The sequence below is a fragment of the Coturnix japonica genome, chromosome Z, assembly GCF_001577835.2.
Source record: "Coturnix japonica isolate 7356 chromosome Z, Coturnix japonica 2.1, whole genome shotgun sequence".
NCBI lineage: Eukaryota > Metazoa > Chordata > Aves > Galliformes > Phasianidae > Coturnix > Coturnix japonica.
In genome coordinates, this window is record NC_029547.1 from 41584083 (window position 1) to 41635545 (window position 51463).

General features: G+C 41.8%; 1 protein-coding gene across 1 annotated transcript; it reads right to left on the reverse strand.

Moving 5' to 3' along the window:
- Window positions 1-24369: 24369 nt before the first annotated feature.
- SLC25A46 (solute carrier family 25 member 46) lies at window positions 24370-37182 on the reverse strand. The gene is made up of 8 exons (XM_015849461.2): window positions 36452-37182; window positions 34667-34709; window positions 32112-32169; window positions 31558-31635; window positions 30786-30886; window positions 28791-28847; window positions 28302-28359; window positions 24370-26595 (listed from the first exon to the last, which is right to left on the reverse strand). Exons 1-8 carry the CDS (start codon window positions 36702-36704, stop codon window positions 26017-26019), a joined length of 1227 nt encoding a protein of 408 aa, XP_015704947.1. The 5' UTR covers window positions 36705-37182; the 3' UTR covers window positions 24370-26016.
- Window positions 37183-51463: the final 14281 nt, after the last annotated feature.

Genomic DNA, 51463 nt, shown 5'->3' on the forward strand with positions numbered 1-51463 from the left:
GCAGGAAGAAGGAAATGGAAGGAAGGAAGAAGGATAGGAAGGAGGAAGTAAGGAAGGAAGGAAGGAAGTAGGTAGGAAGAGGAAGGAGGACACAGAAAGAAGAAGGAAGGAAGGAAGGGGCAGGAAGGACAGAAGAAGAGAAGGCGCAAGGAAGGAAGGAGAAGACAGAAGGGAAGAAGGAAGGCAAGAAGGAGAAAGGAGAGGAAAGAAGGAAGGAAGGAAGGAAGGAAGGAGTGAAGGAAGGATAGAGAGGAAGGAAGAAGGAAGGAAGGAAGCGAAGGAAGGAAGGAAAGGAACTGAAGGAAGGAAGGAAGGAAGAAGAGAAGACGAAAGGAAGGGATAGAGAAGGATCAGGAAGGAAGGAAGCGAAGGAAGGAAAGTGAAGGAAGGAAGGTAAGGAAGAGGAAGGAAGGAAGTGAAGGAAGAAGGAAGGAAGGAAGGTAGAAGGGTAAGAGAAAAGGAAGGCAGGAAGGAAGAAGGAATTGATAGAAGCCCTTCCTTCCTTTCTCTTTTTCTCTTTTTCTCTTTTTCTTTTTTTCTTTTTTTTTTCTTCTCTCTCTCTCCCTTTTTTTACTTCCATTTTTAATTTACTGTCAGTCTGAATGCAATTCTCAGAGAGGAAAATGATTTTATTTCAGTAGGTGCTTATATTGCATTAGGTGTCTTTGAGGCCCTATAAGCATCTTCCCATTTGTGGATCAACAGCAGTTACATACCCCATCTGTCTGCTTCTCTAATATGGTTTCAGTAAAGAACAGTGGTAATAAAAATCTTTTCATGTTTGGATTTTGATAGTGTGTGTACAGCATATGTGGCAAGGTTTGATCTAACACAAAATAATTATTTCCCTGTCAGAAAAGTTTTATATTTACAGTGCAGTATTTTCATATCACCTTAAGACAACATTATTTCTTTTTTTCACACTTGGAACTATTGATTTTTTAACAAAAAGTTAAAAAGTTGAATACCCTATTTGTGAGTACTAGAATACAATTTTGATTCATTAATTTGGCTGAATGCAAACATAGGTCCCTTAACAGCTTTGATATCTAACAGGGCCAAATTGACTGTAATCATACAGGAGCAAGGTCATCATTCTAACAACCACTGATACAAAAGACTTATTCATTTATTTATTCTTCTTTTTCATACCAACCCCGTGAGAAGCTGACAGAGAATGCTTTGCCTTCATTTGTGAGGATGTACAATTTAATTTCATGCACCTCCTCCAGGGATACTGCCACTTACCAACTATTGTTCATTATTCATCATCACAAGAACTTGCTCAGATCACTTCAAAGAAGGAGACAGGGTATACCAATATATTGATGATGCATTGACTGGGGAGTCTCATGCTGAAGTAGTAGGCAGACTCAGGCAGAAATGGTCATACATCTGGAGAACTTATGGGTCCAAATTCCAGTAGAGAAGGTCCAACTTACAAATCTGGAACTAAAATTCTGGGGTATTTGGTCAAGAGGAGGAAGTGTGCATATTCCCACTGAAACTTGAACCACTCTGGAATGAGTAAAGATGCCTGAAAATAAGGAATTAAAACATGCCTTAGGTTTTTTGGTATTTTGGAGTAAACAGATTCCAGTTTTTTCCATTATAGTTTGTCCTTAGTATAGTCTGACACAAGAAAAGCAAAGCTGGATATGGATTCCCATTCATAAGGAAGCCTTACAGTTACTAGTCAGAGTATACCAGGCTTTAGAATCCCTGCACCTCACAGATACACTTCACATTGAACAAGGCTTTGCAATCAGTGGGTTGTCAACACATATATGGCAGCAGGGACCTGAGGGTTCAACATGCCTCACTGCTATTTATTCACATAATTTTGAAGATGCAGAGAAATAGTATTCAGTTTGGGAGACAGGTCTGTGAGTCACACAGTGATAACGGAAAGATGAAAATCCAGAAGGAACCATTCATCATTTTTAGAGGACATTTTAACATCCTAACGACAGTGCTAGCAGGGAGATCCTATTCTCCAATGGGAGTGATGCAATACAAGACAGTATGGAAGTGGTATGCACAACTAGATCACTATTGGAATACCTATAATAAAGAAGAAAGAATGCCTAACATCTTGCACATGCAGGAACCATGTCATTACTGGAATCTCTTCCTCTTTCCATTATTAAGCTAGCCCCTCCTTCTGAACCTCATATGAAGAATGTGTTGTTCACCCATGCATCTTCCAGGAGGGAAGGAAAGGTATGGAATTACACAGTGTCAGCCCTATATGTTGATATGGGAGACTGAATTGTAACGGAGAGGGAGAAGATCTGGTAGTTGCATGCAGTATAATCACTTGAGAATCTGAAACTGAAGAGCTGATGTTTATCTACCCAGATTAATAGGCAGTATTTGAATGATTCACTGAGCATCTCCCATTGGGGAACAGAATCAGTGGAAGGCGAAACAGGTACTGGTGTGGCAGTGAGGAAAACGGCAGGAAATATTAAACGTTACAAAACAGAAATCCTTTATGGTGAATGGGTTGCTGCACACCAACCAGGCCATCTTCTGAATGATCAAGTGAATTAATTTATCTGCCAAACAAGTTTAGCTGCAGAGGGTAAGGAAGAAAAGTGGAAACATTTGTTAGAGCGGCTGTGCCTAAAACAAGGTCATTCAGGAGGCAATGACCTCTTTAAGGAAGCAGTCATCAAAGGGCAGTCTGTAACAGAGAGAGGTGCAGCTTCATTGTTTTGGCCTGTGATGCAGCGTATTAATTTATGAGAACATAAACCTTACACATGAGTGGCCGCTAGCGCACATGGGAAAGACCATTGGATCAACCCACAACGGACAGTTTCAACATTTTAACATTTTAACCACACCAGTCCAGCTGTGACTAAGCTGCTCTACCTGTTTGTATCACAGGCATCCCAGACGATAGATGAGTGCACTTAGAGCCAAGGACATTCATATGCTGAATTAATGTTCTCGAGGAGTGTTTTGATGTTCGTAATAACCACATTACTGCTTTTAACTTTAATGATGTTGTGTAAAAACAACTTGTAACAACAGGAATTTTTACAGTTGAGGGTGTGGTTTTATCATCTTTAAATGTATAACACTGGCAAAAGAATGGGCAGAACATCCGCAAGCGCACGTGAACACCTGGGTATGGTTAGCTCAGCAGTCAGCTAATTTATCAGCTTTTTGTTTGTCCAATGGATATTTAGTGCACGGTTTATTAACCGTGTTTGCAGGGAGTGCCCGCACTATTCTCTCACTTAGAAAATAATACTACATTGAGAAATTTTAACTTTAAGACAACAGCCCTGAATCTTTGCAGCCTGGGAATTGTATCTAAATTGTATCTATTTGACTTCAGGGAGGCATGATTTCTGAGTTGCATGTATCTAATGGGCAGAAACGTGTTTAAGTTTTGTAACGGTACTCAACCAAAGGTGAATACAGAGAATAGACAATCGACATGTAATGACACAATGAATATAACCTACGTTGAGAAACATTTAATTTTACCTTTGGGTTTTTTTTTGTTTTGTGGAACCACTGTCACTTACATGCCAGCAAATTCCACAGGTGACCCTGTAAAATTGGTGCTTAGGCACCCACACAGTAAAGGGCTTCCCGGTGTTTAAAAGGAACCTCCTGCATTCCAGTTGTGCCCATTGCCTCTTGTCCTGGTACTGCACACCACTGAAGTGTCCTGAGAGGAACTTGTGGGGGACCAATAAGTCTGGGGGAGCTGCTGCCAGAGAGACACATACTGTAGCAGTGTGTTCCCAAAGGTATGGAGCAACTGCTCCACACCTTTGTTGGAGCAGTGCTTGGAGAGCTGCAGCCTGGGGAATCTGATGCAGGATGAATTCAGGAAATAGGACATCCTTGGGAAGGACCCACATGAAGCAGGGACAGAGTGACCATGAAAGAGTGGAAGAGACAAAGCATTAGGGACTGAGTGTTGCCTCTATTTCCATTTTCCCTCTGCTACTTGCAGAGAGAACACAGGAGAAGCAGATGGCAGGATGGTGCTTTTAGTTCGCTTTTTGATCTCACTGCTCTGATTTGTTACCAGCCGGTAATAAATTACAGCAATCAGTCTATGCTGAGTGTTTTGACGGTGACAGTAACTGGTGATTGACCTCCCTGTCCTTACCTCAACCCATAAGTCTTTTTTTTCAGTGCACTTTCTCCCCTTGCTCTTATAAGGATTGAGAGTGGCGTGGCAGTGCTTGGCTACCTACCATTACTACCGCAACTAGTTTTAGTAAGAATAAATTGTATGACCACATATACACATAGTTTTTTGGAGCAACCTCTGTCTACTTCAGCAGATCATTCATCTCATTCATCATTACTCTTGCAGTCTATTACTGTTTTTAACTCTGCACTCTACATACGGTCCTATAAAATGTCACAGATTGACATTTTCAGGTGAGTTGTGTGGATACTTACCCTTGAATTTCAGTAATTTAAATCTATTTCACAGACTTGGGTGATAATTCATGTTAAAACAGTTCATAAAAATTATCTGGATATACTTCATTTCTCTGTAAACTGCTTGCTGAGTAATGGTACCTCTCAGGCAATATAGCCAGCAAAAAATATACATCATATTTTATTCCTTTCTCTCTGCCTTCCTATTCCTGCATCTTTCTATTAATGTCTATATTCTACTAGCATGGCATAAAACCCTCTTGAGAGTTCATTCTTCTTGAATCACAGAATGGCCTGGGTTGAAAAGGAACACAATGATCATCTAGTTTCTACCCCTCTGCTATGTGCAGGATCATCAACCACCAGATCAGCCACATCCAGCCTGGCCTTGAATGCCTACAGGGATGGGGCATCCACAACGCCCCGGGGAAACCTGTTTCAGTGCATCACCACCCTCTGAGTGAAAAACTTCCTCCTAATATCTAACATAAATCTCCCCTGTCTCAATTTGAAACCATTCCCCCTTGTCCTATCACTATCCACCCTTGTAAACAGCCATTCCCCCTGCTGTTCATACATTCCCTTCAAGTACAGGAAGGCCACAATGAGGTCTTCCTGGAGCCTTCTCTTTTCCAAGCTAAACAAGCCCATTTCCCTCAACTTTTTCTCATAGGAGAGGTGCTCCAGCCCTCTGATCACCTTAGTGATCACCTCCTCTGCACCTGATCCATCTTTCTTGTGCTAGGGGCCCCAGGCCTGGATGCAGTACTCCAAATAGGATCTCACAAGAGCTGAGTAGGGGGGGATGATCACATCCACCTCTGTGCTGGCCACCCCTTTTTTGCTGGGTCATTCAGTTTTGGCCTGGCCTAGGCACCAACACTTCCCTTCTGTTATCTTCCTACCGTGACAAAACCAAAACCACAGGCTGGAAGGGGGCCCAGTCTATGTGACTACGAAAAGCCCGACAGTCTGAGCAGATCAAGGGATATATTTTGGCAACAGGCTGAGGAAAAAACACCCCCTCCTCTAGACAGAAGTAACGGGAAGCGAATCTCAATGGTTTGGGACACCATTGTCGGGCAGAGGGAGGTTTTGCCAGGGTGCAGCTCCCTGTGCACATCTGAGCTTCGTGCGCTCTGCTGTGGGGGTGTCAGTGCTGGCGAGACCCCAAGGTGGCCCCGTTAGGGCAGGGGCTGCTGGACAGGAGCAGACCATGAGGTGGTAATAGCCGGTGCGCGGCTCTGCGTGGCGCTCCTCCGAATGGCCACCCCGTATTTGTGCCGTGGGACAGTCGGCAGTGGCATGCAGAGTGACAGCAAAGTTTTGGATGAGAATAGTTAAAATGTAATTTCTGCACTCCTAGTTAAGGCTGAGATGCCTTGTTTGTTGAGATGAAGCTGGGATCACTCAGGTTACTTCTTTCCTGAAGAGACCTTAGTGGTTAATCACTAAATGATGAGATACTGGAGAAATTAAGCTGCTATTCATTACATCTGCATTTTTGCAGATGAAATCTGAATATCTAATGAAATTGCAAGGTTTTATGGCTTTTAGAGTGTGAATTAAACTAAACTAGGAGCAAAAGACAGTGTCTTCTAATTTGTTAGTCAACTTGTTGAGTAGCTCATCTTCATTATACAAATATCTTAAAGCTGTAGAAGTGTTCAGAGTGCCCTGCAACTCATTCCTTCATGATACCTTTGTCCTTTGCTCTCTGCTCCTCTATGAGACAAGTAGAAAGCTGCTCAAGAATTTGTGACACAGAGACACCTGGATACTTCTGTTAATCTCGTATAAATTTAAGTGTCATGGTGGGGCTGACGGGTGAAACTGTACCATCCTTAATAAAAAGGTAATAGTAGAGTAATGAAGACTGTGCCATTAGCTGCTGCTCTTCAGAAGTCACTGTGGGGATTCCACTGTTTAAGAATCCACCTGTTTAAGATTTACGGTAACTTTTACAATATGTAGTGGACTCCAGGCAGATGTCAAAGTTCACCTTTCTATAGTGGCACCTATTAATAGTTTTCAACAAGCACTGAGTTATCTTCATTCCATTGGTGTCTTCAGCCATCAGTCCTTCTGTGTTATTCCTGGAATGGCAGGAGAGAATCATGTTTGAATTGTTAGAAACTGGAGGGATAGCTGTAGGGCTTTTGACATCAGTTATCTGTGAGGTTCTAGAATTCTTAGTCTCATTTTCAGCTGTGACTTTAGGATCTAACCTTTTCCTGCAGTATACATTTTCTTACAGGCATGTTGTAGGCTGTTGTGATCTTAATTGGTGATGTTAAGAAGTACAGCTATTCATCTTGCTTGTAACAGAATACCTTTTGGGGTCTGTACAATTTATGGGAGCTTAACTACTTGTCCCACCATGTGGTCTCATGTTTGAGAGAAAAAATAAAAAGATTCAGTGGATGAATGTTTCTGTCAGTTAAAGTAATTAATTTCTTTTAGTTTTGTACCATGTTTTTTTGAAACTGCAATATGTTTGAAATTCGTACTTCAAACTGAATCTGGAACCTTGGGGTATAATATTTTGCTGTTATAATACATGAGTGTTAAGTCTTTAATACCAATGGGAGAGAGTAAAATTGAATGGATCCTGTGCAGCGTGGCTGGCTTAAGTTGGCAGAATATGAATCTACTCTTTACTTGGATTTAAAAGTTAATAAATGCCTTAAAAGTAGCTTTGTAAATGTATTCATTGTTATCCTTCCAGTGGATGAGTAAGTTTACCCTTTAAGCCCTATCAAATTAAGTGTTTCTTACTAATTAACTTTGTTGTTTTCTTTTAGATATTGTAGAAAATGGCCTGATGACTCTTAGTATCTCAATAATTAAGAAGTGCTATGAGTTGAACAGCTCTCTCACTGTCTCGGTATCTGCAAACAATGATATTACACAAAAAGCTGTGTCACTGTTTGCATCTTTCTTTGGAGAAAGTTTTGACAAACTGTGTTGGATGGCTTTCTCAGCATTTATTTTAGGGTTGGGCTTACTTGTATTTTCCTTACCGCACTTTAGTAGTGGAAAATATCATTATGGAGCTAAACTTGAAGGTAAGCTCATTCTTGTGTTCTGAAATTGAGTGGCTTTTTGTTTTTATTCTTTATAGGAACTTGGTGCAAGTCTTAATTTAATACAAGGTAGTTAATCTTTGTTGAACTTGTTAAACTGGAGTCATGTTTCTGACACTGAAGTAAAAATGGTTCTCTGAAATCCATGAGTCCAAGAGCTTTTTCTCTACATTGAGCTTCCTTTCTCAGAGCGGGTCTGACACTTGGTGTTATGTTGAGTGAAATGCTTTTTTGGTTTGAATTGATGAATGCAATCAAAGTGAACATGGAGCAAAGAAATAATCTATCTATCTGTGAGATAAGAATTTTCTCTGTGAGAAAGAATGCAGGTTAGGCCAGTGATGTAGAATAAATGTTACAGTAAAGCTGGCAAACTTCTGCTGGATTTTGAACTATTAACTACTGCAATGGCATGTTGACTAGTTCATTAAGTTTCACTAAGTTTATCTAAAATGATGAGAACTGTTTTTTGGTTTTTTTTTTTTTTTTTCCTTTTTTCAAATAAGCAGGAACCAAAAAGCATTGAAATTTCAGCAGTAGCCAGCTCTGAGGTCTTACAGAGCTTTCCTTGTGAAAAGAGTACTGTGCATTTAATGCCATCTAGTTGTACCTCTGTGTAGTGGCGCACCTGTAACCAACAGAAGATTATCCAGATAATTTTCAAGTAGGGGGGCTTAATCTTTCACAATTATCTTAATTGTTTTCACAATGCGTAAGCAGATTTCTTTAATGAATAAGCATATTAACATGCTAACTAAAAAAACCCTAGTAGTTATTAAGCAAACTGTTCTCAGTCTTGCAGCTGTTAGTTCTCAAACCAGTTTTTTTTTTTGTTTTTTTTTTTCAAGTGTGAGTCATATGCTGCCATGTGCTTCAATTAAATGTTCAGAAAATCACAGGTAATTAAATAACTTAGGTAAACTGTGGTTACCCAGACAGTAAATGAGGATCTGAGGCAGAAGTTAATGGAAATATTAAATGAGTAAAGCCGAATGGAAATACCCTTCAATATTTGGAGGCTATAAACTGTTGGTTACATTTTAACTTTAGTAGAACAACAAGAAGTTTACTTGCTTCTGTATACTACAGAATCATTTCTTCACTATGGCAGATTCAATGCAAGCCCACAGGTGCCATAAAACCACATTTTTCACAAGTGAAATTAACCACAGTAATTAGCACCACACAATACAAAACTTCTCTGGTCACTTATTTTTTTGGATAAGTACTTTATAGGCTTAATATCTTCAGGGAGTGAACTCTTTAGAAGTGCAATTTATGCATTTTGAAGACCATTTTCAATTAAGATCTTGATACTTTGTACTAAAATATACAACCCTGTCTGATATTGAATTCCTCCAAGTTTTTTACTTTGTTATTTCTGCTCATCTGTTGTTTGTAAATACACTGATGTATTTACATACATACAGCTGTGAATGGCTGTCCAGATCATGGCTGCTCATTCCTGTCAATACCATCACGGCTGAAATGCAGCACCCACTGCATCATTGTGCTCACATGCACTGTTTGGTCTCAGTAAATGTTCAGTAAGTGTGTGAATGTCAGCGGGTGTCCCTTTTCCTTTTTTCTGTTTGGTTTGTAGAGGAATTCGGTGAAACACCTATTTCAGACACCGCTTTGTCATACTCTACTGTCATCTGCTGTATGAGATGTTGGTGGGAAGGTTCAGCATCTAATACCACAAGCATCCACCTCTGGTGTTGTGGGCCAATATAATAAAATAGGAGGCATTCGTTTTGGACCAGCCCTCATGCCTTTAGATACTAGTGTAATTTAATTGTTATTGTAAACGTGCTATTCCATAAAACTGTTCAATTGAAAGTACTGTAAAATGACTCTATATTTCTTTTTACCCTTGAATAAATAGCTAACAACAAAAAAACCCAAACATTTCTATCTTGTATGATCTCCAGAAATTCTTCAGACTAAAAGCTGTAATGCACATGTCAAGTGTCTTATTATGATGAATTATTTAATGTCTTCATAAAGTTTCATGTTCTGACTTGGGTCTGATAATTGAAGTCAGACTAATCACAAAATCATATCCGTGGCTGACAGCCGTGACCCTGCCAAAAATCAGCCCGGGAAAGTCAACGGTCTGATCAGTGAACAGCAAGTTCTTAACTTCAGTGGGATTCTAAGTAGGTTCACAGCAACGGATAAAAACCTAGGGAAAGGTATTTCGACCGTAAGCCAGCCTCCCTCTTTCAAAACCCTCTTTCAAAAGGAGAAGAACGAGTCAACAGACACTCAGAATGGGGTGAAATTTTTGTTATTTTTGTTAATTTCTGCCTGATTGAAAGGGAGAATGGAAAGGGGTACTGATGGATCGTTGGCCAAATAGGAGCCAGCAGATGGCATCCTGGCTCGTCTCGGGCATGGTGTGGCGGGCAGGACTAGGGAAGTGATCCTGCGCCCGTGCTGTTGTTGTGTGAGTAGCAGTCCCGGCTCTGTCCTGGAAGGAGAGACGATGTTGCCGTCCTCTCAGGAGCTTGGCTGCTGTTCATTGGGCTCTTGACAGCGTGCCCAGGTCTCTGCTGTACTGGGAGAGCCCAGACCTGGGTGAAGGTCTCACCGGGGCTGAGCGGGGGGGAACGGAGCGATGACATGGAGCTGCTCCGAGCCCTTCTCCTGACACGGTGCAGGGAAGTGATGTCCGTCGAGCTGAGAAGAGCACAAGAGCCTCGCGGCGCCTCGGCCTTCTCCCCCGTCCCCGCGCTGTCCCCAGGTGAGCTCGGGCCGCTCGCTCAGCCGCAGGGCTCGTCGCGGCCGCGGGGCCCGTCGCGGCCCCGCTCGTGGTCCCCGGAGCCCCACCCCCGCTCTCGGACCAGCCTCAGCCAGTCCTCGGCGCCCGGGCGCGGCCGTTGGGCTCCGGCCGCCAGGAGAGGCCGCGGACGAGCCGGAGGGGGCGGCCGGAGGGGCTGCGCCGACGAGCTGGCGACACGCTGCGGGAGCGGGAGCGGGAGCGGGAGCGGGAGCGGGGAGCGGAGCGGGAGCGGAGCGGGAGCGGGAGCGGTGCGGGGATCTTTCCCGCTGCCGTCGGCTCCTCCGGAGCCTTCTCCGCGGCCGGGGCGGTGGCGGCCGGTGGCGGCCGCTGGAGGAGGTGGGGCCGGTGGCGGGATGCTCACGAGCGCGCCGACGAGCTGGCGGCACACTGGGCACTCGACCCCGTCGGCGGGCCAGTGGTCGGCGCAAGCGGCGCAGAAGCTGTGCCCGCAGGGGAAGGCGCGGGTCGGGGCTTGCGGTGGGCCGAGGCAGAGGGGGCACGTCTCCTCCTCGTGGGCTCTGCCGGCCGCGCCTGTGCCTCCCGGCTCCCGCTGGCATCCGCCTCCTGGCTCATGGCCGCGGCTGCCCTGGCACGGAGGTGCTCGCACAAACCAACGGAGTCTCACCCGCTGGAGGCTGCCTCCGGGCCTCGGCACCTCTCGCGTGCCGCGTCGCGTGTGTGTCCCACCAGTGACGGGCACCCCGTGTGCCTCTGGCAGGACTTGAGCTGGATCCTCCCTCGGTGACTCTGGAATCAGCTCGCAGGACTCTCACTGGCAAGGCTGGCAAGCTCTCGACGTCTCGTGTTCCGGCAGGAAGACGCTGACGCCCTCGAAAGTCCCCAGCAGGACTGACTGAAGGTGGGCTGGGTGCTTCAGGCACTTCTAGGCGCCTGCCCTACTGTGAGGTCACGGGGTGACTGTGACGCTCGGGTGACATCACAAGGCACGCAGCTAGATGGACATTTGCTTCCCGGTAGTTGTGGCCATAACAGTTCTGCTGTCTGCTTGCCAGAGTCCACCCAAGGACTTTCATGGGGTTCGCTTACTGCAAATAGAACAAACGCGGGTAAACTACATTTGAGTTCTGTCCATTTACTTTGACCCTGTACCATGGAAAGACACATTTGCTGTAGTCTGGTTGATCGATTTCAGTATATTTCAGACGATCACAGAATCACAGCGGTTGGAAGGGGCCTCCAAGGACCATTGAGTCCAGCCCACCTGCCAAAGCAGGCTCCCTAGACTAGGTTGCTCAGTTAGGCGTCCGGGCGGGTCTTGAACATCTCCAGACAAGGAGACTCCACAACCCCCCCTGGGCAGCCTGTCCCAGTGCTCCGTCACCCTCACCGTAAAGAAGTTCTTGCGCGCATCCATACGGAACTTCCTATTCTCCACTTTCTGGCTGTTCCCCCTTGTCCTGTCTCCACACACTGCTGAAAAGTGCCTGGCCTCGCCACTTTGCTTCCACACCTCATATATTTGTAGACCTCGACCAGGTCCCCTCTCAGTCTTCTTTTCTCAAAGCTAAGCAGAGCCACTTCACTTAGTCTTTCTTCTTAGGAGATATGCTCCAGGCCATTCACCATCTTTGTGGCCCTCCGCTGGACTCTTTCCAAGAGATCCCTGTCCCTGTTATTTTTTTTTACTGGGGAGCCCAGAGCTGGGCATGGTACTGCAGATGAGGCCTTACCAGGACAGGGCAGAGTAGAGGGGGACGATCACCTCCCTCGACCTGCTGGTCACGCTCTTTTTAATGGATCCCAGAATGCCACTGGCCTTTTTGGCCACGAGGGCACATTGCTGGCTCGTGGCCAACCTGTCGTCCACCAGGACGCCCAGCTCCCTCTCTGCAAAGCTCCTCTCCAGTAGGTCATCCCCCAGCCTGTACTGGTGCGTGCAGTTATTCCTCGCTAGGTGCAAGACTCTACGCTTGCTTTTGTTAAACCTCATCCGGTTTCTTACTGCCCAGCTCTCCAGCCTGTCCAGGTCTCGCTGATTGGCTGCACTGTTTTCAGGCATGTCAGTGTCATGGGTTAACCGAAAATCTACCTATGTCCATGAGAGGAGGGCGAGTTCATCCCCAAAGTAGGCCCTGCAGGGCCACTAGCCCAAAAGGAAAAGGAAAAAGTTAATTAGCAAAGAAAACAGCAGCAACGATCTAAGGAGGCACACTTATTTACTAAATACTATATCAAAATACAGGATAACACAGTGTAATACAATATAATTGAAATTATAGTTAACGAATCAAGCAAAATAGGATAGAGAATGAGTCCCAAAACCGAGATGCCTACTGTAACTCTAGGTGAAACGGTTGGAAGGCTCCCACACGCTCTCCTGCATGCCAGAATTCAAAAAGAGATCAGTCCAGCCTGGGAGTGAGATTATATAGTGTCCTGGTCCCGTGACTTATCCCTGACCGTGATGTTCTCTGGAATATTTTGAGAAAAATGGCATAACTGCCGGAAAAAGGAAACATGACAGCGGTGGAGGGGAAAAGCAGCACTAGCGGGGCGTCCCCTACATCAAGGTGCACTCATCCTCTCCCAGCCGCCACGGCAGATTCCCTTTGAATTATACTTCTTTCCATGTGTGCTCTACACATGCATGGCCAGTGCACGATATAGAGCCCAGATGGAAAACTTGCTTATAGAATGCCTAGTTTAGGTCTACAGAAAGTGTTTCCTTAACATTAATCCACCTATATTAAGTCCTGTACCTAATTGGACATTCGTCAAATATCTCTGAGGCTCTACTTATATATACAAGAAATTATTGGCTGCACTCCCCCAACATCAAATTCCCTTGTGGTACACATTGGACATTCCCATTTTTGTGCATCACCTACCAAGTGCACCCAGGTCCCTGGGCAAAAACAGTACCCCAGAGAGGTTTGCCCTTTCCAGATGCTGGAAGGACCCAAACTGCTTTTCCCAACACGCTCTTTATGTGTACTACAGGAACCTTATCTCCCTCTATGGTATGTAGGGAGCTGGATTGGTTAGGACCATTACGATTACGAGATCACAGAATGAATCAGAGAATGACCCGGGTTGGAAGGGACCTCGAGGGTTGACCAACCAGGTGGCTTCTGCTAAATCGTTCTTCCAGTTTTTATATGTTCCGCCACCTTTCAATGGGTTGTTGAAAACTATGCTTTCAACATAGTTTTCAACAACCCATTGAATCGTTCAATCTTACCAGAAGCTGGTGCATGATAGAGAATATGGTAAATCCACTTAGTGCCATGATTTTTGGCCCAATTATTTTCAAGGGAATTCTTGAAATGAGTCCCATTATCTGATTCAATTCTTTCCGGAGTGCCATGCCACCACAGGACTTGCTTCTCCAGCCCTAATATGGTGTTTCAGGCAGTAGCATGGGGTACTGCTTATGTTTCAAGCCACCCAGTGGTTACCTCCACCATGGTAAGCACATAACACCATTGTGAGATTGTGGCAAGGTGATATAATCAACCTGTCACTCCTCCCCATATTTATACTTTTGCCTTGGGCCTTCCCCCCAGAGAGGCTTCATATTCTTGGCTTGTTTAATTATGGCACATGATTCACAGTCATGAATAACCAGTGCAATAGCATCCATAGTTAAGTCCACCCCTCAGTCTCTAGCCCAATTATATGTTATGTCCATTCCTTGATGGCCTGAGGTCTCATGGAACCATCAAGCTTGAAATAGCTCTCCCATGTTCTGCCAGTCCAAGTCTATTTGAGCCACCTCAATTCTGGCATATCAATCTACCTGATTGTTATTCTGCTGTTCTTCAGTAGCCCGACTCTTGGGTACATGGGCATCTACATGATGCACATTTATAACCATATTCCTTATTCGGGCAGCAATGTCTTTCTACAGTTCAACAGCCCAAACAGGTTTTGGGCTTCGTTGCCAGTTGTTATCTTCCCACTGCTGCAACAACCCCATGAGGCATTTGCCACCATCCATGAATCAGTATAAAGATGAAGCATTGGCCACCTCTCCCATTCAGCCACATCTAAAGCCAGCTGAACAGCCTTTACCTCTGCGAATTGGCTTGATTCTCCTTTACCTTCAGTGGCCTCTGCAACTTGTCGTGTGGGGCTCCATACAGCAGATTTCCATCTGCAATGCTTCCCTACAATACGACACAATCCATTTGTGAATACGGCAAATTTCATTTTCTGGTAGCTCATAGTATTTATATGATGTTATGATGTGGAATACTGATAGCAAAATTACAAAACTGTAAAACCATGACAGTCAGCCATTCCTCCCAGCTTTGTATCATAGGCGTACTTACAGAGCATGGACACTATCCCCTCCTCAAGGTCATCAGTGAAGATACTGAACAAGATCAGACACAGCACCAAGCCCTGGGGAACACTGCAGGCCACAGGTCTCCAGCTGGAGAGTGCACCGCCAGCAACGACCCTCTGCGCTCTGCTGGGCGGCCAGTTCTAAACCCACCTTGCTGTCCGCTCATCTATCCCACGCTTCCTCAGCTTTGTTATAAGGATGTTGTGGGAGACAGTATCAAATGCCTTCCTGAAATCAAGGCAGACTACATCCACTGCTCTGCCCCCATCTTCTCAGCCAGTGACAAACGCCACAGAAGGCTACCAGCTCGGTCAAGCATGACCTCCCCCTGGTGAACCCACGCTGGCTACTCCTGTTAACATCCCTTTCTTCCAGTTGTCTGGAGAGGGCATCCAGCACAAGCGGTTCCATCACCTTTCCAGAGACAGAGCTGAGGCTGACTGGCCTGTAATTACCTGGATCTTCCTTCTTGCCCTTTCTGAAGACCACAGTGATATTGGCTAGGCCCCAGTCTTCAGGCACCTCCCCCATTCTCCAAGACCTCCCAAAGACGACAGAGAGCACTTCAGCAGTCACCTCTGCCAGCTCCCTCAGCACCCGTGGAAAATCAGTTTTTCTATGAGACAATTCTTTGGTTAAAGTGCAGAAGGTTGTGGAAACCACAGTTGGAATGATGTTATAAGCACTGTGCCTTTTAAAATTCTCCCTCACTTTTTAGTGAAATAATTAAATATGTTTTAGAAGACTTTAATAGCAGATGGGAAATGTTGGTCTTCACTTTATTGAGGGAAGATAACCTTGTTGTGAGGATGCTCAAACATTGGAACAGGTTGCTCAGAAATACTGCGCTGTCTCTGTCCTTGGGGCTTTTCAAGACTCAGCAGAGCTGAGTTCTGAGCAATGTGATTTTACATCAGCATTGATACTGTTTGGATTGGGAGGCTGGATTAAAAGATCTCCAGGTGCCTGTAGGAGGCTAAGTTATTCCATGAATCTTCTCAATATTATGAATCATTAGAAAATGAAGTGTTTTCATTAAAAACAAGTCTGCACTATTTGAATTGAAAAGCATGTGGTGTGATTTAAGATGAATAAGACTTCAACACATTTCTTGAATTTTCTGTTCTGCTGGAAACTCTGGTGGTGAATTTGTCAAGGAGGATCTGAGAATTAGTAATTATTAGAAGAGCAATCAGTCTTTTTTTCCTAGAACATGCTGAGGACAAGTTGGAGAAGGAAGACTATGGCATTGGGCTGCATGGAGGAAAAGGATCTGAGGGTTCCATTTGGCAGCGGGCTGAACATGAGCCAGTAATACGCTCAGGTGTCCAGGAGGGGGCCAGTGGCATCCTAGCTTGTATGCGAAATTGTGCAGCCAGACTGATTATAGAGATGATTGTTCTTCCCTACTCAGCTCTGGTGAGGCTGCACCTTAAATACTGTGTTTAGTTCTTGTTCCTCACTACAGAAAAGACATTGAAGCCCCGGAGTATGTCCAGAGAAGGGCATTTCTGCTCTTCAAAGGTTTAGAACATGAGTCTTATGGGGAGCAATTGAGGGAAATGGGATTGTTTAGTCTGGAGAAGGCTGTGGAATAAGTCGATGGCTGTACTAGTAGTCTTCAAGGTCTTTTCCCACCTTAATAACTCTGTGATAAATGCAGTTTCAGACTTGCCAAATGCACAAGTCAGAAAATTTCCCAACATCTTTAATAACAGGCTATTACTTCCATGTGTATGTGAGGTGTACGTGTCCAGTAAATGGATGGCAGCCTGTGACAAAAATACATATCTTCTAGCAGTTGTGAAAGTTAACAGTACATAAACTGATCTGCTAGCATCCACAGTATCTTCATGCTGAAATAAATAAATAAATAAATAAATAAATAAATAAATAAATAAAGAGTCACATCAGGTTTCAATATCCTTGGACATACATCTGTTGTAGAAAGCTATCCCACCCACAGCTGGACAAACACCAACTTGTGGTGCCTGTGATGGATAAGTTGAATAACCTTTTTAAGGTAGCCGAGGGATAATCCTTGTACGTAGTAAGTTTTGGGTTTTGGCAAAGAGAACACTGACACAATAAAGAGCAGTTGTGAAGCACCTTAGTCTAGAATGGAGTGAAGAAATACAGAAATGAAATAATAGCTGTTGCAGGCGAGAACCAACAAGCACGTAGGGGTCTAAAGTCAGTTTGAAGACTTGACTTTACCTTTGCTTTGCAGTTAATCTATAACACTTTAAAATTCATAATATCAATTAAAGATCCATTAAAATTATTGACGTGTTTAACTGGGTGAAACTATAAATGAATGAATTACTCTCGTCTCATTGTTGGAGCTGGCTGTAACCAGGGTTCTTTTATTCTTTGTATTTAGATGCTGCTTGCAGAGTCACTGTGGTCATCTTCTTGGACAAGGCTAATTTTCCTGTAAGCCACCAGTCACCCTGTAAGAGGAATTGGAAATGATATATGAACATGAATAAACTGTGAGCAAATCGGGACTTTAAATAGAAGCCAATCAGAAAGTACTGTTAAAGTACTTGCGCCACAGTTCTTGTAAATCACCTACCAGTGAAAAACCGTATTTATTCTTGACCTTAAGATATTTGTGAATAATCTATTAAACAGGTCTGGTAAATTTGCTGGAATACTAAAAATCTTTTTTTAATGTGTGTATCCAACAAACAGACAAGCACCCTTAAATATCTAGTATACTTTTAAATGCTGAACCTTGTTTCATTCAAGTTATATTTGAATTTAAAAAGAAAACCTTCCCCACCTCTCAGTCCCTTCCTCCCCCAAAAAACCTCACACCAGTAGTGAGCTGAACAGGACTGACTGAAAAACGTTTTCCCTGCTTATTCAATAGTACATAAGTGAGACAATATGGGGACAAAATGTAGAATTTGATATAATAAAGTGAACTGCCATCATTTAAAATGGGGAGTATGTAATTTACTGCATTACCTGGACTGGTACTTTTTGATGTGAACTTTGACTGTAGGTGCACCTGGGAATGTGCAAGTACGGACACATTTTATAAGTATTTTTACATGTTTTCTTAATGGCAAAAACTCACATTTTAGTATTTGTAGAAAACTGTAAGAAGTGATAGGTAGCTGCATTTATGACAGCAAAACGGTTAAGTGCCTTAGTTTCTATTTGTAAAATATTCAGAAAAACATCGTTAAAGCTGCTTTCTTTAGCAGTCGTTAGCACTTATGTATAACATTTTGAAAATAAAACCCATTTTCTTACAACACGCATATGCTGCATTAGTTCTATGTGACCGAGTTTTAGACTTCTTGACTTGAAGAACAGGAATGCTGAAAAATTGCAGAGAATGGGTATGTGAGCACCACAGCCCCAATGAAAACATAGCATTAGTTATTCCTGCTGGCCTGAACACTGCGTATTAAAACTGGTTTTGATCAGTGCAACAGATGCAACTTAGCCACTCTTACCAAAGCATTCAAAAATATTAAGATTCAGAAACTGAACAATGAAATATAGAAAATGGCAGGAGTGAAATCTGTCTTTCCCCCTGTTAACATGAATTCCAGAACTGTAAACAACCTCCTGCCTCAATCATTGCCTGTGTTCACATAATGGACAGCTTTTCAGCATTTTTCTCATCCACTGTTCTTAGCAAAAGAACTGCTGCTTTTGAGGGTTGCAGCTCTCCACCAGTCTTGTAGTCAGACTTTGGAAAACACTGGGTGTGCATATGAACCTAAGTAACTTGCCCAAGTAAAGTTACTGCCAAGCAGCAAACAAGCTCTATTTGGAGGCAGTGTCATTTTTCCGCCCATCGTACAAAACAAGTTTATCTTCCTAGCCTACACCTTATTTTGCTCCCTTCAGAGAAAGGAACCTTTTCTCCCATGTGTCCTGCTCTATGAACAGACAGGGAGACGGTAGTTTCCACAAGGAGTGCAGTAAACGTAGGTGGCAGAGATGGAGCATACATGACTCACTCTACTGGGAATATTAAGATGTAGATGCCCAAGTCCAACTGTGTTCAGCAATAACAACTCAAAAGCAGTAGTGAAATGTAACTGCTGTTTCCTAGCTAGACATCACCTTGCCAAGTCCTCTAAAGGAAGGTGAATGAACATGCACTTGGGAAGTATCAACAGGGAGCAGCTGTTGGATAGGATTAAGTTTTGCTTTCTTTTCAGTTCTGGTGAGTCAAATCAAAGGTTCAGGTTTGTCAAGATATACGAATACAGGGGTACACATGAAAATAATTAGGAGGAAAGGCTAAGAGACCTGGAACTGCTCAGTGGAGAAGAGAATAGTGAGAAGGGGTCTTATCAATGCTTATAAATATCTAAAGGGTGGGAGTCAAGTGAATGGGACCAGAATGCTTAGTGGCAGAACAAGGGGCAATAGACACAAACTGGAACATGCAAATTTCTACCTGAACATGAAAATAAAACATTTTACTTTGAGGGTGACAGAGTGCTGGCACAGGCTGCCCAGAAAGGCTGTGGAGTCTCCTCCAGAGATGTTCAAAACCCATCTGGATACTTTCCAGTGAGACATGCTGTAGCATTGGCATTGTACTAGATGATCTCCAGGGGTCCCTGTCAACCTCTTTTGATTCTGTGACAGCGTGATACTGCTGTCAAATAAAAACAAATGACACTCCTGTTCACCACACTGGAAATGGCAACTTTCATAGTTCCACACAGACTATCATGCCAATGTTTCCTACATCCTACCTCCTTCCCCTCTATCAGTAGAAAGGATAAAAAGAAGAAAAACTGCACAACATATCACAGACACTTTTGTCCTCTGCTGAAATAGCAAGTTAGAAAAGTATCACGTTACCTGCCAGGTGGTGAGTATTCCTTGTGGCACCAGAAAAGTCTCCCAACAAGGAGCACTCTGCATAGCGCACATCACTGATCAGCTGTTGCTCCCCATACCAGTGAGGAAGGACCAACACAAATCTTTCTTTTTAGGCTTCCATCCCGCTTCCTTCCATTTAAAGGTTTATGAGTAGTGCCTAACTACTTAACATTTTGTTCATAGTTATGATTAGTGGCGGAAAGGCAAATCCCAAGTATGTATCATTCCAAAATTGTTCAGTGCTTGGAAATATACTTGTTTTGGATGGAGATGAGCATATACTGATCTTGGGTGTCATGGCCAAGTGAAAGCAGGATCTGATTTCCAGTACTGGCAGGGGCTTATAATGAGGAGATGTATGGCTTTAAGAAATAGTACTTCCAACTACATTCTGAAGCTGGTGGTGTTTTATAATAGTAGCCACATAAAATAGCACTTAAGGCAGAAAGAAAATTAAATTACCTGCTCAGCTGAAGGCATTGCACAGCAGTGCTCCAGAATTCCTTTTAGAGGCCAGTATCAACATAATGAAGCAAATAGACATGAAAGGAGTCTGTAGCTACAAGCAGCAGCAATGTGTCCTCCCAGGCATCTGCTCCAAGCAGCTGAGTGCACAGATATCATGTAAATGATGACCACAAAACAACCATACAGAGATTCATCCTTGTTCTTCAATCTGCTGTGGTGGTGACCACTGCTCTCCACTCTACCTACATAACATTGCAAACAGGAGCCAGTCCCGACGTGTTAAAATCAAACTGTGTGTAAGGGACCAGAGAAGAGGGACATGAGATGCAGTTTTAACAGACAGACAGACACAGGCAACATCTCTAAAATGCAACTGAGTGCCCAGTTCACCTATTCTGGAAGTGAGACTGAAATATATCTTTCCACTTCATGATTGAGGATAAATGATTATCCATAAAAATCTGCACTGGAGTTGCACACTTCGGATCTAGCTGCCTATTTAAAATCATCTGTGTGTTAAAGAACACTGAAGGTAGCAGCCCAATTCCTCTCCCTATTTATCACCACCATGCCTGTGTTCAGACCAAGATCATAAAAGCACATATTTCATCTGGTATTTTGTTAAGTTTCTCAGCAGGGTTCACATAAAATCAGTGTATTTGTTAGTCCAGTCACATGAAGGCAAACATTTTATGCACTTTATCTTACATTTGAAAATGCTTACAAGTTGCTAAAATAAAGCTTGGTTTGACCATGGTAAAGTAACACTGAGTACTTAAGAAACACTGCTAATTGAATGTCTTTCCAGTCAGTATCATGAACCTAATACAGTGAAAACCATATTCAAGCTGTACGAGCAGTGAATTATTTGTTTTATCTAGAATGAAAGGTTGAAAAGGTTTTCTTCTCCAGCAACAGTAAAGAGCTTGGAGGTAATCAAACAACACAAAATACTTTTTCACAATAAAGAATCACCCTGTTGCCAGATTTTTGCAAGAACAACATATTTGATATTACTCAATATTAGCACTGGAAATTTGTTACTGGCTATGTTACAAATCAAACACTGGGGATAAACACTTTCAAGCCTAATTGCAACCACTCATTTAAGGATTATACAGAAATAGAACTGACAAAAAATTAGCAGAGTAGCAGCATTACAACATGGCTCTGCTTAGCCTAATAACCTAATACGATTACATTACTGTAAACATCCTTGTAATTCCCCAGCAGCAGTTGAGCCTGGACAAAGTGCTCTGCTAATCGTCAGATATTGCTTCCGGTACTTGAAGAGTATCCAGCTGTTAAGGTGCTTTGCCAGAACTCCAGCAGGAAAAAGTGGAAAAAATACACAGAAGACAGAAAACACTGCCCAGCAAAGCCAAAAGTACAGGACACCTACGACCACCCAGCAAGCTGCAGTAAGCCCAGAGATTTTCAAATAAGTACTAAGTATTCAAAGGATGTCCTCACATGCAAGTCACATAGGCCTGAAAAAGCAACTAGAGACAAAAAAAACAACAGCATTCTAATCCCTTCCCACCACATGCTTGTTGTTGGAAGGTGCATTAACACAAAAACTAACTTCTCATTCTCACCTTTCTGTTGATTTTAAGAATAAAATGTAACAACTTCTGGCAGATGAGAACGTCTATCTTTGCCCCTAAAGACATTGGAAGTATTTCCATACCAACATCAAATCTTTATAATCCCAGATACAAACCCAGTCCAGCTACAGGTCCCAGCTACGTGCCAGTTCTAGTTCCTTTATTAATGAATGGTTCTTCAGCTTCGACACTGAGAACCACCACTGAGAAACACTGTATGTAATAAAACTGGGCACCATTCAGATAACTGCGTCATGAACTACAAAGAATGGGAAACAAAGTCTTAGTCTGACCACTTGTACACCTATCCCTATGCAGTTACTGTATTTCTATATGTTACATAATACCTAATAATAATACCTACAATACTCCTAGAAACTATAACAAGGGCTACCAACAGAGCATATTTTGCACAGACCCAACCACGTGACTTTCAAGCTCATCCATCTGATGTGTTAAGATTCCTCAACCCACGAATTCAACAGTGTTAAATAAAAACTACTTTCTCACTGTAAAGTGCAGCTTGCATATTCTGTTGGTAGTTTATGGCACCTACTCTATGACATGCAATGGACAATGTCATAAATGCGTTTGAATACCTGGAGTGGCTGTCAGCTATTTGCTTGTGCAGTACATGCATGGCATTTTAGAGCAAAGAAAGCACAAAGGAAAGGTAATTCTTGGAGCAGAGGTATCAAGGTATCACTGTCAAGACATAAACAGTACAGATAGACAAGGCAGATATAAAACCAAAAAGAAAAGACAGGATGGAGACAGATGTAAGCATGAACTGAAATAGAGAGAGGATGAGCTGTTAAGTAGAGTCACAGAAATGGAATATAAAAAGCAGCCAGAAAATGAAAGAGCAACGTTAGAAAATGAATATAAACTCATTAAGAAAATTGTTTCCTGTGAAGTAAATACTCCTCTCTAATACAGCATTAAGCTGACACATACATCCTTGCCAAGGTGCTCATATTGGTAAGCACACACTCAGCTTCAAGAATCCTCTCTCAGTGCCTTCTCCCCCGCCCTCACTTCATCTCAGTTTACGTACATGAAGTTACACTGTGGGTAAGGCTCTCCAAAAGTCCTGCCTGTGTTTGTATTATTTTTGCTGCCATTGTACACTGCTCTCCAGACTTTTATCAAAAACCATTTAGTCCACAAAATTGTTATGTGAGCTCTCCTCCTCAGAGCTCATTAAAAGGTAAATATTTAGACTGCTACTATCCCTTAATTCTACCAACAATGATCAACCAAGAAATATATATATAGCAACCAAGAAATTGTATATTCATGCAAAGACAAGCCTGATTTATGTTATCATATAGTAGCTGAAAGACTGAATAAAACAGTGACAGCTTAAGGACCAGCTCAGACAGAACGAGCAGCAATAAGTACAGTAGCTCACATACTACTCTTGTATTTATATTAAGCTTCTGCTAGATCCAGAAGAGCTGAAAGAAGAATATAATTCAATAGCTTTAAGTTCTGCATATATCTGTAAAATACATTTCACATCTCAAGTATTACAGACTGGATCCAGAGCTGGATCAACTTGTGAAATGAAGTAGATCTGCTAAAAGGAATGAACCTGAAATCATGCCGAAGAATACAGTACTTCACCATGACTTGTAGTATTCATATCAACATTGGCCCCCTTGCAGTGGTGTCGGAATTAGATGATCTTAAAGGTCTGCTCCAACCCAAACCATTTTATTAGACCTGAAAGCTCTGTTCTAACACCCAAAAGACATTTCTGATTGGAAAGGCAGCTTTGTGAAACAACACAGGCAGATAATTGCGATGGTTTCCAGATGGTGTAACCTCTGAAAGTTCCCTGCCTTATCTATCATCAGCTACCTCACATCAAAGCTTGCTCTTTACAATGTATACATAGGTAAGAAACCAAATAATTCTCCTCTGAGAGGGAACACCATATTGAGTCATACTTCAGAAATATTCACTGTCTTGAAATAAGCACTTAAAAAAAAATGAAGAAAAAACAATATATAAGAAAGTAATTGAGTTTGTATCAGTACAAAGAGAATGCACTGCTTTTTCATATTCCAGAAACTTGAACTCACTTTCTATTGCAATATTTTGTAGTTTTCAGTGACACAATGTGCTAAAGCCACTGACTGATTACACATTTGAGATGAACAACTATATGGTTCTCTTAAACCTGGATTAAAGATGCAATTGAAAACCGAAATATACTTAGAGTACTATGATAAAAAGCTTAAAAAAGACGACCTCTCTTCACAATTCATTCACATTTTGGCATGGCTAAAAACTCAACTTCAGACAAAGCAATGAATTAGTTTTTTGGAAGGTAAAGCAACCAAAATTAATAGCCTAAAGCAAACTGCTTTGCCACTACAAAACAGTCACAGAAAGTTGACAGCACCTTCTCATCCCTCTTAACAATAGACCCTTTTCCAGCAGAGTGAAGTAGAACTGTAAACTCTTGGCAATGAGAGCATGTTTGATACTTTGATACAAGTTAATGTTCTAGCACAATGTACCATGAGTTCTCAGAACAGTCCTACCTTCCCTCAGCAAGATTACACAAAATAGATGGCATGACTTTAAATGACCTTTTTGTTCCTAGAAAAACATTCTTGTCCAATTTTGTACACCGATCTGCAGTGTTGATCTCCAACATGCCCTTAATTACAGGGCAGGAACCTGGACTAGGTTCCTTTCCAGGATCCTTTCCAAAGTGAATGATTCTGATATGGTTCACTCTTCATATTCACAGAAACTTAAAAACAAACAAACAAAAAATACATAAGAGACAAAAAAACCTAAGAATAGAGTTTTACCCATGCTCTTGCATGTAGTTTTAATTAAACATATTATTGCACTTCAGAAATTTGAGCAATCTGAAACAACTATTAGAGAGCACATACAACAAAAAATAACATACAAACCAGTATTTTCTTGGCTGCCTCTCCAGTAAATTACTTCAAAATATTTAGTGAATTCTCATTTTATTTGATTGCTTCCATTCTATACACTGGATTTGCAATTCACATTATTTCCAAATGAAACCAGTTCCCAACTTCACTACACTTTCCACTTCAGCACTTACATATTTAAAACACATGGAAGTTTCTTTAATAAGAACGCAGACTTGCAAATGATTTCAAGTCAGAGCTTACGAATAGCAACACTTCATTATTTAGCCATGACTACTTTCCTTAACAACACAGACCATACAATGCTTGAAGATTAAATGAACATCAATTTACAGTATTCAAAGACTTGCCACAAGAAAGTGTGAAGAAGGTTAATAACCATTCATGTAATTTAGAAGTGATTCTTCACATGCTTGCTTTATTTGCAACCAAATATTAAAACCATCCTGTTATCTCCCCCAAGACTTCATCATATTTATTGATGAAATAAAGGAGTACTTTATTTAGAATGATAAAAACTAATTTCCAGACCAGCCTTGATTTACTGGGGGAAGAGGGGAAAACGTTACATTTCAGTAGTTATTTGCACATGAATAGACTTAGATCTGCTTCACAAAAACATCTAATCCAGCAGAGATCTTAAGCAAAAGACATCAGTGCTAAACTTTAAGTAGCTAATTTTGTATGCACTCCTTCAATCTAACAAAATGAACTCTGAAAACAGCCAGTTTCTCTCTTATGCTTTCAGTGTATTTTGAACATCGACACTTCATGTATTAGCAAGCTTATTCTACTGTTAGACGAAGTAGCAGAATGAAACTGAACTGAAGTTACCAGTGGAAAGTTTACTAAGAATGGCTCTTACACATGCACACACTGGTTTCTAATTTGCTTTATTCACACGCTTTATATACTGTAAGCTTTGTGAACAAACTATAAGACAACTACATACTACATTCTGTGAAATTTTATCCCCAAGTTTTTGTTATTCCTGTATGCAGCAAAAGATTCACCTTCTGCTACACTGCAGCAAAATGTCTACAGACCTGTAATTTCAGTGACTTGTGTCTATTTAACTTACTTTTACAGTTCCATTTTATTCGCAGGTCCATTAAAAGTGAAGCTGAAAACACTTTAAAAAGACCAGTAAAGTCATCTCCCACTCCAAAGTTCTTACAACTTAAGAAAAAAAACTCTTTAAACTGCCTAGCAGTCCAAACTATCAAGTGTGATGTTTATATAGCAGAGATTATAAACTCCTATCTATTCCTTAGTTCAGCTAACTGGTAAGAGGGAAAGTAAATCCTCATTCCAGCCATATCTGAAATCTGATCCCCTTGTGCATGACTGCATATTATATTTATCACTTTCAATTTAAATTGTACTTTTGAATGATATTTAGAAGTTTGCATTTTTAAAACACGCTTTACTATGTAGGGAGAATCCACAGTGGATTCTTTCAACTTCATTTTTGACTTAATTTTTAACAATAAGGTACAACTGTATCATGTCCACTGTGATAAATCCACACCTGAACAGATTACGAAACATTTTGAAGCAGTGTCGAGTAAATGATTTTGGTGAGCTGTAAAACAGCCACATGCAAGGTATACTGTACCACAACAGATCCAAATCCTTTGTAAAAACCCAGCATTCCTTCTTCACGTTTTATAGTATTAATGCAGTCTCTCATTCCCTCATACTGAGTATTGATGGGAAGCACTTCATAGCCAAGGTCTGTATTGTCAATTATTGTGCGTGTCCCTTGAATGTGAAGGCGGTGTAAAACTGTTTCCAGTGGGTAGAGCATTACATCAGCACAAAGGCTAGCAGCAAAGCTAGCAATAAGTTCTGGAAAATACGCATCCAGCATGCTCTGCACAGAAGTGGAGCTCTCTGTTTGAAGGCTGTGGGAATTCTCTCTTTTCAGAAAAAGCAGAACAAGCTTCTGGACGATGGAACTGATGACGTAGTGAAGAACTCCATGTAGAGCAGTTGGAAAAATCAAGACCATCAGAGGAAGGAGGCGCTTGCTGTGGGGTACTCCCATACCTACAACTCTGCCGATTCCTTCTTTCACGCAGTCCAGAATGCCAGGATTATCTCGAATGATTTCACTCTACAAGCACAATGGATTAGTTAAGACTTGCGCTATTTCAGAACCACACTGACACCTACCCCCTGCTGAGTTTTATCTTAAGATAAATATGTATTTGCACACTATTATGTTTAAGCAGCTATACTGAAATTTCAAGTTCTTCATTCATACTCAATAGATTCAAGTCAATTTGCTTTTTTTTTTTTTTTTTTTTAAGAAAAAAAGTGAACCCATCTCAAAGGAACTGAAATGCAGATCAAATGAAGAAATGTGTGTTATTACCAAAGAAATACAACTTTCAGCCTGTCATAGGAAATATTAGTATGGGTATGCCAAAAAGAGAAACTAATTTGAATACTTCAGAATATTTTGCTAATCCAGTCCTTAAGAATAAGCAATACACTATAAGCTCTGAGATCTCTTCCCCTTGTTGCTACTGTCACTTCAAACTGTGCTTAAATTTGTCACAGCACGCCACCTACTGGCTTGAAATGTAAAAGACAAAAGCTGTAGCAACTACAGCTTAACACTGCTATTTCAATGAAGTGTTTCTGTTAAAGGTTTGGTGTATCAAAGATAACATAAAATTTCTAGAAAAAAAAAACAACAGTCTTTAATCTTCATATCTTGTAATTTGTAACTGTTCTCTTACAGCACATGGATAATGTAAAATTGCTCCAAGTTGTCCCCTGCATTAATGGATAGAGCAGAAATAAGTGACAAAGGCTAACACTAAATCTTATGACTTCCTAGTTTCTAGTTTGAAAGTCAGTGATTATGCTTCCAAGAACTGGATAATACATTTAATACAGCACAGATACATCTATTCAGTAAAATATTTAAACATGACTAAAATTCTGTCAGATCTCAGTAGGATTACTTTCATATAGAAAGATTTACACAGATGATCACTTGTTTAAAAGATCTGGGAAATACTGTTTTGGCCTTTTGTTTGTTTTTGCTTGCTTAATAGAATCATCACAGAACAGCTTGGGCTGGAAGGAACTTTAAAGACCACCACGTTCCAACATCACGACCATGAGCAGGGCTACCACTAGCCTGCATCACCTTCACGAGAACTCACTTTACAGTTAAGAGTGTCAGCAGCAGCAAATATACTTTCATAGTAAAAGCAACTAATTACACAGAGATATCCAAAAGAGTTATCCTGTACTGTAGTTAAACCTTGATTGTTTGAATGCAACAACTTACTGAAATTTAAGCATTATACTTTAATCTGCACTGTTACAGAACAAGTATCCTCAGTGACATTCAAAACTTTCCTGAAATTTGTTTTGATAACTAAAAAAGAAAAGCATTCCTTGGTATTCTGACCATCAAAGCTGAATTACCAAAAAAGCTTTGTAATCATTATGATGAAGGGGCCAGAAGTCATACTTGCCTACCAGGCCTTTTAAAATCCTTTATATGGAAAATACTTGTTTAGAATATGTCTTCTAGAACGCATAAGTGTAATTTGCTCTTCCATAATACAGACTGTTGGAACACTAAGTGTTTTTTACTTTACTAGATTTCCACTTAAGACAGCACAATCAAAATAACCATCATAATAAATACATTTTACCGGAGTTAATAAAACATACAGCCTCAAAACCAATACAACTACTGCAACAAATCTGAATGCAAATCCAAACATTCACTTCTCTAAGTAATCTAATTTATAAAGAAAACAATAGTACCTTCAAAATGATATATATATAAATTACCTGTACAGTTTCAATCAGGCTTGCAGAATAAAAAGGCATTGCTATCACATGTGTTAACCTGTGGAAATTAACAAAATGCAATTACAGTCATGATAAGATTTCAATTTTAGTCATATATGCATATGAAAGCAGATAGTTATCTACCAAATCAAGCATAAGGCAAAATAGTAGCTCAAATACTGAAACACATGTTAACAAGTCAAGGTGTTCAGAAGTTCTGTGGAATTCTACTCTCACATGATAGATCAAGTCTCAGATATTAAAATCTAATGAAAGAAACCGATCTTTTAAATTATCCTGTCTCTATAAAGACACAAGAATCCAGAAGAAAGAGAACATTCCTGAAACACAACCAACATTGTTGAAAAAATAAAATAGAGTTTGAGAACTACCACAAGCATCCTGTCAAGTAACAATACTTGCAGATTATACTGCTATGTATTTACTAGCTACTACTAAATAATTAGTAACAATAAATGCCATATTTACCCTTTGAGCAGAAGGTGTCCGCCTATCTGTCTGAGGTTCCATTTATGTGAAAGCTCTCTAAAAAGTAAAGTTATACATAATACAGTAAATCCCACAACAGTTATTCTCAAGCATTTATTTCACATTTATCAACTTTTCATTCTGGCATTCTACTGTTAGTCTAGAGATTCATCTTTCCACTATAGGAAATCTTTCAGTCACATGTGTAATTAATACATCGCAGTTAACTTTTAAGAACTTAACCAGGCCTACTAGGTTGCTTAGAAAAACTTTCAATTATTAGTAAGTCTTTGGAAGTCATTTTCAGGAAGAAGTGGAAACTTCAGCATCTCAGACTTTCCTTACCAAAATATGTTCTTTATTGCATTTTGAATTAAGTTACATTCATTCTATTTCTTGAAGTTATTTTTGTCCATCTGTTTCTTTCTGAAAAACCTACATGATATTCTGATAGAGTCAGAAAAGACCAGTCTCTAACATACCTCACTGAAACAAAATTCATGTGCTGTGTATTAAGGGATTACTTTTTTTAAAGTCACCATTAAGTTAGAATTTTCTAGTTACACATTTCAAGATATGAGTAGTAAGTTAACTACAGTCAGTTTGACTAAAATCTCACAATAGCTCAATATGACATTCAACAGCCATAATTTGGTAAATACCTACAATGTTAAGATATTTCTATCAGAAATGTCAGAAATACTCGAATTTTAAAAACTGTAACATTCAGCTTCAGTTATCATCCAGTCAGACCTGATGACCTCAGAGGTCTTTTCCAACTTCAGTGATTCTATGAAATATGCAATGAGTTTGTCTAGTACAGAACAACATTCAACTTGCCACGCAAATGTTAGCATGCATTTCCAAGCCCCCTTCCTACAATGAGGGAATGCTGCAATACAGTACTGAAGACGTTTCATTGCATCCTTTGTTCTTTAAAGATCTAATTAATTCCACTTATGGTAGAACTGTTGCTAAAAGAAATAACCTCCACCTCCCTGCAATGGCTCAGTGATGCACACTACCACTCAAGTGTCCAGTAGAAAACTGCATGGGCTAATACATATACAAGACAATCATTTTTGCTGGATCTCTTCACCAATTTAGCTGTGACTCCTTATATTCTGTGGTGGCACAAGCTTGGAGGCAGCACTAAGAAGTCATAATCAGAGTAAAGCGTACATGCCTTGGAATTTCAGTAATGAGAAAGCTGAGCAAATGGCTTAAGTATGAACCCATGCAACCTGTTTACTAATGCTTTGATAATTGCTAGAACCTGCAAAAGTCTGACTTTTATTAGTACGTATGTAACTGTTATAAACACTATTTGATAAGTGTTATCAAAGTGGTACTTTGACTAAGCCCACACAAAACTTTTAAATTTAAAGCTGTGTCCTTTAAGCACTAGGTTTCTGCATGTACATTAAAAATGGGAACACTCAGCCTTCTCAGTGCTATGACAATTCTTAAGCCCTTTGGTCAACTCAAACTTAAACAGCATTAAACACAAAACATGTTTCTACTTCCTTAACACATTATCCAAGAAAGATCTTTATCACTTCACTGGCTTCAGTTTGTGCTCTGTGACTACTCAGTAACTTTTGCTAACTTTTGATTAGAGAATCTTAGAATCAGCAAGGTTGGAAAAGTCCTACAAGATCATCCAGACCAACCATCTGCCTATCATCAATAGCTCTCACTAAATCATGTCCCTCATCACAACGTCTAAATGTTTCTTGAATACTCCCAGGGTTGGTGACTCCAAAACAATGTGCAGTGTTATTTTTATAGTAGACCAAAATGCAAACATACATATACTGCATCCAGAAAGCCCCTTACTACTTAATCACACAGTGACCTTTGCCAAGACAGTCTCACTGTGCTGAAGCCATCTACTCAATGTCTGACTTAATTCATATTTCTCAAAAAAACCCTTAAATTACTAACACTTAAATGTCAACATTTTGTTAGAAGCAATAAAGATCCACGCAATACCTTGGTAAAGGTGTGAATTCACTGACGATGCCTTCTGTTCCCAGGGCTATGCCCTGAACAATGAAAGTGCTGCCCATTCCTTTCCAAAGAGCTCTTGGACCCTGTGTTTTGAAATATCACAGTTATATATGCAGTTATATTGAAGCAACATAAAATATTTTCACTATGTTACTCATTTGCATAAAACCTAAACAAAACCAAGCTGCATAGGATCACAATCCTATAATTAAACTTCAAGACCATCAAACCAGGAGACAACTAATTTTCAACTCAAAAGAAACACGCATCAAACACCCTTAGAGGCCACTGTGTCACAAATGTAATGACATTTTCATTGGACAAAACATGCTCAGGATGTTAAGATATACTGGTTTTTACTGCTCTCTGATTTGAGTATGAGAATTTCCATTCTCCTCCTTCTCCCCCACAAGACTACACAGAACTGGAAATTCATACAACACTGTCTTCAGATGCAGTTACTTAACACTCCATCTCTCTATCCAAATAAAGCTTCATTATTTTTAAGTATGCTAACAGGAAAAAAAAAAATTGTTTTGAGGGCCTCATTTTCTAAAATACACAAGACTCCCCCACAAAATAATACACTTCATCAGAAAATAATCATTACTTTCTGAAACATTTCTGTGATTATAAACAACTCCTTACAATGACCACATTTTACCATCAGTTGCACAAATAAATGAAGATGCCAGTATACAGATGTGCTATAGTAACATTCACTGCTTTGATGTAACCTGACCCCAATACTGACCTGTGTCTTATTGATGTTGTACATAAGATTGACAATAGTAAATGGAGTGAGATGATAATTCCGAGCATGATAATTAACCTGTTAAAAATATAAATGACTACAGTTTTATAAAAGCACAAATTACAACTTTGAAGAAAAAAGCATTTCCAAAATAGGTATCATCTCTTAAGAAGTTATCTAAAGTGACCAATATATGAATATATTCTCACTGAAATTCAGAAAAACGAGCTTAACTTTTAGGTGTATGTATAGTGCAAATGTAAACAATGAGGAAGCACAGAGAGGAAAATACTTAAAATAAAATATCGTGTTAGTAACTTGGGTTTGAAAGATGCTTCAGAGATGCTGAGGATCTCAATTGCTGTAGTTTATTTTCCATTATCCAAACAAAAAAAGAATGCTCAAGTTAAATTTTAGAACAGAAAAAAAAATGCACACTGGAAATAGAAATATAACAATGTATGCTGCAGTATATACATAAGAATTGTAAAGTTTCCTTATAAGCTACAGAATATGACAACGACATCACAGCATAGAAAATAGAAAAGATATACCTGACACTGACGACGCAGAACAATGCAAGGATGGGCCAACACATTTTCTGTAAATAAGCTTTAAAAAAAGAGAAGTGTATTCAAAGCACTGAAAGCAGCTGTAAACTTACAAAAGAAGGCTTGTTATTATTCCCTAACAGCATCAAATCAGATCATTACTAGAAAAAAAAATGCATCACCTTGCATATGGATAAGGCATTCTGAAGGGCTACCTTGTAGCATGCCAATACTACAAATGAGTAAGTATTAAAAACACCCAATACACACATTCACAATGAAAAACCCCATATATGTACATACGTTACTTCAAAAGTAATACCTCCAATTCATGTCCATGGAAACCGTAACAGATGCAAAAAGCACAATAACATTATTTGACAGAACAAATTCCCAGTTACAAAATGCTATTTTTCAATATAGTCACCATCATTAGCAGATGAGTTAATTGATACGTAAAAGCTGTGCATGGTGGTCCAGAACACACCTTGTCTTTCACATAGTTGCTAGCACTGCTGAAATGTACCACTCACTGTGCTCATATCTACAGTCTGGACTTCATAAACATTCATGAATATCAATGACTGTAAGGTTCACTTTCCATTGCCATACCACCACCATCTGCCTCTGTTGTTGTAGGCCAAGATAATAAAATCGGAGGCATTACTTTTGGAGCAGCCCTTGTATATACATAAGTCTTTTTAAAAGGCAAAGCAATGCACCATAATTCTTAAACCCTCCCTCTGCCTAAGACGAGGAAACAAAACAAGTCAGAGGCTGGATATTGAACGGGTTACTTTCCAATTTCACATTAATTCTGTATACCACAGGATTTATAAATGACCTTATATAAGAAAGGTAGAGAATTGTCATAACAGCTACTTTTGAATTTCAGTCACACAGTTTTTCATCAGAAGCATCCTCCTTCCTCAGCTGAGAAACAGTGCTCAGACTAAGAAAAATCTCTCAATTCAACATAAAATCTCTGGTCACAGCCACATAGAAAGCTTGTCATCTGAAGGTATCCAAGTGGTAAGAACACTTATCTGCACGTGGTTCAAATCTGGTATAAGGAATAGAAAATCAAGACCTACAGACTCTGCATAAGCAATCCAGGTAACACCAGTGACTACCAACTCGGCCATTTGGAGCTGATTTTTAACAGGAGGGATATTACTCTGGATAAGCAAGTATTAATTGGCAAAAAACAATTAACTTTGAAATACATGGTTCCAAAGGAAAACAGTAGCATGCTAACACCTTCATGCTGCTGAAGGAAATGAACACGATCCTGCCATATGGCTCCACTCTTTGCTGCTGTCACCTGAGTTCATTAGTTTCATCACATTAAAAAGAAATTAAACAACTCTTAACATGTTTGGCAGTTTCCTTGCACCTCAACATTAATAACATGGCTGAGCAATGAGCAAACTGAATCACTGCAAGGGAAGCAGTGAAAGAAAGGAGACAGGTAATGTCATGAGTTGAGATGACCTAATTTAAGCAACTCCTTACTTGCCAGAAATGGTCACTCCTATTTCCTCTTCTTTATCCCTCCCCCCTCCAGTCCACTGTTGGCACTACTTCTAGGTGACAAACTGGCTCCTGCAGAGTCAGCTCCCAGGTAAATCAACCTGCCTCACCAAAACAGCACAAAGTCATCCAGCACTTTCCCTGATTTGTTTTCACTTTAACTGCCTCAAATCAGTTAAAAGAAGTTCTGATAGTTATCAAGGGTGACAAGAGTAGGGGAAGGAACAAATCAGGCTGGAAGGTCTTTCTCTTTTAGTAGAAGAACTTCAAAAGAACCTCAGCTGCCCAAAAATGTAAGATGCAGTTTCTTATGCTGAGCTAACTGGGCAACTAACACATGTACTCTAATTTCCTGAAGACAAAAGCACTTTTAGAAGTTTCACTTGCAGGTACAGCAAATCTCACTTTCCACAAAGAATAAGCCTTCTTTTATTCATTACTTTTTTCTACACAAGAAAGCCAGCTACCACCCTTTCATAAGATCGATCAGCACAGTGACCAAGAAAAATCACATCAACTGAGCATGACTGAGCAGGAATTCTAAAAAAAAAAAAAATTAAAAAATCCAGTTTATTACAATACCTAGACTAGACAATTTTAGGTTCTTATAACAGTATTAAACACTTTAAATCCACTACTTTCACAAATGTTATTCATAGTCAGTATTACCAAAATCATAAAATCAGACCAACTAGTTAGGTTAACATTACTGATTCAAACACACAAATGTTAAAGCTCATTCTTAGGAAATATTCACATTACTTAAGTATGTTAATAGAATGAAGAAAACACTTCTGTGCTATTCTCAGATTGCTATTAAGTTTTAAATTTATTGCTCCCAGCATAACTATGAGAAAAACTTAATAACAGAAACCTAAATGGTTTTTAAATAGCAGGTTTGTACAGGCACTTCAACTGTATAAGTCTATAGGCATAAAAAGAACACAGATAATGTATGTGAGGATCATAAAACAAATATAGCTTTACTATATCATAACTGCTTGAAAGTAATACAGAATTCTTACCTTGCAAGGCCAATTCCAAAGCCTGCAAACCTGTTCAACTGCTCTGAAAGAAATAAAAATAGATTATATAGCACAGAGGGGAGAAATGCCAAGCAGATCATTTGAAAAAACAAAACAAAACAACAAAACGCAACAAGCAGTCCCAAATTATTTTATGCTGCACTTGACTCAAAAAGCCGCAGCTACTAAACCACATTTTTTTGGCCATTCAGCAAGAGAAAATATAAAAAAACGATTCATCCAAGAATACCTGTACTTTGGACTGCACTTGAATTTGTGCACACTTTCAGAAACAACACTTAAAACAACTACAGGAAAAAAAAAAGGATATAAAATGAACAAGAAGTTCATTTGTGGTGCTCAGAGAAATGATTTAGCAGGGGGTTGTTAGAGTTAGGATACTATGGTTAGGCTGTGGTTGGACTTGATGATCTTTAAGGTCTTTTCCAACCTGAGTAATTCTATGATATGATAAAATTGAAGCTTTTATCTAAAAAGACTAACTTCATTCATGGCAAGTTTACAGCAAATCAGAAATTTAAATTTAGCTATTTATGGCAGAATTAACTTGAAAACCAAGAACAGTAAAAAGAGAAACTTTGGAAAAGGTAATAAAACAACATCATGGGTTTTCAAACCAGTTTTGTAACCCCACTCCTCTGCTAAATGTAGTTACTGAAAAACACCAAGTCTGCCACTAGAATAATGGGTTCAATTACCTATTTGTTACTATATACTTACACTCTAAAGTACTAGTTTTAAGAAGAGCTTTAAGAAGAACTACAAACGCAACTGAAATTTAATGTTCAAACTGCTGGGTGAATTCAGACTTTAACCACAGATAGTTCCAGTGGAGCTCCAGAGACACAGCAGCTCTCCTGCGAGGCACAATAAGCCACACTCACAGAAGCTGGACTCAATGATACAGCAACTCCTTATCAGTTCTTTAACATGCAGAACCAACATAATGACTGGGAGTAGATAGGACAGGAAAAGGTATGTTCAGCACATCTATGAAGAAGCAGTGTTACACAGTACTTCCATCAGTGGGGTTGTACACAGACAACCCTAAAATCCAGAGTATTGCAAGTTGAAAAAAAAGACTCACCCATTAACAAATTAAGTTTCGACTAAACCAGCAGTTCACAGAATCCTTAAGTGCATATAAACTGCTCCAGATCATCTTTTAATTAAAGCAGCCTACACTCAACACCCTAGATTTAGAAAGTTTCTCACAGTTCACCTCAACCTGGCATAAAAAGACACTCTGCTTCTAAAGGTCTCTACTATCTCATACAGAAAGGCCTCGAATCAGCCGCCAGCTCTTCACTTCCACGCATGACAGCCCTTATCACTCCCGCAGTCGGTGCAACAACCCTCGTACACTTCAGCAAAACAATAAAGCGACCGGAACACAGTCTGCAACATCAACACTAAGCAACAAAACACTCCATCCGACCCACCGCCACCTCCTACCCTTACAGAAAGCGGAGCACGCCTGCAGGGTATCATTTACACGGGCACAGAGGAGCCGACCGACCACACTCCGCTTAGCCCGGAGTGGCAGGCTGCGCTGGGGCACTCAGTCCTACACGCACGGAGCCTGGCTGCGGGCAGCCCTGGGCCCATGGCGGGCACACGGAGGTCAGCGCAGCGCACCCGCGCGGCGCACGCCCAGGCCCAGTCCCAGTCCCACCGCCTGCCCGCCCTTGCCCGACAAGGAGAGGCGGCCAGGGCCGCGAGAACGGGCAGCGGGCCGCACCGCTCAGCTGGGCCCTCCCTTACCGGCGCCGGGCCCGCCCGCCCCGAGGCTGGGCTCCTCGTTGAGGCCGGCAGCCCCAAGCGGCGTCCCGGCCCCGTACGGCGGAGTCTTCTCCCCCCAGTGCAGGTTGCGGCTGCCGGGGATGTCGGGCGGGGTGGTCACCCAGTGACCCATCTCCGAGGCGCCGCCGAAGGGCCTGACACCGGGGCCCGGCTCCTCCCGGCCGCCCCCGCGGTAGCCCAGGCCATCGAAGCCCTCGGGGCGCCGCGGGTGCATGGCGGGCCGTCAGGAGCAGCAGCTCAGCCCGCTCACAACCGCCACTTCCGATCACCAGCGACCAACCCCACCCCGCTGAAGCCGAGGGAGCGCCATGTGATGGGGGAAGAGGCGGGGCCGGCAGCTGGGTGTCCCAGCGCCTCTTCCTGCGGGGCCGGGCTGTTCTCGGGGAGCAGAGGAGCGCTGCTGCCCCCTGCCGCACTGGAGGAGCAACGTTGAGGACAGCGAGGTGATGGGGTCGCTCGCTTGTAAAGGTGGCGCGGGTGAGGGTGTAGGGCCTTGTCCGGTGTTGTTACCGGCCTGTTACGCCGCTCGGCCTGCTGCCAGCCGGCTGGGTGAGCCGGCACCTATTCTGCCCTCCAGCATCTGAGAGCCGCGGGGTCTGGAGTTGAGAGACCCGGCATCGTTCAGCCTGGTGAAGACTGAGAGGGGATCTCACCGGTGCTTGCACATATCTGAAGGGCAGAAGGTTAGTGGGTGGGACCCGGCGACGTTCAGCAGTGCTCAGTGACAGAACAGTGACAGAACAGTGACAGAACGAGGGACAATGCAAACAAACTGGAATGCAGGAAGTCCCATGAGGGAAAACTCCTTTGAGGGTGATCGAATACTGGATGAGGCTGCCTAGAGAGGCTGTGGAGTCTCCTTCTCTAGAGATGATCAAAACCTGTTATGTGCGCTTTCCTATATAACCTGCAGTAGGGAACATGCTGTAGCAGGGGTTTGGAATTACATGATTTCCACAGGCCCCTTTCAACCTCTGCAATTTGCAATTCTGTAAGAGCACCAAGAGCTGGGGCTTGGGCTGACCTGCACTGTTAGCTCTTTGCACACCAGATTAAGCTGCCTTAATCCTTTCACATCTAAGTACAGGAATGCTCACTGTGTTTTGCTGTCATGCTGTGCTAAATCTCTGCCTTGCCAGGTTTCTTCTCCTGCCATTAAACATTAGCTCTGTTTTACCAGGGAGCCTCAGCTGTTCCTGATGACTGGGTGAAGGGTCAGTGTCCTTGCTTCGGTAGGGAGAAACTTGCCTGGAGAGCTGCAGTCCCTCTGTCCTGCAGCAAGAGAAGGCCTGTGTGGGTTTGCTGCCTTCCTTTGGGCCATGACACTTTCCCACTATATGCAGGTCTGCTGCAAACATGATGCTTTGATCCTGTGAAGACTCAACTTTCCCAAGAGGCAACAGCCAAAACACTGCAGTTTGTTTTAGGTTTAGAGGTAATTTCTGTCTTAAAAACAAAGTGGATTTGTGTGTGTGTGTGTGTGTGTGTGTGTGTGTTTAAAACAGGTCCAGCCTAGTTCTGGTCAGTAAATATTGGTATGAGCAGCTCTTTAAGGTAAGTGATGATCTAGCAGGAGATGGTTCTGGGAATTACAGGAATAGAAAAAACACTCAGAAAAGTGTATCAGAAAAAACACTGCACTCTGCACAATAGGGTAGTGTTTTATCAGTTGTTGAGTAGGACTAATGGCAAAACTTATTCACACAGAATATGGAAGAAAGAGTCTTATACCAAAGAAAAATGCAGTATTTTGTATCCTTTTAAACACCAAAAAAGTAGCAAACTGCATGTATGAAGTCAGACTTGTTTTTTTGTAAGGCAGGATTAATTGTGCCTGTATGCGTGTGAGAGGGAATGAAAATGTCATGGATAAACACTATCCTTTCAAATATTTTTATGTGCACCTGCCAGCTACTGTATCTTTCCTTCCTCATAAAAAGAATTTTCTGGAAGAGTGATTCTTCCTTTTCAGACTCTACAAGAATATTTAAGGAAACTTCCAAGGCATTGCCTTACTTTACTTTAGCTAATATTTCTGTAATGTCATAAACGTTGAAAGAAAATGGCACCCTGTGATTAGGATGATACCTTTGTAGGAAATATGACCTCCACACTTCAACTTAAGTCTCCTTCCAGCTTTTGCTTCAAGGAGGAGGAATCTGTGTCATTCAGAATCTTGTATGCTAAATATACAGATGCATCCCAGGTAGGGGCTTATCGTCAACTCTTTGTGCACTTAAGTAGCTTATTATTAGCCAGTGCATTCACAGGCCATGCATCTGTACTTTTGGAGGCTACGTGCAGAAAGGCTAATCATTCAATGAGAATCCACTGCTATTTCACATGTAGGCCTTCTGTGTATGTCTTGTTCATTATGCATAAGAAAACATAAATTAACTTTTCTATCTACACATATCTAATACCTAGTTTCTGCTGCTTATTTGTTCCAGAGTAAGTGTGGGTTTTTTGGTGGTATTCAGAGATCACCTTCCTGCCTTTTTGCCTTCATTCCTACCTGCCTTCCTGCACAGAAGTCAGTGAATCAAAGAATCATAGAATGGTTTGGAATGGAAGAAACCTTAATGATTATATAGTCCTAACCCCTCTTCTATGGGCACAGACATCTTTGATTAGATCAGATTGTTCAAAACTCCATCCAGCATGGCCTTTCTCATATCCTGCCTGTGAAGGGAGAGAGAGGTGACCAGATCTGCAAATCTCCTCAGTTAAATTAAGGTGAAACAACATTCAAGGTCCAAACACAATCTTCAGTTTTAATGAGACTCTCTGTACTAAAATTATCTTAAAAATATTGGCTCTCCTAAAATATACCTGTCTAAGTCTTGTTGCTAAACTTCGTGACTTTATAAGAAATCAAAATAAGCCTTACATTACTTAACAACTGTAAGAAGGAAAAGAAAGAAAACGGGGGAGGTGAGGGGAAGGGGGAAGGAGAGTGAGAGAGACAGGGGGAGAGAAGGGAGTGGGTGTGAGAGAGAGACAGAAAAAGAGATCATCTGGGTTCCAGTGTTGTTCCAGCCAGAGTGTGTGTGGGGTTCTTGATCTGTGAGAGGTTCAGAAGTTCTGAAGTTTCAAAGTATTGAAGTCTTGAAGTCTTCCTGCAAACTTTCCTCAAACATCCTTTTTTGCCTGCTAGATTTGTGATGTTCATCATTAGCAAGTCCAATGTTGATTAGTTCACTGATAACAAGTGTGCTGTCAACAACTGCTGGAACAAAATGGAATTTTGAACAGAGCATGTCTGTCTTGTTTCCACAGACATCCCTCTTCTGACCACATCTTCAGCCATTAATCTGTTGTCATGGTCTTATCTTGCAAGTGTTTGAGACAATTACAGACATACCATAGATAAAGTGTTCTTTGTTTGGTATATCCTTAGAACACTTCCAGGGATGGGGTATCCGCAGCTCCTCTGGGCATTCTGTACCAGTGTTTCAACAACTTATGAGTCAGTAATTTCCTCCTTACATCTAAATGTGCCCTCTTTTAGTTTAAAACCATTACCTGTCACTGCATGCCTTGATAAAAGGTTTCTCCCCATCTTTCTTCTACAACCCCTTTAAGCACCAAAAGACCACTGTAATCACCTCCCTCAACCTGCTAGTCACACTTCTTTTGATGCAGCCTAAGATGCAGTTGACCTTCTGAGCTGCAAGCACACCTTAACATTGAACTATTGACCACAGCTCAGAATGTGACCATCCAGCTAATTGCTTATACAATAAGCTATGCTTCTGCCAATTTCACATCTCTTCAATTTAGAGACAAATATGAAACCCAGATGTGCAGGGATAGAATCAGAGAAGCAAGGTGCAGATGGAGCTGAACTTGGCAAGGAAAGTGAAAAATAACAAGAAGGGCATAGCACCTGTATTCACTGGCTCTTATATCACTTCGAGAAGGAAATTATCATCAACGCACTTCAGGAACCTCCTGATTTCCTATGTTCTGCTGTTTTGTCCCTCAAAGACAAGTGCAAAAAACAGTGGACAACCCCTCTCCTTGTCTAATGACAGTGCTTGGTTGTGTGCACCCCCTCCAGATGGCTCTGATTCAACTTGCCATCAGCCAGAACCCCCAGATCCCTTTCCATGGGGCTCTCCAGCCTCTTGCCCCCCAGTCTGTAGGTACATGCAGAGTTGCCCGATTCCAGGTATGGAATATAGGTTGTATAGTGGCAGGTGCCTGCTTTTTCCTGCGAAGTCCAGAACAGATTCCACTCCCACAACACAGCAGCAGCACTGTGTTGCACACACCTGCCACACTCTGCAGTCAGAGGCTGCAAACTCCCTCTGCATTCATTACAGCGGTTGCACAGCTGCTGAATTTTGCTCTGATCACACAATCTACCAATTCCCTGCTCCTATCTACTTCAGCTTTACCCCACTCTTGTGCAGTAGGAGTTAGATTTTTAGTACATCCAGGGACAGGAACTCAACCACCTCCCTGGGGAGTCTATTCCAGTGTTTAACTTCCCTTTCTGTAAAGAAGTGTTTCCAAATGTCCAACTTAAACTTACCTTGATACAACTTGAGGCCATTTCCCCTCGTCCTGTCACCTGTCACCAGTGATAAGAAACCAGTCCCACCCTCACTGTAAGCACCTTTCAGATACTGGAAGAGAGCAATAAGGTCTCCCCTCAGTCTCCTTTTCCCCAGACTAAACAGCCCCAGCTCCCTCAGCCTCTCCTCAGAGGAGATGACAGAACAAAGGGCAGAGATCTGTGAGTTAAACTTGCCCATGACAGGATAATGAATTAGTCTAGCTTCAGGGTCAAAGGCAGGAGTCTGATGTCACTGGTAATCTCCTGTGATTTGCACTCCATGCAAAATGAAGCTAATCCTTGTGCCTGATGGGTACTTGAGGCCAATATCATCAGCTGAGCAGGTGAAATTGGAAAGGACTGCTAACATATTCCCTGGCACCTAAGCTCTCCAGCAGATTATGTTTTCTGTCACCACTTCTAGGATGTCTAGTGGAACATGGGGAAGTTGTGCTAAACACTGCCATGAAGGGCTGCTGTGGGTGCTGCAGAGCTCATTAGGGCGTAGGTTTTCTGAGACTGCTTTGCTCTGCTGCAGTTCCTAACGTGTCACTATTTTATGTCCTCACCTGAAGAGTGCTTCCTTATCTAATGGAGGTCTGGAAGCAGGAAAAATATACATGTGCACAGAGAGGTTTGCGTATGAAAGTTGTTATGCTTCTGATATCCCTAACATAAATATTCACAGCAGTTTTATTTATTTATTTAATTTGGTAGCATGATCCTGTAGCAATGCTGAGGATAGAGGTATCTCCTCTCCAGTCAGCTTCCAGTCAGTGAAGGCTAGTAATACATGCAGGAAAAACATCCCAGTATAGTTGCCAAGGTGAGTGAAATACCTCAGAGATCCTGCTTTTCCATGCTACTTAGTCAAGTAATTTATTTGTGTGTTTGGTCTATTAATCTACCAAGCTGTGATGCCATGCTTTCTGCTTTATAGCTGTTAACTAGCTATCCTTGTAACATCATGCTGAGACTGAAAACTGATTATTCCCATGTTAGGAACTGGCAAACTGGCAGAGGTTAAATCTTTTCAAAGTCTCAACATAAGGCAGTGAAAGATTTCCTGCAGTGTTAAAATAAATGACTTCATTATCTTCTGCCTTCAGGCTCCACGTAAGCACAACTTGCCACATTGGTCATCTATAGGTACCATGTGCTTTCATGTTCTTAGCATGTGCAGGACTGGAACATATACTTAACATTAAACTACTTGATATTAAACTACTACCATGTGTGTCTTTTCCATAGCACAAAAACCAGATTCTGGTCTTGCCAAGCTACTGGTACCTGGGATCTCTGTGCTTCCCTGTGATATTTTGTCATCTCTTGTGCCTATGATGTCTCCAAAATGCTGTGCTGCTCCCCAGGCAGGATGCTGGCAGTTCCTCAAAGCAAGCTGTTGTTGGTGGAGACATGCATTGTTACATTTTGCTTGTCCATGCTCATGGCTGCTTCTTCCCAGCCCTCCACCTACAATCCCTAATGTAGCTCTCTTCCAGTTCTGTAGCCCTACTGCTTTGGTCACTTTTTCAGACAGCTTTTAACATTCTCAGAGACACCTAGAAAGGAGGCTACACACAACTGAAGGTATAAGGTAATGATTATTAACTAATATTTAGAGAAGATAGTTTTTCCGTCAAGCTATTAACACACTATTTTAGCAAGCTTTTGTAACGAGATATAGTTACATGATAGAGACAGGAAATTTTAATTTGGCCCATGGAAAAACATGGAGAATCTTGTGTTTTCAACCCATCAATAAAAAGATCCATTCTCTGTGAAATGATGATTTATTTCTTTTAGCCTGATAGGTCAGTTGTGATAGTCTGAAAGAAACGTACTATTCAAAGTATCTGTACTTTCTATGTCATTTAGATGGATAATATTATTAAGAAACTGAAATTCAAGATGTGGATTTGTATTACATAATTTCTGCTTGCTGGCTGCACTGATGTAAGGTCTGTCCTGCTTACCCAGTCCCCAGCTATTCATCGCTATCTCCAGGCTCAGACACGATTTATGGTGCATCTCAGTTGCACTGGTATAACTGCTTGTGTGACTGTAGTTTGAGCTTAATTTGAAACAGAAGTGTCATGAATTTTGGTGATAACACTGAAGGCACAAATACAGCTTTTCAGAGTAGCTGAATATGAACATGCTCTATAGATCAGTAATAGAAGTACCACTAAAAGATGTAGGCACTCTTTGAACTCCAGTTTTCCAAAATATCATTTAGGAAGCTTCAAGCATAATGAGAAAAACACCATTTTCTCCAAATTCAATGTAAAAAAAAGAAGAAAGTTGGATAACTTATGTGACAAAGGCGTTCGCACACTGCTATTTCTCCATTTTCCAGCATGTAGGTAATGAGAAACATTCTGAAGCAGTACAGTGTTTCGTATTTATTTACAGTGAGGCCTGCACTGATTAGAATAGACTTTTTAATTTAATCAACAGAAGTACTAAAACCGTGCACATTAAAAATGCCTTTTGCTTCAGTTTAATAGCATTTCTAGTAGAGAAAAATCAATGCCGAACAAAGGAACTGTCTGTGTCAGCCTTATCTAAATTTGTTTGATCGTGCTGTAACATATATTTGAAAAGTACTTTCAAGTTGTAGAAGGAGAGTAAAGGTTAAGTATCAACAACAATGGGCAAGCACAGCTGGCGACATTATACATAGTTAATGATATTATATGGATGTCATGCTCTTCTGAAATTATTATCACAGTTTTGTCTTCAAAACACCGTGGTGAATTTGTGATAGGCTTGACACCAAATGTCACTGAAAATGAAAAAGAGAAATTACAGTTTGAAATGCGATGATGGAAATGCTGGGAGCCTATTATTGTCTGTCCAAATGAATGAAAGAAAGCAAATGATACATTTTTGCTGTCTTCCTTTCTTTTTGAATTAGTCACAGGCACGCTTGCAGCTAGGAGAAACAAAACAAAACCCACAAAAACAGAAATACGCAAAGGATAGCACACTGAAATAAAAGGAAATGTGCAAAGAACAGTTTTAGAGAGACTGGAGACATGGGAAATTGTAAAATATTGGCCTTCTGCTGTTGTGGTTACAAAGCTCAGATGATAGATTTGGACACTGGTCCAGATGAGGACACTGAAGACAAAGAGAAACTAACTGCTTAATATGCCTGGTGCCACTGTCATTGCCTCTTCTCACAACATAAATAAAATTGCTGTAGGAATCTTTGATTCATACATGACTTGAGATTCATTTTTACTTCAGGCACCTTTCAGATTTCTAGAGTCTGCATAAGTAATGATAGGTGGAATGCAGGTCTCTACGGCGAGAGACCTCTTTGTTTCTTCACCCCTGAGGATGGCTTCCCACCTGGGAGATGAAAGAGAAGCAGAAGAAATCCCTTCCGAACTTCTATACATCCTCTTTCTCAGTTTTTGTACTGTCCTGCAGGTCCCGGAAAAGCTTCCAACTACTGCTATGGACACACTATGGAAGGAAGTCACACCTGGTGCCTTGCAGGGTCTCCTGCAGGTGTTTGCTTTCTCATTTGGGCAAGTTTTAGTGGAATATAATGCAGAGTAGCACAGAGACACAAAGTACAACAGAACAGTGATATTTGTGCCACCAGCTTCGGCACCACTGGCTGCTTTTGTGATCATCTATGTCCCCAGAACATGCAGCCAGGACAGGGACCTCTATGCAGCATGGCTAAGACAAAATCCAGACCATAACCCTCTTGCTGCCCTTTTTGTGCAGAGGCTGGGGAGGGTGAGCTGTTTCATCACAACTGGGTTTAGTATTCAGGTTTTCTCTCACTTCACTCCTCCTGACTTTACACCCAAACAGGTAACGCTTGCATTGGTCTGCATCTGGTTCTCTTTCCATGCCTTAACAGATGTAGGAAGCCTCTGACCTCCTGCATGCTGTCTCCTTTTGGTGGCTGCAGTTGAGTAGCAACAGCCCATCCATTTGCTTTCTTCTGTCTTCACTATCCTGCTAAGCCCACACAAAACTGGAGCTGCACATTATGCCTCTGATCCCTGGATGGTCTTCAAGCATGATTACCTCTAATTTTCCTACCTCAACAGTCTGATTTTCCTAATCAGTTTAGAACTGAATATTATCTGCTTTTTGTGTTAAATAAGCTTGAAATGCTATTATCACAGTAAGAAACTTGCATCTAGTGACTAAGGCAAATGAAGTCCACTGGCTGCTTGTATTACTCGCTATTGCTAATTTCAGTTATTGCTATCTCACTATTACTTTAAATAATACCACAGGTACCATGAGAAGATATTTGCCAGGTAACATAGAATGACTTCAGAAAGAAACTTCAGACTTTACTAATACTCCCATCTGACAATTCTCTAATCTTGTCACATCACTTACAATGCTCTATAAATTCAACTTGTCAGCATTCCCTGCCACTGCTTAACACCAGATACCTAGCTCTTGCAGTAGTTCCTTCAGAGTCATTGTAGAACAAACTTGTGCTCTGCTTCTTTCATAGGCTTCTGATTCTGTGTAAATATGTATTTGCATAGATTTACACAGGCTTGCAGTCTTTCTGAAGCCAGAGTAATTACCTGTTCATAAATATTTATAAATATGTGAATGTTTTCGGATAGCAGGAATTGAAATCTAGTCTGAAAAAGGTGAGTTATCCCATCCACTCTAACTTCATGAAGTCCTTCAGGATAACAGATTGATCCATCTGTATACCTGCACTCTGATGTAATTACTTAAGGAAATAATTATTCTTAGTTTTGTGAGAGAACCTCTTGAAATTAATGGAATTGTTCAGAGTCGTAAAATAAATATATTCCCATAGAGTCACATAGGCAAATCTAAAATACTTTTATGAGTTTATTGTGAAAGACTGCTCTTCTGCACTTTAAATTATTTTGTTTTCTGATATAATGGATTTTTACAATAAAGTGATTGAAATCCGAAAGGAGAAATATACAGCAATATTATGTGAAACTATCATTAATCTTTTTTGCAATAAAGAATTTACACTTACAGAGTGCCTTTAGTATATCAGCTTGCAAATACTGATTTGCCACAGGAATATACTTATTAGCAAATGTATGTGATATACAGCTGTAATTGATTATAGGATCAATTTAAAAAAAAATAAAATATTTTTTTTTCTCTAAAATAGAATCTAGAAGTTTTGAAGTTATTTCTCCTTGTGCCAAAGGGTCTCATTGCACTTGAGGACAAGCTATCTGATAGGCTTTCTGAAAACTTCACTGGTAAGTCATGAGGAAGGTGAGCAAAACTGCTATTTTGGATATCCAGGGGGCAGACTTTGAACACTTCAAGACAGTGACAGGGAGGGTCCTTTGGGATTCAGTCCTGAAAGGTAAAGGTGTCCAGAATTGCTCAGATTAGAAAAGATCTTAAAGACCATCAAGTCCAACCACAACCTAACCATAGAACCCTAACTCTTAACAACCCTCCACTAAATCATGTTCCTGAGCACCACATCCAAGCAATTTTTAAACACATTCAGGGATGCTGACTCAACGACCTCCCCGGGGAGGCTATTCTAGCGCTTAACAGCCCTTTCTGTAAAGAGTTTTTTTCTGATATCCAACCTAAGCTTACTCTTTTGTGAGCAGAAACTGCTCACAAAAATCCCAGGACAGAGCCCCAGGCAGCCTTGGCTCTGGGCAGGGTCTTGGAATGGGCCCACAGGATCCTAAGCCTCAGCTCTGCAGGTTTCTGGAACTGCAACAGAGCTGTGATGCCAGTGCCTGACCACAGCAATCGCAGCTTTAAGGGCTGGGAATTCAGTGGGAGCACAGTGTATTCCACTCAACCCCTCTCAGAGGAGAACAGTCACATGCTCAGTACAGTACTTTCATGACATATCATCCTCCATTCTTTGAGGACATCTTGCTGTTTCATCAGTGAACTCTGTGAAGGGGTAGAGTGCACCCTCAGCAAGTCTGCGGATGACACAAAGGTGGGAGGGGTGGCTGACACACCAGAAGGGGATTCAGTGAGACCTGGCAGGCTGGAGAGTAGAGCAGAGAGGAACCTTATGAAATTCAACAAGGGCAAATGAAGACTTCTACAAGTGGAGAGGGATAACTACATGGATTAGTACAGGCTAGGGGCTGATTTGCTGAAAAGAAGCTTTGCACTGAAGGACCTGGGTGTCCTGGTAAGCAACAGGCTGTCCATGGGACAGCAGGGTGCCCTTGTGGCCAAGAAGAATCCTGGGGTGCATTAAAACCAGCAGGTCAAAGGAGGTGATCCTTCCCCTTTACTCTGCCCTTTATATTTGATTTATTACTCTGCCCTGGTGAGGCCACATGTGGAGTGTTGTGTCCAATTCTGAACTCCTTAGTTCAAGAAAGACTCCTAGAGAGTCCAAAGGAGGGTGACAAAGATGATAAAGGGCCTGGTATATCTTCTGTGTGAGGAAAGGCTGAGAGACCTGGGACTGTTCAGCCTGGAGAAGAGAAGGCTGAGAGGGGATCTTATCAATGCTTGTAAGTATCTAAAGGACATGATTCAAGTGAATGAGTCCAGGCTCTTTTCATTGGTGCCCAGCAACTGCACAGGGATCAGTGGGCAGAAACAGGAACACAGGACATTCCATAGTAACACAAGGAAAGACTTCCTTACAATCAGAGTATGGAGCACAGGCACAGGCTGCCTAGAGGCTGAGGATTCTTCTTCTCTGGAGATACTGAAAACCCATGTGGACATTTTCCTGTGCAAGCCAAAGTCCTGTTTCCTGCCAAAGTTCAGCTTATATGCAGAAAGTTTAGAATTCTTACAATTTATAATAAAATAGCCTAATATTCTTGCTTGAATTAAATCCTTAAATCTCCAAATCTCCATTCTTTTTTTTTTTTTTTTTTAAATTTTTTTCCCTGGAGGTGTCTCTCTTGAAACATATTACAATATTTATAATTCCAAAATTAACAAAATAAACATCTGAATAACCCTTTTATTTTACTACAGTATGTCACTATGCAAAAGGTTATTTTATCAAAACATGTTCTGTATCAGAGCCTAAATGTTTTGTGCTTTTTAATAGTAATGAACACAGTACACTAACACAGATCAAATATACTTTTCTTTATACTGATACTTAAGATCACACCTAAAAATTAACTGTTCTTTAGGAAATCAGCTTAAATTAGAACCACATAATTATTATAGTGAATAATTCCCAAACTTTGAAATGTGACTGCTGATATTTTTATATGATTGGACAAAACCAAGGGCACCTTCAATCTAATCTCACACTATATTAGCAACTGAATGATGTATGTGCAATACATGTTATCCAGGCTATTGGCCGACTTTGTCTGCTACATGGATAGCTTATCATTGTCAGTTACAGATTCTGAAGTTTTCTTCCTTCAGGCTACTTCCAGCTTTACTAAAAACTTGTGATATTAAAAATATAAGATAGATTATGGCTAAGCACTGGAATGTATTGAGATTAGTTTCTGGTTTGATATGTAAGTTTTTCTCTTTCATATGACAAATTCACTTATAATACTTTGTATTAGTCTTGAATATCATACTTTATCCATCTGCAGTCCTGTGACCAGTTCTAGGCTCCCCAGTACAAAAATGACAGGGATCTCTTGGAAAGAGTCCAGCGGAGGGCCACAAAGATGCGGAAGGGCCTGGAGCATCTCTCCTAAGAAGAAAGGCTAAGTGAACTGGCTCTGCTTAGCCTTGAGAAAAGAAGACTGAGAGGAGACCTGGTCCAGTTCTACAAATATCTGAGGTGCGTGGGCAAAGTGGCGAGGCCAGGCACTTTTCAGCAGCGTGTGGAGACAGGACAAGGGGAAATGGACAGAAAGTGGAGCATAGGAAGTTCTGTATGGATGCGCACAAGAACTTCTTTACGGTGAGGGCGACGGAGCGCTGGGGCAGGCTGCCCAGGGCGGGTTGTGGAGTCTCCTTCTCTGGAGATGTTCAAGACCCGCCCGGACGCCTACCTGTGCGACCTGATGTAGGGAACCTGCTTTGGCAGGGGGGTTGGACTCGATGGTCCTTGGAGGCCCCTTCCAACCGCTGTGATTCTGTGATTGTACTACACACTGTGATTGTGTGGAGTACTCGGTAGAAGCCCTTTTGATCGCCGAAGTCGCCTGACTCGGAGCCGTCCCGGACCGATCAGCACCGACTGATCGCGTGGTTCAAGGGGGAACTCGGGCGGTTCCTTCAAGCAGGGAACCCCCGTGTAGAGGAGGAGCTCCGCAGCTCTTGCGGGAGCTGACGCAGCCGCCGACGCAGCGTGTGGGCGTTCCCCGGCTACCGAGGGAGATCTAAACGGGCACAAGGAGGGTAGCGACTAGTCGCTGCCCACCAGAGACGGACAGGAGGGGTCAGGGTTCGTGCACCTCGTGACTTCCTGTTTCAGTGCTGGTAAGTCTTCTGCTTTGACATGGTTGCTCCCCGGCGGAAGGCTGCTGCCAGAAATACTGAGGAGGCCCAGACAAGGGTCCCAAGCTCTCAGAAACTGGAGGCAGCAACCAAGAAGGCTGCAGAGACCCAGACTGAGGTCCTGCACATGCCTTATAGGAAGGCTGCTGCCAAAATGTCTGAGGAGACTCAGACTGAGCCCCCAACCCGAGATGCTGGTGTGCAGGTCTCTGGCTGTACTGAGTGCCAGAGCCTGGCCCTTTCAGTGCTCAGTGAGGGAGGCAGTGATTGTGTTTGCTGCGACCAGGTTAACTACTTGCTCAGCCTCATAGTTGACCTGAAGGAGGAAGTGGAGAGGCTGAGGACTATAAAAGAGTGTGAGAGGGAGATTGACTGGTGGTGTCAGTCCCTCTCAGCCTCAGGTTTTCAGCATACGGCTGAGGCTCCTAATGGAGCATGTCAGCCCCTGCCACCTCACAAACAGGTGGTAAAGGGAAACCAGCCAGCTGACAGCGCTGCAGTGAGCCCCCTGCCCTCTATTCCCCCTAGCAGCACTTTGAGAAGGGAGGAGGAGTGGAAACGGGTACCTGCTTGGTGGAAGGGGCATCCCCCATCCCAACTATCCCCGGCTCCTCAGGTGCCTCTGCGTAACAGGTTTGAGGCCCTGGAATTTGAGGGGGGGACGAGTGAGAGTGTGGAGACAGGTTCACCCATGAGGTTGCCTCAGGCGAAGCGGTCGCCCCCAAGCCTCAAGACTGCTTCTACCCGTAAGGACAGAAGGGTGATTGTCATAGGTGACTCCCTTCTGTGAGGAACAAAGGGCCCTATATGGCAGCCTGACCCTACCCGCAGAGGGGTGTGCTGCCTTCCTGGGACATGGGTCAAGGACATTTCAAAGATAATTCTTAGGTTGATTCAGCCTTCAGATTACTACCCACTTTTAATACTTCAAGCTGGCGGTGAGGAAGTTGATAAGGAAAGCCTGAGGTCTACCAAGAAAGACTTCAGGGGAATGGGGCGAATACTTGAAGGAGCTGGGGTGCAGGTGGTCTTTTCTTCTACACCCGTGGTGTCAGGGAAAGGTACAGGGAGGATCCAAAAAACCCAACTCTTAAATAGATGGCTTAAGAGCTGGTGCAGATGCAAGAACTTTGGCTTTTTTGACCATGGGGCAATCTACACTGCACCTGGCATGATGGCTGCTGATGTAAGCAGCCTGTCCCTGAGGGGTAAGAGGATATTAGCTGAAGAATTAGCAGGACTCATTGACAGGTCTTTAAACTAGGAACGAAGGGGGAAGGGGGCAAAATAAGGGCTACTGGGGTTGAATGGGTCATTCGAAGGCTTGTACCAAACTCCATGGGCAATGATGGCAGAGTGCAAAGGGAGGGAGTAGGGCAGGGGGATGCTGGGGATGCTGCTGTTCTAGCGGATCCTGGATCCCTTATAAAGGTGGCCAGATGGATAGCCTGGCTGAAGTACCTTTGTACTAATGGCAGGCAGCCTGAGTAACAAGCAGGAGGAACTGGAAACTGTGATGCACTGGGAAAGTTATGACACTGTTGCTATCACAGAAACATGGTGGGATGACTCCCACAATTGGGATACTGCCATCGACGGCTATAGACTCTTTAGGAGAGATAGGCGAGGTAGGAAGGGTGGGGGAGTTGCTCTCTATGTCACAGATTGGATAAACTGTGAGGAGCTCCCTATGAGAAACAGTCAGGAACAGGTTGAGAGCCTGTGGGTTAGGATTAGAGATGGGACTAATAAAGGTCAGCTGGTATTAGGGTTATACTACAGACCACCTGATCAAGGGGAGGCTGCTGATGAGGCTTTCTTGCTCCAGATGCGTGAGGCGTCTGGCTCACAGGCTCTTGTCCTGGTGGGGAACTTCAACCATCCGGACATCTGTTGGAAAAACCACATGGTGAGTTGCAAGAGCTCCAGAAGGCTCTTGGAATCCATTGATGATAGCTTTCTGGTTCAGGTATTGGACAGACCGACCAGAG

What these genes read in the sequence shown, in the direction of transcription:
- SLC25A46 (XM_015849461.2), bottom strand. Translation starts at nt 36,704, where the DNA reads ATGCACCCGCGGCGCCCCGAGGGCTTCGATGGCCTGGGCTACCGCGGG. An exon ending in TTTGGAATTGGCCTTGCAAG is followed by an intron (nt 32,170 to 34,666) that starts GTAAGAATTCTG and finishes CTTTTTTTAAAG; the next exon opens with CTTATTTACAGAAAATGTGT. An exon ending in GGACACCTTCTGCTCAAAGG is followed by an intron (nt 28,360 to 28,790) that starts GTAAATATGGCA and finishes TAATTTCCACAG; the next exon opens with GTTAACACATGTGATAGCAA.